The sequence below is a fragment of the Rhyacophila brunnea genome, unplaced genomic scaffold (genome assembly GCF_057557595.1).
Source record: "Rhyacophila brunnea isolate RB1 unplaced genomic scaffold, BYU_Rbru_1.0 scaffold_22, whole genome shotgun sequence".
Classification (NCBI taxonomy): Eukaryota; Metazoa; Arthropoda; class Insecta; order Trichoptera; family Rhyacophilidae; genus Rhyacophila; species Rhyacophila brunnea.
In genome coordinates this window covers 19,930,659-20,000,000 of record NW_028232882.1, presented here as the reverse complement: position 1 = coordinate 20,000,000, position 69,342 = coordinate 19,930,659, and the positions used below count along the sequence as shown (strand labels likewise).

The 69,342-nt window shown below is 35.0% G+C and overlaps 9 protein-coding genes and 1 long non-coding RNA gene across 16 annotated transcripts in view; 6 read left to right on the top strand and 4 right to left on the bottom strand.

Annotated features, from left to right (window-relative positions):
- Positions 1-3,331, top strand: part of glob1 (globin 1) — a 142,247-nt gene extending 138,916 nt beyond the window's left edge. For all 3 annotated transcript variants that reach the window (XM_085950012.1, XM_085950014.1, XM_085950013.1), the window contains exon 4: positions 3,009-3,331. In XM_085950012.1, coding sequence (XP_085806138.1) covers positions 3,009-3,146 — 138 coding nt within the window. In that variant the 3' untranslated portion in view covers positions 3,147-3,331. The remainder of the gene's footprint in view (positions 1-3,008) is intronic.
- An 8,223-nt stretch (positions 3,332-11,554) lies between these two features.
- Positions 11,555-15,902, bottom strand: RpL38 (ribosomal protein L38). Its single transcript, XM_085950015.1, has 5 exons — positions 15,843-15,902; positions 15,651-15,687; positions 15,473-15,533; positions 15,056-15,178; positions 11,555-11,619 (listed from the first exon to the last, which is right to left on the bottom strand). Exons 2-5 carry the CDS (start codon positions 15,651-15,653, stop codon positions 11,594-11,596), a joined length of 213 nt encoding a protein of 70 aa, XP_085806141.1. The 5' UTR covers positions 15,654-15,687; positions 15,843-15,902; the 3' UTR covers positions 11,555-11,593.
- Positions 15,903-16,336: 434 nt separating this feature from the next.
- Positions 16,337-28,711, top strand: LOC147070175 (uncharacterized). The gene is made up of 9 exons (XM_085950010.1): positions 16,337-16,499; positions 16,605-17,434; positions 18,837-18,963; positions 21,097-21,183; positions 23,319-23,430; positions 24,812-25,009; positions 25,179-25,354; positions 26,381-26,582; positions 27,804-28,711. The coding sequence occupies exons 1-9, from the start codon at positions 16,458-16,460 to the stop codon at positions 28,346-28,348; spliced, it is 2,319 nt and encodes a 772-aa protein (XP_085806136.1). The 5' UTR covers positions 16,337-16,457; the 3' UTR covers positions 28,349-28,711.
- Positions 28,712-35,813: 7,102 nt separating this feature from the next.
- On the bottom strand, positions 35,814-45,806 carry Sirt7 (sirtuin 7). Its single transcript, XM_085950009.1, has 6 exons — positions 45,687-45,806; positions 45,214-45,429; positions 42,460-42,557; positions 40,569-40,716; positions 39,138-39,281; positions 35,814-38,507 (listed from the first exon to the last, which is right to left on the bottom strand). The coding sequence occupies exons 1-6, from the start codon at positions 45,786-45,788 to the stop codon at positions 35,871-35,873; spliced, it is 3,345 nt and encodes a 1,114-aa protein (XP_085806135.1). The 5' UTR covers positions 45,789-45,806; the 3' UTR covers positions 35,814-35,870.
- A 3,153-nt stretch (positions 45,807-48,959) lies between these two features.
- On the bottom strand, positions 48,960-50,499 carry LOC147070173 (uncharacterized). 5 transcript variants are annotated; one of them, XR_015070960.1, is made up of 4 exons: positions 50,279-50,499; positions 49,708-49,819; positions 49,581-49,613; positions 48,992-49,225 (listed from the first exon to the last, which is right to left on the bottom strand). It is a non-coding gene; the product is annotated as an uncharacterized LOC147070173 (long non-coding RNA). The 5 variants fall into 5 exon arrangements; XR_015070959.1 differs by having other exon boundaries at positions 48,960-49,613; positions 50,279-50,488; XR_015070963.1 differs by lacking the exon at positions 49,708-49,819.
- Positions 50,500-51,032: 533 nt separating this feature from the next.
- On the top strand, positions 51,033-56,608 carry LOC147070171 (histone-arginine methyltransferase METTL23-like). The gene is made up of 3 exons (XM_085950006.1): positions 51,033-51,203; positions 51,440-51,569; positions 54,928-56,608. The coding sequence occupies exons 1-3, from the start codon at positions 51,099-51,101 to the stop codon at positions 55,371-55,373; spliced, it is 681 nt and encodes a 226-aa protein (XP_085806132.1). The 5' UTR covers positions 51,033-51,098; the 3' UTR covers positions 55,374-56,608.
- On the top strand, positions 55,411-55,674 carry LOC147070172 (SRA stem-loop-interacting RNA-binding protein, mitochondrial-like). The gene has a single exon (XM_085950008.1). The coding sequence runs from the start codon at positions 55,411-55,413 to the stop codon at positions 55,672-55,674; it is 264 nt and encodes an 87-aa protein (XP_085806134.1).
- On the top strand, positions 55,758-56,608 carry LOC147070170 (acyl-CoA-binding domain-containing protein 6-like). The gene has a single exon (XM_085950004.1). It carries the CDS (start codon positions 55,758-55,760, stop codon positions 56,532-56,534), a length of 777 nt encoding a protein of 258 aa, XP_085806130.1. The 3' UTR covers positions 56,535-56,608.
- Positions 56,609-58,850: 2,242 nt separating this feature from the next.
- Positions 58,851-61,261, top strand: LOC147070169 (uncharacterized). Its single transcript, XM_085949678.1, has 2 exons — positions 58,851-58,918; positions 59,209-61,261. Exon 2 carries the CDS (start codon positions 59,209-59,211, stop codon positions 59,446-59,448), a length of 240 nt encoding a protein of 79 aa, XP_085805804.1. The 5' UTR covers positions 58,851-58,918; the 3' UTR covers positions 59,449-61,261.
- Positions 61,262-61,394: 133 nt separating this feature from the next.
- Positions 61,395-63,840, bottom strand: Mys45A (SDA1 domain containing protein Mys45A). The gene has a single exon (XM_085949677.1). It carries the CDS (start codon positions 63,682-63,684, stop codon positions 61,555-61,557), a length of 2,130 nt encoding a protein of 709 aa, XP_085805803.1. The 5' UTR covers positions 63,685-63,840; the 3' UTR covers positions 61,395-61,554.
- Between the last annotated feature and the right edge of the window lie 5,502 nt (positions 63,841-69,342).

Below are 69,342 nucleotides of genomic sequence, written 5' to 3'. Positions count from 1 at the left end.
CGGGTTAAGAGGGATACCACCTCTTCGTATTCCACTGATGAATGGTTCTATGGTTTCAGCGAGTTATCTTAGTCAAATTACTAACCATTGTCGATTGATTTACGTAATCTGAAAAATTAAACGCACAGTGACATCTGTTTGAATGATTATGAAATACTAAGCCACAAATTATCATAGTAACTGTAGTAAGAGGCGCGCCTCCCTGGGGAGCCAAGACTATTGCATAGGGAGGCGCGAACAGGATGATGAATTTGGATTGACTATTGTCGAAAAGTGAAAATTGATTAAACATACATGAGATTCTTCGTCTCTTTTCACTAGGTCATTGGTTGAATCAAAGTGAAGAATGTAATATTTTGTAAAGCAAAGCAATGCGAGTACTGCTCCCATTCGTAGCATCATATTTATACGAAACAGGATATTCTGCATTAGCTGCAATGTAATCTAAATATCGAGCCAGTTTAGTAGAAGATAAAGAGCTATGAGTAGTACTCTCCTCAATGACACCTAGATGTGATAAACGTTATGCTAATAAACAAACACATCCATCATATTAAAAACCAATTAATCTAAATATGAATACATACCATTATAATAGAACGTTGGTATTATTCTGTTAAAAACTTTTTTTATTTTTTGTATTGATAATTTAAAAAAATATTAAACAGGACAGTATTATTTTTTTAAATAAAGGCGCCAAAATTAGATTTTTTTAAAGGGGGACGTAGTAACATAAAGTTTGGAGATCAATGCTCTACAATCAGTTTCGTTAAAAATCTGCGGCATGTCAGATACTTCCATCGTAATATCGTGAAGTATAGAAAAGGTTAATTAAATAGGTAGTAAAATTCTTTGAAAACCTTTAGCAAACTTTGTAAAGGTTTTGACATTTATGATAAAAAAAAAACAAATGTGGAACCTGCAACTAATGATAATTCATTCCAATTTTTGGCGTATGCCAGTTTTTTTTGAATTATTATTAACCATGTCCATGTTTTTTTCGTACAAGGTGGTTGTTAGTAATTTTGAATAATCACAAACACCTAGGCTTTGAGAAAAACACATAAATATTGTGTCCTCACCAGGAACCTCACCTCGATTATTTTAAATTTAAATAATTTAATATATTGTACACACACTGCCATCTCTTGGTGAAATACTTAACTGAAATACAAGTCTTTATGAAACATACATAATTTTGAAAAACACTTCTGAGAAAATATATTATAACCAATAGAAAAAATCTTTTTAAAAAAAAAGGCACCCGGCAGGAATCGAACCTGCATCTCTTGGGTTTACGTCCACTATGTTACTAGGTGACATACTAATTAAGACAAATTTTAACTATTGGCCTTTAATACCTGCTCATCAGCGCTCTTCCAAATCAAGCTACCATTTGTTCAATAATTAGAATGGTACATTCTTAAATCTTGTGAATTATTCATTGAATAAAAGAAATAGTTAATTACAAAAGTCTTTATATTATAACTTTTGACTAGAATTTATAGCCTAAGTACAATGGAATTAGAGAACAGATTATTTAATTCACAAAGGTCCATCCTCACCTTGCCAACAGCAGTGGCGAAGGGTGGAGGTAGGCTGTTAAGATGTGACATAAATAGTGCACACTAAATTTTGTCAGTCATTTGTATTTGTTTACATTGAACTAAGCGATAGCGCCCATAGAACGCGTCGAGCGGGCGAAGTCGGCGTATGAAGCGTTTATTCATAACCATAATCACACGTCTCCTGCCGCGTATTACCCTTCACCTATGTAATAAGCGGCCCAAGCAGCACAAAATAATTATTATTACAGCGTCTCTCATAACAAAGCAATAAAAATATTATATTATTTCGGGGCTTGTAATTAATATTTACGACGTCATTATTCAACCAGCGAAATATAGGACATGCAATAAAATTAAACAATGAGATCTCTGTTATTAAATAATGACTTCTCGCCCGTCGATCGACGACGCCGTCCAGAGCGTGATTTTGCTCGCTGTGTTCAATGAATGGACTCCATTGTATTTTCTTTCATTCGTATCGCCGAGAAGCGGTGATTCGCGAAAAAACGATGATTCATGCGGCGGGCGCGTATAATGCGTCGTCAAATCCAGTGGGCGCTGGCGTATTTGATTACGTTGTATTTTCGTTGATTTACGCGCCACTTGTGAAATTTTGCGCGAGAGCCACACTTGCTGCGTTAAGTGGGTTTTACGCCTATGACTGCTATGTGTAGATTGTGTTTATAGTTTTTTAAATTCAATTAAACCCTGCCTAATCCAAACCATAGTAGATAATAGTAAAAAAATATTCGTAAATTCGTTAAATAAAATATCTTAAATTATGCCATTAAGTTTTAGATATTTTATAGATAGAATATTTTTTATCGATTATGGTTTGGTTCGCTAGCGTTTGATTGAATTTTAAAAACCAACAGCACCATCTGTAAATTGTATTCTTAGTTCAATGAAAACAAATGTGCACTATTTATGTCGAATTTTAACAGCCTACCTCCACTCCTCTCCACTAGCCAACAGCATATATCGTCTCTGTTCTGGCAGAACACACTAACTAGAGAATACTAGTTTTGGCTAATTTGACTTTGAACTTGTTAAAATGTTTGAAATGGTCTATCATGTGAGTTTATTAAGTAATCGTAAAAAGGACGACTTTAAAATAAAGACTGTTTATTTATTAAGAAGGTTTCCAGACGGTAATGTTTGAAATAAGGAACATTTTGGTATAACTAACTCAATATGTCATTTTTTCGAATTAGTGTCTTCTGCCAGAATAGTGACGATATGTAGAAAATCATTTCTCCTTTAAGTTCTGGAAACTATGCATGCTCCTACCTAGCAGAGTAGGGTGTGCACAACTGTTATCTAAAAAAATCTTATAAAAATTCTGATTATCAATGTTTGTATACAAGTAATAATTTTCGACAATGGCTACATTTCAGCTTATCTCAGTACTTAACATATTTGTGATTTCTTTGTTCGCAGGATCTTAAGAGTATTCTAGTAGAAGTCTTCATAAACGTTTTGAAATTCGACGAAACGACGATGGGTTCATGGGTTAGGGCAGTTACATTCATCTACAAGAACATCTTCAAAACCTTGTCCGGGGCAGAAATCCAATAACTTCTTTTTGTCATCAAAAAACTGCCTTCAACAAAAAATAAATAAATGTCTTTCTATATAATATATTAAACAATTTCCATACCTCACCGTTTTTACTTTTTACCGTGTACATTTTTTAATGTGACCAAGAATATTGTACATATTATATGTATTTATTAAAATAAATATATTAAAATTAACAAAGATTCTGGTGTATATTTGGAAACCATCCACATAATATTTCTGTATGGGAGAGGTAGACTACTTACAGTAAATCATTTTACGTCCTCTATTAGTCTATTACATGATACATTTGTAGTAACTTTGCATCTATTCTATGCACAAGGCTGCTGTTGGTGGGTATAGGTGGCTATCAAGGGTAGTTTATCATTTTTATGTATAAAGGTATTATAATTTTTACAATAAGTTAGCCATCTAAACTATCTATCTCGCTCTAAAAGTTAACACCGCCAAGAGAGATGCTGCTTTTTGACAGTTCAGACGGTTAACTTATTGTAACAATTATCCACACAATACATAAATATGACAAACTTCCCTCCATAGCCGCCGATACCAGCCTTGTGTATAGAATAGATGCACTCATATTTCTAATAAAAAAGAAAAACATGAAAATGTCTTTGGAGGTAATCTTCAAAACTTGGGCATTCAAAAAAGGTAAAAAAATATTTTAAAACTTGAAAGAACACAAAACAAAAGACATTTATTATATTATCACAAAAAAACTATCAGATATTTAATGCGTGAAAAATCGCTAATATGTCTCTCCTGTAATGTTGCAATATGGACTTACTATTTATCTCTTGCATACAGATTTCACCTCACCCTTACCATATTCCAGATAATAATAAATTGAAATATTCTTTTATTATAGTTAATATACCACATTAGCATGAGTTTCGATAGTTTTAGCACAATACAAGACATAGTCAAGGAGGTGCCGAGTGAGAGAGAGCGATGCAATAGGCTTGATGTAAGTATTTAGTCAAGAATAGCAACTGTGCCAGTTACCACATAGTCCTACCTAATCCCTGAGCACGGCAATGTGCGCTATTCACAGTTAATTTTTTTTGCTATAACATGAGTGAGCTTTACAAATTATAAGTTTAACAAATCCACATAATGTGAAAAAAAACAGAACTAGGTAATGTACAGGGCTGGATTTAACATATGGCTGAAATGCCTATACCACAGAAAACCTGGTTATTAAAGGGGTCTTAGAACCTTGGAACTCAATTGCCATGGGGAGAAGTTTTTTTCGAGATGAGTATGAACTAAAAACACAACACCATAACACGATTATGTACACTTTTCTCTAATGGCAATAAAGCTAGAGTAGGTATTATTATAAAAATTAATATTTCCTTTTTCATATTTTGGGTCACTAATATTTAAGGCCCCAGGGAAGCTTAAAATCTGGCCCATTATTAAAATGCAATGAGATACGAGGGTGGGTCAATAATTCCTTTGAAAAAAGCATTAAAACAGTTTTTATTTTTGTATTTTTTTTTATTTCTCAACATAATCTCCTTGGAGCTCAATACACTTGGTTAGACGTTTCTCAATTTTTTTTAAACCGTCAGAAAAATAAGTTTTCGGAAGGTCCTCAAAATAAGCATTTGTCCGATCGATGACTTCTTCATTTGAAAAAAAACGTTGTCCACTTAGCCATTTTTTTAAGTTTGGGAAAAGGAAAAAGTCACTGGGGGGGCTAAATCTGGCGAATACGGTGGGTGGTCGACCAATTCGAACTTCAATTCTTCAATTTTAGCCATTGATCGTAAACATGTGTGAACACGGGCATTGTCCTGATGAAAGAGGATTTTTTTCCTGTTTAAATGAGGCCGTTTTTCTTCAATTTTGTTTTTTAGCTGGTCCAATAAAGATGCATAATAATCCCCTGTTATTGTTTTTCCTTTTTCCAAATAGTCAACGAAAATAATTCCACGTGCATCCCAAAATACAGTAGCCATAACCTTACCAGCTGATTTTACGGTTTTCGCCTTCTTTGGACATGGTTCGCCTTTCGCAATCCACTGCTTTGACTGTTCTTTCGTCTCGGGAGTATAGTGGTGTATCCATGTTTCATCTACAGTCACAAAGCGACGAAAAAATTCATCCGGATTGCGTTGCATGAGCGACAACAGGGCTTTAGAGGCCACCACCCTATTGTGTTTATTGTCGACTGTGAGCAAACGCGGCACCCATCTTGCAGAAATTTTTTTCATGCCCAATTTGTCATGTAAAATAGAAATGACGCTACCTTTTGAGTTCCCTGTAACCTCAATTATCTCACTCAACTTAAATCTTCGGTCACTTAACACCATATCGTGGATTTTATTGATCATTTCTGGTGTAGTCACCTCTACAGGACGTCCTGAGCGTGGTTCATCCTTTGTTGATGTACGACCACGTTTAAATTCATTTAACCAGTTATAAATAGTTGCAAGTGAAGGAGCAGATGTGCCGTGAACTAAATCCAACTCATTTTTTATTTCCTTTGCTGTTAACCCTTTTATATTAAAATGTTTAATAACAGCTCTAAACTCAATTTTCTCAATTTTTGTAAACTAGCAAATTTTTTTTTAAATGTACGAGAAACACACAACAACCCGACCAATCTGATTGAAACTTCGCAGCATACTGAATCGGTAGTGCCGCTGCATGAAAACAAACCGCTTACAGTACTAGTCGCGCCACCTGTCGGCTTTTCTAAGGACTTATTGACCCACCCTCGTATTACATAGGTAGATATTAGGGATTCTAATCCCGGGATCCCGAACTATTTTTGATACCTATGAATCCCGAGATTGGTAAACATAATCCCGAAACTTTCGGGATTGATTTTTTATCAATTTTTATGGAAAATAAAATAAAAACGAAAATATAACAGAAAAAAATACTCCACGTCCATTTGCGAGGAGGCTTCTTTTTGAAGGAGTTCATGACATGCAGGTTATTTCTCTCAGCATGTCACCCCTTGTGTCCCTCTGGCCGTATTATCCAAAGCGCCCGACAGCTATATCGTCTCGATGGTAGGAGCTGATCCGCGCATTAAAGTCATCCATTACGATGTTATAGTGGCAATTACGCTTGTTTTTTAATTTATCTATGTCTTCATAAAGGCCCTCCACATCTTCATCGGGGTAGCCTTGTGTAGGAGCTACTATTGATTTGAATGATTAGACTTGCCACCCTATCAGATAAACAGTCGAATTCCACCATGCTTTATGAATAATAAATCCGACACCGCTAGTGCGTCCACTTGTAGTTCCTTTATAGCAGAGCACATGTCCGCTGTGCAAGTTGATGATGGCTTCATCTTTACGTCGGACTTCGCTGAGGCCGACGACGTCCCAGTGGATTCCACTGAGTTCCTCAAGTTTGGCGTTGCTGGATAGTGTTCTGGCGTTATACATGGCTATGGTCATCGGTTACCGTTGCTCCGGGGATTGTTAGTACCCTCTGCCTTCCTTTGCTGTTTGCTGCCGTGATCAGTGTCAGGTTGGCCAATAATATACCCTTTAATATGGCTCAATGCACAAGAATTAAGAATGTAGCATTCTTTATTGAACCAGATCACACCAGCATGTCAGTTAATTTGTCATTTACCCTTTTGCATTTGAAACCATTACGTATTTCTCATATTGGAAACAGTCTTACCTGTTTTCACAGCCGAGATGCAAAATTGCAATTTACAAGACATTGAAAATATAATTTTTTTTTAATAAAGTGAATATACTTGGGATTTTTTTTATCCAACTGGAGATTCTAATCGGATGCAATTGGAATCAAGTAGGATGTGTCACCGCGCTGCAACTTGAGTACTGTCGCTCTGAGCTCTTAGGATCTCCGATAAGTTGAGCACAGTGGAATGTTTCAATTAGGTACAGTGGTGTGAAGTCACTCAATCGATGTTTACCTTAAGCCGGTTCACACATCTAATCTTGTCTCGTTTGTAACGTATCGTATACATCGACGTGACGTCATAGGTATTCATAAAACAGACATTGCCAAATGGAGCTCCGCACATTAGTGGAATGTAACTTTGTAGTTTGAAAAAAAACATCTAGTGCTGCTAGCAACAAATCGCATGCATCTCGGGCTGCGAGTCAAAGCCTCCAGTACGCATATTGCATACACACTACGAATTGGTCATTCCTATACTGGCTCACTGGTCGCCGCATCCTATACATATCCACGTTTGAGAGGTTACGTTCGACTGTCACTAGATGCCTATGTACGAGTTCTTCATACGCAACATCAGAATGACGTCCCTAGGTTTGATTTATGGCTGTGCGGCAGACGAGGCGAGTGTGGATGTACGAGCCAGCCTAAGTTTCTCATAGCTGATAGGTCAAAAAGTGCTAATGCGTGTTCCTCAAACATTATTTTTGGTTTAAAAATTGTTCTAATTGTACTTTTTAATTTTAATTACAGTAAGACCTCGTTAGTAAGAACACTGATTATTCGAAATTTTCCCGAAAAAGAAGTCCCTTGAACATTATTTTCATATAAAACCATACATTTAATTCGAATTTCGTAATTCGAAATGAATCCCAGGCATATAAAAATATTCAATAAATCGTAATAAAGTACACTATTTCATGAGCCAGTCAGTCATTGAGAATTGTGAGACTTTCCTTAAAACAGGGGTTCCCAACCCCGTGCCCGCGGTACGATTCGTATGTGCCCGCCACTATTCGACAGAGACAGAATTTCCACACTAGCCTGACACACGCAGAAAACCCGAAGTGAACGAATACCACGAACTGAGCAGATGAACGCCAAAGCACGTGACTACTGTCGCCGAAGCACGTGACAGTAGTCACGTGCTTGTACCGTCCCGATTGCTTCGGCGATCATCGGGCACCAGCAATGGTAGGTAAAAACAAAGGATTTATTGCCCTCTGCAAGAAGGATGAATCATTTTCAAACTTTATGTCCTACCACTGTATTGTCCACCAGGAAGCTCTGTGTTGTAAAATATTGCCATTTGAACACGTTATGAAAATAGTTACAAAAATAATCAATTCTATTCGAGCAGCTCCTTTGCAACACCGACTTTTCAAGGCCCTGTTAGAAGATACTGAAGATAAAAAACATGATCTTATTCTGCATACTGAAGTACGTTGGCTCAGTAAAGGAAAGGTTCTTACAAGATTTGTGAGTTTAATTGAAGAAATAAAAACATTTATAAACGATAAAAAGGAAAATTATGATGAACTAGCTAACTCTCGCTGGCTGATTGATTTGGGATCTCTCACAGACATAATGGAAAAATTGAATTCTTTAAATTTGGAGTTGCAGGGGAAAGACAAAAACATGGCTGACATGATAAGCTCTGTAAAGTAATTTAAAGCTAAATTGGATTTGTTGATATCACATCTGCAGATCAATTCTCTCGTGCATTTCCCACATATGAATAAAATGCTAGGTAACAATGAATTAAACGGGTCATTATTTATTAAGCATCTTCAAGTGTTAAAAAAACAATTTGAAGAGAGATTTTTGCAGTTTACAGATATCGAGCCAATTGTTTCCTTCTGTATCAATCCTTTTACTTGCCAAATAAATGTAATGGAAATGGCCGCATGTATTGCAGATTTTGTTCAAGGTAAGACGGAAGAACTAGAGTTTAGAGAACTAAATTTTGGAGCTTAAGAATGATATTTTGCTTATATCCTTAATATGAGAGGACTTTTGGAATACAGTGGACAGAGAAAAGTTCCCATTTTTGAAAAAAGCGGCATATAAAATCGAATCATTTTTCGGTTCGACATATTTATGCGAATCATTGTTTTCAAGATATAGATCTCGACTCACCGATGAGCATCTTTATGATTGTTTGCTAACAGGATTATCGTCATACTCTCCTAATTATGAGGCACTGGCCAATGATATGCAATGCCAAAGATCATATTGACATATTGATATTCTATTTTTTTATAAAATGTTTTCTTTGTATTTGTGTTTTTTGTTTACGTTTTGTAAATACATTTCTCTGTGTGTATGCAATTTGAATAATAGTTTTATTATTTTGAAACATTTTTGTTTATTATGTATTAATAAATTATGAATATAAGAAAATAAATTATGGGAAAATAAGAAGATATGGAAGGAGTTTGTCGATTAAAAAAAGGTGGTGCCCGCCACCCTACCGATATTTTAGAATGTGCTCTAAAGTACAAAAAGGTTGGGAACCCCTGCCTTAAAACATCAAAAATTACTTATTTTATGATAGTAATAAAAATAATCCTGACATTTTATGACCCAATTCGGTAGACACATCTACGATCAGAAACGAAATTAATGAAAATAAAAAAAAAATTATATTTTTCCCCCATACATTTCATAATTCGAATTTTTTTTCGATTTTCGGTCCCATGGAATTCGTATTAACGAGGTTTAACTGTAATGATTTCTGAACATGGCTATACCAAAATTTAGTAACCCAACCAAGAAAAACAAAGATGTATGTATTTCGATGGGTTAGTCATTAGTGCAAAGATACTGTATTTCCAGTTTTTGTTGAAATTGAGTTAGCATACACAAAACGCTTGTCCGCATCGTAAATATATTGTACGTCCAAACAGGATATGTATTTGATAAGATATTGTATCTTTCAAATACATTTGTGCATTTTTCATACACCTCAAATATTAAAATTCAATTTTCTCAAAACCGGACATACAATATCTTTGCACTAAAACATTGAATTATGTATTTTATGGATGTGTTGCTGCCAGTGGTGAGGGTTGGAGGTAGGCTGTGGAGATCTGACAAAAATAATGCACACTTTGTCAATCATACTCATTTGTTTCTATTGAACTAAGAATACAAATGCAATAGGCGGCCATATACGTACAGTTTTCGTAAGAGGTTGAACATGCCAGTTAATACGTAATGGCGGCCATACAGTTATCTTTGGTAGATAATCTGCTGCGCCCATAGACGGACACTTTTCGACCTGTCAGATGTGTGCCATGTTCAAACTGCCAGCGACCCCCTACTCCCGTGTTTTTGTAAAACTGTTGGAATTTCAACTAGCCGAAAGTTTTCGGGTGACGTTAGATGTTGGTAACGTAAAGTAGAATATACCGCGCGATACAACTTCGGCTGGTGTTGCTTGTTATAAAATACAAATTCATTTATTATTAAAAATGTAATAATATTATGTACGCAGAGATCGCAAATATTATATTTTATTTATTTTTACGAGAGTAAAACAAAGTATTAGTTATTTATGTAAACATATTATTTTATACAATATAATATAAACGTTAAAATGAAAGTTATTGTGAAAATATAGACTAATAACTCAGTTCTCAAATTTTATTTATTGTATGTAGTGAATATTAAAAATTATTAATTTAAGACGTTCACAACATAAATTAATATACCTAATTGTGAATGACAATGTCGCTAAATCTAAATAAAATTTAAGTACCTATATATTTTAATAATATCATAGTAATTAATTATTATACTGATGATTGATGTAAATATAATTTTGTGGCATGTTTAAATTTATTGTATATAAAATCAATACCTTTATAAATATTACCGTTTTCTTACTTAATTAATACTGTCCATGAAAGGGAATAATTTATTCAAAAGAAAAGATTATATTTTATATTTACACGAATGTGTATAATATTGTTTCCGTGAATCGATAAAATACACAATCCACTAGCGAAATCATGATTTATTTTACCAACGTCATAGGTGTGTATTTTATGTCAATTTGTTTCTAATAAAAACAATTATAACTATAATAAATTCAAAGTAAAATTATTCGTGTATCATCGTTCAAGTATACCCTACCTAAAACTAATTGAAACAATACCCCTGTGTAATATCTCCGCGAACCTAACCTCCATAGTTTTTGACACTTGCTCTGCCACAGACAATAACTGTACATATATGGGCACGTCTGTTGACAGTTCGACAGATTTAAATGGGGTAGTTAAACTGATCTGTGGTGTGGCCACTAACGTACAGTTATTGTCTGTGCCCTGTTCAACCTGTTACGAGAACTGTCCGTCTATGGCCGCCTAATGGTTGGTTAGTTTTTAAAATTAAAATTAAACCTTGCCTACGCCAAGCCATAATAAAAAATATTCATTTATCTATAAAATATTTAAAATTTGTATGATTTAAATGGTAAAATTTTGTAGATAGAAGAATATTTTTCATCTTTTTTCTATTATAGTTTGGTTTAGGCAGGGTTTAATTGAATTTATAAAATTAATCGCACCAACTGCACATGGTCATGTAATGTGATGTCTTATTAGTATTCTTGCTCTGTTATCAATAGACAGATAGATTTAATATCAAATTAATAGATCCAATGAATAAGGTATATTGGTAGTAAATAGGATAATAGGTTTTGAAAAAAAACTATATGATTGATTTTAAATCATTTATTAAAAATAATTAGTGACATTCTACTTGACTTCCTTCACCTGAAGACCTGAAACAAGAGAAGGAAAATCATTTTAATAGTGTAATTTATATTAACCCTGCTGATATCGGGAGACCGGCCATCATCAGTTCCAGTTTGGCAGTAACTTGAGTATCAATCGCAAGATTCATTATAATTCTGAAGTCGCTCTTTAAATTCTTTCAAACAATACTTTTACATATCGCGGTAAGCGATGTCTGTGCTGTTTGACCGTGAATCGGATGCTAATGCCTCTGTAAATAGCTCTGTGCTCTTGCCTACACCCTGCCGCCATACGAGTGAATAATATAAATTAATAATAAATTTGGCGGTCACATTAAAAGAATAAATATTGCATTGCAAAATTTTTTTTGTTACCAATTGAATATGCTGGAAAGACGAAACCGGTCATGGAAATAAATTAAAAAAACTGTGGAAATAGTGCAAAAATAAAATAACTGACTATTTTTTATAACGTTTCTTATTTTTATTATTCATTTTATATTGTCAATCAAGAACAGTGAAAAAAAATTATAATATGTATGCAATTCAGACTTCTACAATAAAACTGTTTTAAACACTGTTAAAATGGGGCCCTGTTCTCAAAAATGATCTGTTTTTTATATATTTTTCCAAGAAAAAATATTGGTATGTAATTCTTTATTTCATGTCCATGGGGTACACGGGCAACAACATAAAATTAGATAAGTTGCTATGAAAATAATAAAATTTTATACACGGGAGTTCATTAAAGACAGTGTCCTACAATTTTGTTATTAATATCTATATATTATGTTATTATTATCTATTACATGTTTGCATCTTATTTCAAGCATGAATAGGTAGGTAGAATGCAAAAGTTCAACTTGAAAATCGGCAGCGGTGCCCATGTTGTAATCAACGTATTGAGAGAGAATTGCCAAGGTTGAAAGATATTATTCCCCACTTTCGGCTCTATTCTACAAGAGCTTACCCGCCAGTAATGTAACTTTTCCCAACAAAAAATTATCAACCTCCGTTTTTGACAGGAACCTATAGGCGTAGAGAACAATTCAATGCAGGCAGCAGTGAAACATTTTATACTCCAACAATTGTTCGTAATTTATAATTAAAATAGAATTATATATAAATTAGAACAATTTTATCAAGGTCGTTTTGACCAGGTTAATATACATAACTTTGAATCAGATGACTAGAAATCTCTACAAAATTAATTTCAACATTGTATTTTCTTCATAATAGTCGCCCCTTTAACATACTACTATGAAAATAGGTGAGTATTATCTATCATATTTTTATAACTGCACAGAACTATGGAGAAATTATAAAAGGCGAGCAGTCAGAAGACAAGGTGATTTATGTAAGAGGCATCCAAACCGTTTTTGGTTGTATAACGTTGATTAAATAAGAAGTATATATCGATGGTTTAGTGCACAGATATTCTATGTCCAGTTTAGTATGTTTTGAGAAAAGCAAAGTTTAAAATTTGAGATGTATGAGAAATGGACATATTGTGTGTTTGAATGATACAGTATCTTCTAAAACATCATATTTGGACGTACAATATTTTTACAGCATAAGGGTATGATGCAGACAAACATTTGTGTATGTTAACTCATTTTCGACAAAAACTGGACATACAATATCTGTGCACTAAAACATCGATATTTTCAATTCTCTTTATTATAGGGCTGGTCAACACATTCAGAAATATCTGAAATAATAACACTACACAATGTCAAAAAGTGGAGGTTGACAGTTGTTATTGGACACAGCGACGGGTTGAGTGACGTGTAAACCATTGTTAAAGTTAAAATTAATAACTGCATATATTTATAATAAATGTTTCGCATTCAAGACGATTACAAGAATACATTTAAAAAAAAAACTAACATTGAAAGATTTGACGCGTTGCGCTGCCATACTTAGCAATTGGGCAGTTCAGAAAAACAAAAAAGGTCTCAAATCAGACTGAAGTGTGAATTTTAAAATAAAAGGCGGCTAAGACCCGTATTCCAAAGGGGGTTCCACTACATAGCAGATTATATGTTTGCGGTTTGAAAATGTCATTCATTACTTATTTCGTTGTCACTCAGTCTACATAATTCGATTCTAACACTATATATTTTTCACATCAATAACAAGGCACAAATAAGACTTGTGGTCGCACAAACACATTCACAGAATCGTCCAGAGATAATCTTGAATTCCCAGTATCCATCCCATTTTCAAACCTCACAGCCATTTTAACTAGTTAACACAACACAGTAACACATTTCAATTATTTTTCTTAATCCACAGGTAATTCTGTATATAAGGCAGTTATCTACAATAAAATTGGCAACACCGCAATAAGCGGGATACAACACATGGCACTGCGTCTTAAGGCCCACCCACATTGAGGTGCATGTCGCGTACTATCACGTGAACTCACGGCGATAAAAATGGCTATGGTTTCGTCATTTTGCAGAATATTTTGAACGTGCACCATCTCGTAAATTCACTGAATAATGACACTGATGAAGAGTGCCTACTATAATGTATTAGTAATTTGAATTATTATTAATTATTCATGCTAATTTTAATTAATTTTAACAGTTTCTACGTGTGCGTACGTTAAAATACATGTGGCATGACATTCATAGATAATGGAACACAGCCTGCAGACCATAGATAATAGACAACATTCTCATAGAAAATACATAGTGCCAACTGCTAAAAAAAAAAAGAACGTCAGTTTGAGAGTTTGACGTGACAGACGAAAAGTGTTCGCATGTGGAATATGATAAATACGTTCAATTGTCGTTCACTGAATCATGCAGGTGCCGATGCAGTGAAGTTCAACGTGAAGCGCGCTCATTCTTGTTTTAATGATTACGGCAAATTTTCCCAACTGACAATGTTCATTTAAAGGTTCAAAATGTGCTACGGTATGGGAGTATCAGTCTGATAAGATTTTAAACACAAAGAACAACGACATTGCACACCTTTTTTCCCGTAGCGGCAGCCCGTGACATGCACCTCAATGTGGGTGGGCCTTTACTTGATTCCAAATTTGAAATCAAGTGTGACATATTGAAAAATATATTGTGGAATACCAGCGCCAATTGATCTGTAGAAGGCCGTGGGTATACGCAATGACACTTGACAGCTCGCGATAAATTATCAGAATCATTACATTTTAATATGTAATTGTCGTACTCTATCTCGCTCTAAAACAGTTACACCGTCATGAGTGGCCATGTTAAAAATCATCAAAGCTGATAGTTCACATCCCAGGATAATTAACTGTCTGAATACGATACAGCGTATTTATCACTTTTTAGAATTCATTTTGGAGTGAAGTGATATGTTAGAATAGCCCTACTGGGGTTTCAGAGTTGATAAATTGAGTAATACCACAGGATTGCAGAAACTAGTTAACCCATTGCGAAACTAAAAAAAAAAAAAAAAAACTGTGACATACCTGGAGGAAGTGACTGTTTTAATTTCTCTGCCTTTTCCTTGTCTCGGATGACAAGGGTAAATAGAAATCTTGAGGAGCGGAGCTTGAACTTTACATTGTCAGGATTCTTCTTTATTTTGACAGCTGGAAAAATGTAAACAAACAGTTGAATTTCAATGCTTCAAATTTCACAGATCCAAACAAACAAAGCGGCACTGGAAGTAAAAACACAAGCTAATCACTAAAAAAGTTGAAATGTACTTACGAAAATTGGATCGAAAATCGGTCAAACGATTTTTGAAAGATGACAGAATTGTGTGCCAAAGAGTTAATTAAAAACATATTTTAATATATAACTTTAAATTTAATCTTAGGCTTGTGAAAACACAAAGAGATGAGGATATCATTGATAAACAAACAATAATTTCAAGTACTTACATTTTGCATCCTTCCTTCTCGCCTTCAGGAGGAAATCTTTAATGTCTTTAATTTCACGGGGCTGGAAGAAGACAAGCGACCAAATAAATAAAAGCATATTATAACAATATTAACAGAGTTATATTGGTTGAAATTATTGGTTGTTTCGCGATAAATAAATAAAAGTATGTGTAATTACCATTTTTTCTCGTGCTGAATGACAGTTGTAAAGGTTCCTGAAACACACAAACAAGTTGAAAAAGGGTTTTTAAGTAGACGTAAAGATTATATGCGGGCAGATAATTCGATTAGTATCATTAGATCACTAAAATGTTTAGTTTTCGCAATGATTAAAAAGGATTACGAAAATACTGTAATTTTGGACACTTACACCGTCGAACCCGTGTCAAGAAAGGTCTATTTAAAAGTATATTAGTCTATGGGTCTATTATTGCCAGTAAATTAAATAGTAAAAACTCAATAAAAATATTTCTATGAAATTTCAAATTATTCGAATATATTTTTCCGTTTCAATTCTAAGCGAAGATAATATTAACTAAAATCACTGTAAACGTGGTTGACATTATTTTCGTTTAGAACAACGCGTTGAAACATTTCATGTTGTAGCTACAATAATAAAATTGTGGAAAGCTTGTACCTACCTAGAATATTGTACCATGTATTATTAAAATTATATAGTCAGGATAAAAAATCAATATATGTAGGTAGGTGCCTAGGTGTCATCTAAGAACATTTTCGTTTTCATCCCTCTGATAAATTTTGGTACCACACAACAATAAAATAATAATCAAAACATGCAACCATAGATAATATACTAAAATGGCAACTTTATGGTTAGTGTCAGACACAGATTAGTCTACGGTTAGTGTCAAAATGTCAGATTGACAGAACAAATAAAACGAAAATGCATGGTTTTATTTCGTTGAAATATTCAATATTATAGTACTCTTGGTATATTAAGTGTATTGCTATTAATTTCAGGAAGATGTTTGACTCGAACGAGATACTAAATCATTTCAAGTATCAGGTAAAAACCAGTTTTTAATTCGGATAAACTTTGTTTTTACTCCATCAAATAAATCACTGTACCTACCTATATAATCAAATTTATGAGCCATTTTATTTATTGCAGGTTGAAATTTTAATTGAACACTTAACAAAACTTACATATTCAGAACAATGCGAAGGTATAAAATTTATTAGAAAGTGTTTACTTAAAATATCAAAGAGGAAAAACACTGATTATAGTTATTCATTACGCCAAAGACCACCGTCGGGAACCGAGGACTCTAAGCCAAGAAGTGAAGAAGGCAACGGACAGAGAAATGAGAAGGAGTTTATATCTAAAAGCAATGTTACTTCCATTTCATCCAATACACCTTTGGCAAGTAAAGCACTTTATCAAACATCTGACCAAGATGACATTAAACCGGAAATTCATGAAAATTCGAATTTCGAACGAGATTCAATTTGCGAAGATAACAAAGCTATAGTTAAAAATGGCGAACATATTTCATCTAATGATGAAAACAATGAAAAAAAAAACACAGCTGAATTCGAAACTAATTGCAATGACAATTCAAGTGAATTTGTTAAAAATGAAATTAAATTAATTGAAGACTGCAGTGAATCGAAACGTGATATTCAAACCTGTAATGGAAAAAAGGCAAAATGTTCAAACACCAAACGCAAGTTCTCATGTGTAATATGCACGCGTAATTTACCAAACATGATTGATTTAATTAAACATATATTAAAACACGACTGTGCGCCTAGCAGTTGTTTAAAATGCAAAGCCATTTTTCAAAATCGAATATCCTTTAACTACCACGTGACAGTAGATGACTGCTCAGAAAGTATAGACCCTAAGGGTGTGTACTTTCTTCCTGATGTTCAAAAATGGAATAAGGACGATGCCATATCTAAAATGGTACTACTTGGCTGCCCATACTGCGGTATCAGGTAAATAATTCTTCATGTAGTTGTGGACAAAGTTGCAAGTAGTGAAATTTTCCTATCAACGGGGGATTTGAAAAATAAAACAATATTAAATATAAAAACGTATTTTTAATAATCTTGACAAAATAAAAGTAATATAACTTTTCAATAAGCGGAAAAAATTATACTCATTTTGTCATTCAAAATCTACATAGCGGTGGCGAAGGCTCCATACTGGACGATTATTTAAAGCTTATCTTATAAGAAAAATATGGACTAAAGGCATTATAAAGTGAAAAAATATATCTGTCAGAATCTTTAAATATTGAATTCAGAATTCGTATCAAAGGTAAAAATATGCGACAGTGCGCGTAACTATTATATTTGTACGATTCTTTTGTCAGGAATTCAGATTTATTTACCGAAATTTATGCAATACGGTAGGCTCGATAGGCGAAGCCAAAAACCTTTGAGCATAATATTATTGTCTATGACTGGAGCTTTGTACTAAATAATTAATAATAAGATAATTTAAAAAAATAATTTCGAGAAAGATAATCGAAAATCCTATTGTATATTATAAATATGACATTACAGAAACTATCTACCTACCTAAATATCCATATTTTATTAAAATCGATGCTTTTATGCATTGTGTGCCAGTCCGGTCAGCTGCCGCACACAACCAATCAATGGATCAGGCCAGTTAGCCTAGGCTGTGGACATCCAACATATGTAATGCACAATAAACTTTGTCAAATTGCAAATACAAATTGCAGATGGTGTTGGTTAGTTTTTAAAATTTAAACTCTGCCTTTATAAAACCATCTTCTTTCTTTTGACCATGTCCAATCCTAATACGATCATATAGGCCTCCACAGAATGGAGGTTTGTATTAACAGATTTTTGTTTTTACGAGAAATGGGTGTCGGCCACTTGCTCAACTTATTAGGTCCACACTCTGACTCATACACAAATTGAAAAACAATATTGTGTATTGGCCAGACCCAGGTTTCGAACCTGGAACCCACGACGCTCATCCATTATGGGCATCAAACCATAACAGATGAATATTTTTCTATCTATAAAATATCAAAAATTATGTGTGATTTAATAGCATAATTTTAGATATTTTGAATCTTTTATCTATTATAGTTTGGTTAGGCGGGGTTTAATTGAACTTTAAAAACTTGCTAACACCATCTACTATTTGTATTCTTGGTTCAATGAAAACAAATAAGTATGTCTGACAAAGTTTAGTATGGACTATTTATGTCAGATCTCCACAGCCTATCTCCACCCTTCGCCACTGGTACAAAGCTTACATAGCGATAACATTTATCCCTCCATATCAAAAGTTGCAGTAAGCACGCCTGCAAACATATGTTGCATGGGTGAAACGATTTATATGTATGTTTTTTTTTAGGTGTGGCAAAATGCATAATTTGAAGAGACACCTGAAGGAAAGTTGCATCGGTGTTAGACGAAAATACCAATGCTCACTGTGTGACCAAAGCTTTGTGTCGGAAAATTTGTTCGAGACACATAAGGCAGTGAGTGAAAAAATTACAATCAATTACTATGTCAACATTTGACAATTAGATATGTTTACAGTTGATCACATCATGTTCCACTTCACTTCAACTTCTTAATTCTGGTGTTAAGTGATTTGTTTTACGCATGCTTTAGGTTGAATGTGTGAACACACTGTCGACTATCCAAAGTTTTACATAAAATAGTATTCAATTTTTCACAGGAAACGGCACTGTTATCTTTTTACAATATTAATACAAAAATTATAGTGTTTTGAAAAAACTATAGTACACAGAACATTTTTCGTTTTGAATCCTTTAAAGGATTTTGGCTTAATTGGCGTAAAAATCTAGTATAATTTACTATTATACATTTTCTCAGAATCATTCGGTTGGCAACACTGACACGATGTTGAACAGAAATCCATTGCTGGTGGAGTTATGTACGCGAGCACTTTCCTCATGAAAAACTGCCATTTTGAAACCGGTTTATGGCAGGCAATACCCACGCTAGGCATGCACTGCGATGCGTTCATTTAGCAAATGAAAAAATGCATAAAAGCAGACTAAAAAAATATACAAATCCAGTATACCTTAATTTTATACTGTATCCACAATGTGTTAATTCGATTTAATGTAATCAACATTATATGCATTTTGGCCTATCAACTTTGATTCGTAGATCACGTCAGCATCTCTTTTGCATTTGTTAATAGTTTATAGTTAAATTATTTTTTATTCAATAATACACAAGAAAGTGTTCAAAATTATTTAGATTCAATAACGAATGCCACATTCTTAAATTTTGTATGTTCTTTTAACCTTTTCTATGACTCACAATATTACTATGGCAGTATCTGATAGGCCGCAGATTTTTAACGACATAAGTTGAATGTAGAGTGAAGCTTTTACTAAAATCGCTGTAATATTTGTGACTTAGTATTTCATAATTATTCAAACAGATGTCACTGTGTGTTAAATTTTTCAGATTATGCAAATCAATTGACAGTGGCTAGTAATTTGAGTTTAAATTCGGACGAGATAAGTCGCTAAATTTGTATATACGGCCTGTCGAACACAGCCTCATAGAGCGAGAAAACTCGCTGAAGGCATAGAACCGGTTAAAAATAAATGAATGAACCATCTTTTCACGAGATCCATTGCTTGGTGATAATTCATGATAATTTATAAAATGAGTTTACTTGGTATTCTCCATGACGTGTTGTATGCTGTGAATACCAAGCTTATTTAGATGAACGATCACATAAAAATCGATAATAGATGTATAGAAGTAAGTAATAAAGTAAGATCTGATGTCAACAAAGCCTGCCATTTTTTAAAAATGTTGTAATCCTATAATTATGTAGTAAACAAACAGATTTAGTGTTTTCATACTGAAATATTATTACTGAATAGTTTGCCAGAGAATTTAAACCAATTCTAAAAATCAACAATGCTGGAACCATTATGCTACCTACATTGATATACTACTAGATGAGGAGTTCCCATACAAGTGTCATTTTAAAAATGTATCACAAAAGAAGATATTACGAATATCGTCTTATAATATTTCCTTGAAGGTATAATGCGTTAAGACCGTTAACATGGATTCCCGAATTTCACCCGTATTGCCCTGGCTGTAAAACTAAATTTGCGTTCTTGGAATAGTGACCCTAAGGGTCTGCAACCCAAAGTTTGCAAGCTTCCAAAAATTCATGTCTGAGCGGACAGAGCAAGTCGTCATGCGCTGACTATTAGTTAGAGTAAGATGCAAGCTAGATCAGGCCTACTCATAATTATTGCCAGGTCGTTTTCGAGACAAATATTAAGTGAGCTTATCGAGTTAAGTCCGCTGATATTAAAACAGTAAGTTTTAACACTGGCCGAGTCGCTGAAAATCGGGCGTCATTTTAAGAAGCATATGATTCATCCAGTAGTATATCAATGGCTACCTACTATTTTTATTTTTTTCTAAAGAAACAAACCGTTCTATGGCCATGCCAATGGCATGCTAGAACGATCTTTGCTCTGGATTTGGTTGTAATACAAAATGTTTATATGGCTCCTTCTGGTTATTATAAGTATCCACACTGGTCAAAATGAGAATGTGCATTATAAAAATTAATATCAATTAAATAATTTGATTTTTTTTAGAAACATGAAAAATTTCAATGCACGAAATGTGACTTATCATTTTGTACCAGAAGTCTACTAAGAGAACATAGAAAGATTCACGGGATGGTATTGTATAATATTGTGATATTTATTCTTCTTTTTTCACCATGTCTTCTCCCAGATAAATATGTACTACTATGCCTGTCGTAATATAGCTGTATCTCAACTGGTTTTTAGGTATTTGCATGACCCTATTAATCTTTGTAAAAACCAAAGATGTTGAAAACCTCCTTCTATAGAGATGGAGCTTAGAAATAAAAAAAGGGCCACCGTTCCTGACATGAAATTAGCTACAAGTGACTTCGCACTGCAGGTTCATTTCCAGAAAACTTCATACTACTGCTATGACATTTATTTGCCAATTTGCAGGGCGTATAAAAAGACAATCCGTCACGATGAGTAGATAAGCAGCCAGTAATATTACACTTCGGCATCATTATTTATATGAAGAATCCTAAAAAATTTGTGTAAAACCGTTTTTAACTGCAATTGAGTAACGCTCCTTTCACATTATTCGGTTTTGACCGTACGGCAAAAAATCGAACGGCGACATTCTTTTAGTGACGTGAAGAAGAGCGTGGCCCTTTTCACATTACTAGCAGCCGTCCATTGTCACTGTATTGCACAGTGGCCGGACAGTCACCGATGACTCAACACCCACAAACTGAGCTAGTGACGGAAAAAAACCGTGCATAAACCGTATAGTGAGAATAGAACGTGAACTTGTTGCCGATTCAGATTTTGACCGTTCGATTTAATCCGTACGGCTAAAACCGTATACTGTGAAAGGAGGGTAACTAATCACACTGAACATAGAAAATGGCTGCCAAATTAAGTGAATAATATTTGTTAAGTTGACCAACATAACCATGCTTCACGTGCTTGTTAAATAATTTCAAATATCATAACAGAAATAACGTATAAGGCTCCTTCTATTTATGGTCTAAATTCTTTAGCAAAAACCCATCACCTCTATCGGAATATACTTACTTAATTAAATGTCAATGAATGACTCTGGTTTTGAAATCTTCTCTTCGCAGCGCCGTCTTCTGGCGAAGGTTGGCAACTAAATTACGGTACACCTCATACAAGGCCTATTGTATCAGATCAATGCTTTAAAAATTGAGAATCTGTTTCTAGCTACGCTTCAGTAGCCTTTTACCATTCGCTACTCGATAAGATGCAGTAAATTATATATCCCACTGCAGAAAATGCAGTTTTTTTGCCTTTGATGAAAGCTTCAGATGAAAAATGTCCTAAAAAATCAAGATATATGCATCTAAATGCCGCAAGTAGTCCCTCTTGCTACCGACCTTTCACCAGGCCGAATCTGAAAAACAGAAGTATGAACAGTACATAACAACAACAAGATAATCATGCGAAAATGCCGCCGTGTTTTCGTTCCGGGGGCTATGAAACCGTGTCCCGAGCCCCCTCATTCTGTATACTAAATAGTGAATAACTTTGTAAATAAAATTCTTTGCCGAAATAAAAAATATATGTGGTATTTCCTGTTTTTGTTTATAATACACTTGCCCCTTTACATTGAAATCTTGTTTGTGTTTGAGGGAAAGTAACTTTGTCCCTACAAAAATTGTTTACATTACTTAGTTACACCTGGTTTATGGTCAGTTGTTGTGATTATATTGAGATGCACGTCGTGTACTATCACTCTGTCACGGGGACAAATTTAGTAAATAACTTGCGATATTATGTCCATAGATAATATTTTGAATAGAACCCAACCTGCAGACCATAGATAATAGACAACATTCTTATAGAAAATACATAGTGCCAACCGCTAAAAACAAGAAATACGTGATTTTGACATGAATCGAAAAAGTGTAGGCATGTAGAAAATGATAAAAGAACGTTCAAAAAGTCATGCAGGTGTCAATGTAGTGCGGTACAACGTGAGGTGACCTCATTGTTGTTCTGGTGAATTCGGCAGATTTTGCTAACTGATAACATTTTTAATACCAAGACATTACATGCTTTTATCCCGTAGCGGCAGCTTACTGTGACGTCACGTGATAGTATGCGACATGCATCTCAATATAATCACAACTTTATTTACATTTAAGCTTAATCCTTTCATGATAATCACTGTTTACTCGGTGGTAATTAATGATTTTCTAATATTGTATGTAGGTATGCAGCCTAATTATAATACTCTTCAATTGTTCAATTGATTGTTTCAGAAATGTAAAAAACCGAATACTTATCTCTGCCAGCAATGCAAAATAACATTCAAAGGTCGAACACTCTATAGAGAACATGGGGAAATCTGCAAACGGTTCGATAGTTATCCAGGTATGACATTGCACATAGAGTTGGGTTTCGGGAATTCTCGAGAATTGAAATTTTTAACATTTCGGGAAATCCTGGATCTCGAGAATCTTTTCTCGGGATTCGGGATTTCTATATTATTAAATATTAATTGAAAAAACGATTTTCTATATGAAAAAAGTGGATAGAAAACACAAAACGTTCAAAGACTGATCGGGGCATTTAACACATTAAGCCAACGTCGACTCAAAATGAGTGTGATTTTTGCAACATCAGGGAATTTTGTGTCTCAAAAGCGTACGCGATTGACAGTCTGTGTTTTTTGAAATACTATTTGAATTATTTTTGTTTTCCTACTTCTGTTTTGTTTGTCTTCTTACATAAATAAAAAAAATCATATTTTTTTGGAATTTGTCTGTTTTTACACTGATTTTAGGATTTTTACAAGATTTTTTTTAATTTCCCCGATATCTCGAGAATTCTTTTCTGAAAATCCCGATTCTCGAGAATTCAAAATTTCATCATTTCGGGAAATCCCGAATCTCGAGATTGAGATTTTCTCGGTAAATACCCAACTCTAATTGCACATTGCCTAAAATATTACAATAATAATAATTATAAAATATAACTCAAGCCATTGTTTTAAAATTAATACCTCTGCTGTTATTTATTACTTACAGCACCTGTACACGTACGTCGATTTACTGGCACCAATAGTGTGTAAATTCAAGTATCGTGATAATAACTGTTTACACGTGACTGTCTCGCCAATCTCATTCTTCATGCGTAAGCGAAACACGTATCATTTTATGGTTCTATTCGACTGGTTGTGAAAAATGTATAATCAAACATGCTCTGCATGGTGTAGTTCATTTTTTTCTGACAGATTCTCCACTATCATTGTACTGCATAGGCGTTGATATCTCATAAGTTCAGATAAGATTCAGAAACTGCTGGGCTTTTTTAAACCATGCATGCAATCTTGCAATTTGCACGATAATACCTGTTTACACGTGCATTTCCTTGTTTTGGCCGCGCTAATACATAAGCAGTAAATTCGCGTGTGTAAACGGGGTATTATGTTAGTATTCTTTACAATAGATATATTTCTGGTTTGAGTTCTGTTCTTACGAGAAAATGCTGATCAAACCAGACCACAACGGTTAGCAACGATCTAAGCTTAGTTCACACTCTTAAACTGCATCCAAAGAACTGTTTTGAGTGTTTGTTTTCATCGGCTCCATAATCTGATATAATTCTCGGCCATCTCACAAAGAAGTTGTAATATGCATGCTTCTTTGGTTGTATTACCTAGGTTTTTTTAAATTTACGAATAGAACCGGAATCAACATTGAATTTGGAGTTGAAGGCAATTTTTCTATAGTAGTGTATGATAATTTTTTAGATCCAGTTTGGTGCAAAGAGTGTTCAATGATGTTCAGAGATCGGTACACGTATAAACGCCACTGCATCAGAAAAAAACACACGATAACCAATCAAGACACGACTGTTGAGAAACCCTTTGTCTGTGAAAAGTGCGGCACAGCATTCGCAAATTGTTACGGACTCTCAACACACTGCACCAGAATGCATCAACAAAAAGGTAAACAAGCAAACAATATGTAGAGACATTGTTCTTTTGTCTCTACATATTGTCTACTCCTCAGTTAGAGCATATTGATACCGACAGTTTCTAGTTACTTTTTATAAAAATGACAGTCCTTCTTGGATCCGTCTAATCCTCGGCTCCTCTATCATTCTGAAATTTTTAGCGATCGTTTTTTCCTGCGATCAGTGCCCGTACACGACCACGAGGATGACGAATCTTGTGAGGCACAAAAACTGCCGGCATGGCGGTGAAATCAAAAAGTATGTCTGCGATCAATGCCCTGCCACTTTGAGTTCGTCTACACATCTCCGGACACATTGTGAGACTGTTCATTCCGAGGTGAGTGAAGTTGCATTTATATTATTATCAGTAATGTATTCTTAATTTTTGTATCTCTCGCTGTTTGTGATTCCCTTCCAAAGTCCTAGTTATGTTTGTCGCAACGATCCCTACATTCCGCCGTCTGTATAGCTGAAGTATCGAGATACCCATAGCGTCCTTGACTCGGTCGGACAATAGTGTAGGCGGCCTCTCCTTATTCCGTGTAGACCATGGGTGGCCAACCTTTTCAGCAGCCGGGCCAGATTCTAAAAATGAGATTTCCTCCCGGGCCGCACAACCAATTGTTTTTTATACAAAACAAAAACGAAATATATAATAATAAAATAAAACAAAAATGAGAATCAAACATATTTTTTAGATTAGACTTTTTTTAAATACAATTTGAACAAAATAATATAAAAATAATAAATTTTAGTGAGAAGTTTGATTTTGTGTGGCAGAACTAAGTGCATCAATATCGATATCGAGTGAGGTTGTTCCTACATGCAAACAGTTTTCCAAATGCACATCAGTGATTCGTGTTCTCACTCGGGATTTGATATGCTTCATCCGACTAAAAAGCTGTTCACACGTATAAGACAGTGTTTCCAAATAGCGAAATCATCATTAGAGCATGTTTGTAAAATGCAGGATATTTCTCCTTGTCCAAATATGTTTTGTAAAACTCCTCCAAACCAACCTGATGGAGTTTCACCTTTAACTGTTCATCGCAACACATTTCACTATGTTCCATTTGTAAATGTCCCGATAATAAATTCACGTCCACGGAGAATAGCGTTACAAATGCAGCAAAAAGCACACAGTGCTTTTTAAAATCTTGAGCCAATATCGAATCTCAATTTATGAAATTAGCACATCTAGAGGCAGCATTATTTGATATTATTTTTATTTTCTCACTGCTCCACGGCCCCCAAATTGACACCTAGTGGGCCGCATGTGGCCCGCGGGTTGGCCACCCATGGTGTAGACCCTCAATGTTTGACACAATATAATATGATTAATTACATGTTATTTATGTATTAGGTTAAAAATTTTCCATGCGATATATGTTGGAAGCCGTTCAAAGTGCAGACCCAACTAAATCGCCATAGGCTGACACACTCTGCTGTCATGCCACACAAATGCCCACACTGTCCCAAGAGTTTCCTCAGAGCCGGCATATTGCAACGTCACATCCACTCAAAACACGATGAGCATATTCCAAAGGATCACTTAGCAATATCGGGTAAGTTCAATATGGTCTACATCAGTGTTCTGTAACCTTTTCAGTATCGTGGGCCCCTTACAACGTGTATGAAGTTTCGCGGACCCTCCGTGATAAAAATGTGTTATTAAATTATTAAAATTTATTAATATATAATAAAGGAATGTAAATTATTCACACATGATTGTCCAAAAAACTCATTCAAAATGCACACATCCACCATACAAGGCTTAATTAAATCTTTTGCAATTGTAAACATTTTTAGTCTTCGCTATATGCATCGCTACCAAAATTGATGATTTCACAATAATTGAGGTATTAGATACAATACGTGGAACATGCAATACTGTTTTTTGTGCGTTCAATGCTGTTAATTGTCTTTCAAAATAATCAATATCTTTTTAATGTTTCGATGCTTTGATTCCAAATGACGAATTAATTTTACAGGCTTTAATGAATCGTCCGCTGAAACTTCACAAATTACACATTGGGGTCTTTGAATTTCATCGATTGTAACATAAGAAAACTAGTATTGAACATAATTTGAATCATATTTTCGTACTTTACATTATTTAGACACATTTATAATAAAATTGTAGTCTTATTGGCAACTCTTTTTAACACACGGCTTGATTCTTCCATTGTTTGACAATCTTCATTTATAATATTAATACTATCGATCGAAGGTGCTTGATGGAATTTGAATTTAGATTCTAATGGATTTAAGTTTTGTACTATTCCATTTGAGTCGTTTTTTTCGACCCGGGTTTCTTCGGCATCTTCAGGCACTATGTGCACTCACCAGTCCCGTCCGCATTGAAGTAGATTGATTTCATCCCTTTGAAAATCATGAGTCAGGCTTTAGAATAATAAAAAATATATATTGATTGCAATTTGGAACCAATTTCTTTGTATATGTATGACTTAATAAATATTTATTTTAACTATTTGTTTTCTACATTTGCATAAATTGACTAGGCGACTCACGAACCCCCAAGCAAAGCCTGTGGACCCCCACCGGCTGCGAAATATTGGTCTACATGACATCTGTCTTGAATTATTACGAAAAGATTTTTTTTATAATACGATTACTTTGACATTCTTACCATGTGAATTAAACTCAGTGACAGACATTGGGTTGTCAACCCATGGATCAAAAGGCACATATTCTAACATCTACCCAATGATGGATATAAACAACTGGTTTCTTATATTAATAATGCTTAATCGTTTCTTTTCCAGTTATGAAATTCAATAAAAACAGCAGAAAGAAACCCAGTTGTGCCAATAAAACAATGGAACACCCGCTAGAGGTCAACGCAGAAGTTCCAACCATGCACCGACCAAAAGATCAGATCTTCTCATTGATCGACGTACAATCGGGCGAGTTGGTCACTCTGTCCGTCACGGAGATGTCCAATAACGCAGTGATCAATATGAGTGACGGTGATTTATTGAATGGGATTCATATGCCCGACTTATGGACCAATCCCACAGGTCTTTTCTCTCTGGATCCCATGATGCAGGACACTGAAACTTCTGCCTACGGTATGCTGGCGGACGGTGGACCGCAAATCTCCCAAGATCTACTGAAGACACTCCATGGCCAACTGTCCAAGGACGCGATGGGTCATTACATGCCGCAGTACTTAGAGATTGATGAAAGCCACAAGGATATGACTGACAACTGTTTGATGACAGAGGATTACGGTATGAAACCGAATATCCTTACTCAGTCCATTCTCACTTCGGATAATATGATTATTACCATGCCAAATCCACAATGAGCGCTTCATATCAGTTCGATAAACGATAACTAATATAAAAGTGCTAGGACAGTCACATTCATGGAACATGCAATTTTATTTCATTATCAGTATTTTACTGATAAACATAAAAAAGATAACATGCACGTTTATTTTCCCAGATACGGGAAAGATCCCATAACTCACAGCTTCCTTGATGGTCGCTTGACCGACTCGGCCACTATGAGTGCTATAAAAAGTGCGTGAGATAAACGTTCAAACCAAACTATATTTTCCTTTTACTGTTAATTTTTAATACCTGGTATGTATTATTTTAATTGTATATTTTTAAATTACTCGAATTGTAGTTATTTGTACCTATATTAATATATTTTATTAATGATTTTTCATTTTTTGTGTTCTATCTTGTAAAATTCATAAATCCTATTTTGGTCCAAAATTTGATTTTTATTGAAAGCCTGTTATCAAATATCGACCTCTATGTCTTACAATAAAATTGTATCATTAATACAATGATACACACAAGAAAACGTTGTTGAATCCACATAAGAAATTAATTTTGTCATTAAAAACCAAACTTAAATAGTAATTACATTTAACGATTCAGGTACCAATTGGATTGTCTAAACGCCTGTGATTAGTTCATAACATACATTTTTTATTTTAATTTTATTTCCTGGTAAATAAGTAAACAAAAGAAATATTTTTTTCTAAACAGTCTTACCTCAATTTCATACTTCGAATGTCATCGCAAACTATTGAAGATTATATTTGGACAACAACTTGCCGATTGTATTTACTGTTAATTAATTTTTTGTTTCACATTATTATTATCTGTTCAAATAACGTCTGGAAACAGTTTCGGCCATTTTCTCCAATCTTCCAAGGCAATTGTGAGCTCGTCATCGAATTGATTCCGCCAATAGAAAGAAAAGAAATATTTCACTCATGACTCAAAAAGAATGATAAATTTTCCAGTTGGGCCAGGCGGTCAGTGAAAGTCTTCAAAACAGGCTCGTGTGATTTAGCTATTGTGTACGCTCCCAAATCATGATATTGTTGTAAAATGAAACACATTTTGAGACCGATTCCATAATATATTTTCATATAACTCCTTGACAATAAAGTATTAAAAAATCGGAAGATCGTAGAATCACAATAAATAAATAAAATTAATTATCCACATAGCAAAATTACACTTATATTACACAATACTCGTCTGGTTACGTCTTACTATTTAAATGCATTTACAAAATGTAATATAAAAAAAAATATATTGAAAATACAATATTCTCCCTTCGCCAAACACAAAATTCTTTAATAACTTAATACAGAAATTCACAGTACAAACATATATTTTTCAATGAAGAATATTCGAGTATAAAATAATTTAATTTGGATAGTACAAACCCATATCTCCCATAAATGCAAGAGGAAAGAATATCATAATGCTATAAAGAATCATTCGATTAGAACGGAGAAGAGATCACAATAAGTAGTTATACCTACTAATTTCAGCAAACAATACTGACAATTATATTGTGTACAATTAATATTCTCAGATGTTACAATAACTATGGAAAAATTGTTCTGCGTTGTCCATTTGAAGGTCAAACGACAAATGCAACAAAATGAGGTATCTACAGTTGACTCGATTTACCAGCATCGTGTTAACTGTGATGAAAAAAAATATTTATCATAATTAAACAGTGGCTGCTCTATCACCACAATGCACTGGGCTCCTAATAATTTTAATCACAATTGGTATTCATAACTTATCAGTCACTAAATGAAACCGGTGAACGCTCACTAACTCATATGCTATATTTTAAATGTTAAAAAAAGAAAAAACAAAACTTTAACGCCAATTAGTTTCCTCAATTTCGTGAAAACAACATGATCTATCTATAAATCCTAGGTGTATTTAATTTCGTTTATCGTAATTTACAATTTTTTTATATATTAATTTGATTGATAGACCATTGTCGAATTGGATTAAGGCAATAATATAAGAATTAATTATTATGCATACAAAATTCAAATAAATAAATAAATCATTAACCAGTAAGATACATGATCAATTAGATTAAAATAATTTCCTATCCCGGACAAATTCCGGTGGTTATTCATCCTATAAAGATTGTAGTGAATTTTGATTTAAATTATAAATCAGACAAGATTTTGTGTATTTTGAATTTAAAAAATGACTAGAAATGAAAAGAGAAAAACATGAATTATGTAGACACCATTCACATCATAGTTGATGAAACTTCACTTTGGTCTACCAAAATCTAAAGCCTAGTACCCACGCACGTTCTTACTCGACGGTAGAGACGGTGTTGAGACATGTTGAAATTAGCGTAAAACCATCGAGCAAGAACGTGCGTGTGTACTTACTATAAGAAACAAAAGTCACTTATAAAGTTAGTAATAGTTTCAAGGAAACTTAGCATGACTTTCAAACTACAGAAAAACACTCCATCAGATCTATTGCAACGTAACTCCGAAATCTTTAAAAATAGTGTTACAAGTACTATGATGCATTCCAAGAGTTAACTATCTCGAGGTATGAAATGCACAAAAATATCATTTGGCCGCAGTAGACCTACAATTTACTTTAATTAGACATTGAAGTTAATAGCCCACCAAACCACACCCGGTTTTAATCAGGCGTATCCTGGAACCCTATGTTTGATGTGGAGCATCAGTACTTTTTTTATGACTGGGAATGTCTCATATGTCGGGAGACATGCACTCAAGTGTGCTTTGACTGAATTTACATGACTTTGAGTTAAAAAGTGCCCAATATAGAGGATCACGAAGCAGCAAAATTAAAACTTAACAACTATAGCTTCAGATGCAGCTTGGAAAACTTGTAATACTCACATTGCGACACCTCAAGTTATAGTTGTCGCCTTATAAGTCTTTATTATATAAGTCAAGTTTTGTAGAAATTGAAACTGACAGGAGAATTCATGTGACTTCACACAAAGCAGGCACGACTCCCCACGAATGCTTAAATATGACTACCAACAAAAAATGTCATGCCACTAATTACTTTGGATAATCGATTTGCAAACAGAATACATCCGAACATATTGGGTTTAACCGGATCCTGAAATACAACGAAACGGTGTTAAGCTGGCACGTAGTTGGAATAGATTCTCTGGCGAGTTTTAAGCTGAGCAGTGCTAGCCTTGAATTGAAATCTAATGTAACCGACTATTTTAGTCTTGTTAATGATTTAAAGGTATCATAAATAAAAAGCTTTCAAATCAAGTCCTTAAATTTGTAGAAAGTTTTCAAAAATAATCAAATAGGCTTAGTACGTACAGTAAAACCTCGTTAGTAAGAACACTGATAATTAGAAATTCGCTGTAATTCGAAATTTTCCCGAAAAAAAAGTCCCTTGAACATTATTTTCATATAAAACCATACCTTTAATTCGAAATGATTTCAGAGTCCCTGGCATATAAAAATATTCAATAAATCGTAATAAAGTACACTATTTCATAAGCCAGTCATTGAAAATTGTGACAGACTTTTCTTAAAACATCAAAAATTACTTATTTTATGATGGTAATAAAAATAATCCTAATATTTTATGACCCAATTCGGTAGGCACATCTATGATCAGAAACAAAATTAATGAAAATCAAAAAAAAAATTTTTTTAAATTTTAATATTTTCCCCCCATACATTTCGTAATTCGAATTTTTTTTCGATTTTCGGTCCCATGGAATTCGTATTAACGAGGTTTTACTGTAATACTTTTCGAAAGTTTTAGTAAACCACTTCAGGAAATGAAGTCTAGATAAATGAACATCGATACAGTACAGACCGCAGTCAATATAATTTACAATGGAAAACGCCACAAAATGCTTCTTCTTAACAATACACTAACAAAACTCCCTTAATAAAATGTGTCCAATATTTTTGGTTCGACTGTCCTAAAGCACTTTATTAAATTAAAACTTGTTTGTAATTATCAGTAAACATTTAAATCCTTCCAATGAAAATCGTTATATATGTAAATAAAAAAATCTTTTTAAAATACACAAGTTTTCAAACAAAATCGTTCATAAAAATTATAGATTTTTCGATTACCTGTAAAAGTCCATTGCGAACATCCAAACGAGCAGTATTTTAAAACATCTTCAAAAAAAGAGTTGCCCTGTGGATGCGTTTGGAACAAAATCTGTGAAACATTTGTGCGATCATAAATCATGACACACGGTTTAATTTTAAACTCTGTTACCTTTCCCTGATGATTACTGATATTGACAAATGTACACAACATAATTATTCAATGCTAAAATATTAAAAGGAATGTTACAATGAATGGCGGTGCAGTGAACAAAGAGCGGAAGAGCCCCACCATATACTGCAAAAGACACGCATCAAAGGTGGTCGATTGCTCCACCCTGTGAATTTGACACCACAACATCATGGTAACTTTCAAATATTAATTTCTTTTAAGTACACTTATACCTTACTATACAGCTTTTCGTTATAATGACTTTTTTTATATCATGATCCGATTTTGATTTAAGGACGGCAAAAAAATGGTAATACTTGGATAAGTCATGACTAGGGATTCCAATCCCGGGATCCCGAGCTATTTTCGATACCTATGAATCCCGGGATTGATAAACATAATTTCGGGATTGATTTTTGTCTTGATTGATTGATTGATTGATCATTTTTTATGGAAAATAGAATAAAAGCGAAAATATAACAGAATAAATACTTTTAATAAAAAATAACTACATAAGAAATAAACTGAGTTTGAATGAAGTTTGATTTATACCAATGTGTAGGTTGCCGATTCATTTTATTTTTTCACATAGATTATTAAAAATGGAAAGATTGGTAAAAACAATGCTTCGCACTTTTAACAAAGTAATTCCACCATGATATCATACGTTTTACGGCAGTTTCATATTTGGCTGACTAATTAGATTTATGAAGCGGAAAGGCCATAAGTACGACATGATTATTTTGAACATTATATTATTTAGAAGAACACTAACTGAGAGAGCATATCACAACCAATAGAAAAAACTTTTTTGAAAAAAGTAAGCCAACCGGTCGGGAATCGAACCCGGCATCTCCAACGGGTAAACGCCCCAAACTAGTCGCATTCAGCCATTATGCTACGGAAGACATACTAATGACGACAAATATTTAAGCTATTGGCTATTAAATACCTACCACTCAGCGCTCTTCGAAATCATGTTACTTCGGCAATCGATTTTTGTTTATTAAATCAAAGTAGGTAGTTATTTTACTATTACAACGATTACTAACCGACGTCTAGGAATTTCTCCAATATTTTTTAAGCAACTTCTTGTACTTGCTAATAATTTTTAATTAACTATTTCTTTTATTCAAACGAATAATTCACAAGATTTAAGAATATATCATTCTGATTATTGAACATTATATTATTTAGAAGAACACTAACTGAGAGAGCATTGGAGAAATTCCTAGACGTCGGTTAGTAATCGTTGTAATAGTAAAATAACTACCTACTTTGATTTAATAAACAAAAATCGATTGCCGAAGTAACATGATTTCGAAGAGCGCTGAGTGGTAGGTATTTAATAGCCAATAGCTTAAATATTTGTCGTCATTAGTATGTCTTCCGTAGCATAATGGCTGAATGCGACTAGTTTGGGGCGTTTACCCGTTGGAGATGCCGGGTTCGATTCCCGACCGGTTGGCTTACTTTTTTCAAAAAAGTTTTTTCTATTGGTTGTGATATGCTCTCTCAGTTAGTGTTCTTCTAAATAATATAATGTTCAATAATCAGAATGATATATTCTTAAATCTTGTGAATTATTCGTTTGAATAAAAGAAATAGTTAATTAATGATTATTTTGCTTTACTATTTTAAATCTCGCTAATCCATTCATTAAGTCTTTACTATCAGAAACAACAATCTCCAAATAAATTCACATTATTATTTACTTCATTAAACTTAACGTATACAATATTAAAAATAAATGTCTTAAATAGTATAAATTATACTAGATTTATTTTTGACCGATTTTATCAATGTTATTGGTAAATATAAAAATTTTATATTAATAATTGAAAACATGCCAATCCCGGGACCAGTCCCGGGATCCCGGGATTGTCAAATTGTAATCCCGGGATCAGAATTTTGGCTCGGGATTGGATTCCCTAGTCATGACCACCTGCATCGTAAAATTCAACAAATTAAGACGTGACAAAAAATACTCAGCCGACAGTTATGCTGCGATTACATTATGATCACGTCACATGCTCGCACAGCAATAAATTTAGTCTATGGTTTCGTCATTCCGTAGAATATTCTGAATGATCACTATCTCTATAAATTCAATGACAAACTCTAATGTATTAGTATTTTGAATTACTATTCATTATTCATGCTAATTTCAATTCATTTTAACAGTTTGTGTGTGTACGTTAAAGTTACTTGCGATATTGCATCCATAGATAATATTTTGAACAGAACCCAACCAGCAGACTATAGATAAAATTTAATAGAAAATCATCGATCACTAAAAACAAAGAACACACGATTTTGACGTGAGTCAAAAATGTGTAGGCCTGCAGAGAATAGAAAAAAATGTTCACTGACTAGTGTGGTTCATGATGTAGAGCGCGATACGTGTGAGGTGACCTCATTGTTGTTCTGGCAATTTCGACAGATTTTGCTAACAATATTTGCTTTTGGTTCAAAATGTGCTACCGGATGAGAGCATCAATCTGATAACATTTTAAATACAAGAAAAATAACATTATACACTTTCTCCCCATAGCGGCGGCAGCACATAACGAGATGATAATGTATTTGATTAACCTCGAAGGACTATTCGAAAACATCCAATTTCAACAAATTGATCGCGATGAAGAATGCATTTATTTTTGTGTGATTTTAAAATAAATAAAATGCAATTACCGATTCATATGGAAGTGAATAATTCGCTACACGGCCAACTTTTTTGGAACGGATCTTAGCCGTAAAGCGAGGTATAAGTGTACTTTTTTATTGCTTTATCTAAATAATATAATACACAATAATGGTTATGTTGTGGCGTATTGGTAGCACTTCTTTTACAAGCGTTCATTGTCCAATATATTACATTCTTATTGATAATAAATAATTTGATTGTACACATGATTGCAAACTTTTTTTATACAGTATTTTACATTCGTGAAGATTTTGATTGGCATATTAAGTATTTAGTACCCAATTCGCTCAGAAAACACATGAAAATGTTTAGATCTTACCTACCTACTTTGCGTAGGTACTTGTGGCAGGTAGTGTTAATAATAATAAAAACACAGAATCCAGTGGTGTTGGAAGAAGAACTACACCGCCAAAGACAATATAAAATAAATAAATACAGTAGGTAAAATAAATGGGTAACATTGTTGAGAGGCACCGGATCACGGATGATGCCAGGAATAAAATTACTTAAATAAAATCCGGGGTTCCTCAACATTACCGTTATCAAAATAGAAGAGCGCCAGTCCAACAGAAAGAGTGTTACCTCTTTCGCCGTCTATTTTTACGGAAACCTTTCCCAAACCAGCCGGCCTGTGGCGAGGGGTCAGCGTCGCCGTTGGATTTGCTATTGTCACTTACACTAGTTTGAACACGACTTTTGAGATCAAAGTTGCACTTATTATTATTATTGACTTTGCCGTCATCAGACGGCGAATGTTTGCGGGTGTCGTTCTCCGAGGCGGACGTAGCGTCGTCGTCGCCGCTCGCTTCAGAAGACTCCGATTCACCGCAGCAGTCGCACATCACCGCCTTGTCGTTGTGCCATTTTTCGAATCTATCGTCCGAGTTATACGCTGCATAAAAATTACACAAGCGAGATTTGTAATGCTGTCGGCAGAATTCGCACTGAGGTTCGTTTTTTCTTTTTGTTTTCTTCCGCGCCAGAAGCTTCAGATTAGTTTTGTTCGCGATATTCCTGATGGTTTTACTGCTGCTTCTTAAAACCGGAACGACCGGTTTGCCTTTGAGCATCAATTTCTGTCCGAATCGTATCAGATTCACTGAATTGAAAACACTTTTGAAGTCATACTGAACGTAGAACGGCACCGGATTTATTATGCTGTGCAGTCCAGAATAGGCATACTGCAATTCGCCACGGCTCACCGATAGGGTGTTCTGAATTATCGCCCGAGTTATGGACTGACATTTTCTGTTAAAATTTCGGTTGGAGTGGCAGAAGAACTCTTTGAAAATGGAAATATTCTCAATGCTATCCTTGTTGACACTTCTCACGGGCGGAATAATTTTCTTGGTGAGACACCTGCTAAGTATTCCATTGACGGGGTTCTTCACTCTGACGTGTTTGAAAGTTAAATCGACGGCTTCATCTACGCCCACAATTGCAGGCTTCTTCCTGAGAGAGCTGCTCTTAGACAAATACAATGGCGGCTTTGGAACTTTCAAAATGCACGGGACATCCGTTGTCTTATTTGTGAAATGATTCAAGGACGCATCCGACTGTAGTTTAGCACTAAAATCTAACGGTTCATTGACTGACGCTTCATTTGTCACGTCAGAACTCTGCTCGAGATCGACAGAATTACCAGGACTCAGGGTAGAAACTTGGAAGTTTTCTGTATTAGAAATATTTTTAGCTGTGTCTTTCAACCGACGAAAGTTTCTCAGAGAGTTTGCCAATTTACTCTTATCACCGAGTTTATTATCTAATGAAAAGTTCTTCATCAAACCGTTCGATAAATTCGTAATATTTTCATTTATTTGAATGTTTCTATGAACTATCTTCTCTGTCGATTCTTCAGATAAACGATTGTCATCTATTTCACTCTTAATGATTTCAGTTTTAACACTGGTCACCCCGTTTTGACCGTTAATGGAAAATTTCTTTGGTTCTGATGAGCCGTTCACTTCCACCGGCTGATGTATGTTGTCATTTATTTCTTGGCCGGTGTCCAACAGCGGTATTTCACATTTACTCTCACACTTGACAGCACCAGGCTTTGCGTGGTCATCGTCGTCATCGCAAGTCTTCGGGGCGCTCTCCGGGTCGGTCTGTTGAAACTTGTCGCATTTCGTCGGCGAGACCTTTGACTTATTAACTAAAAGAATACTGACTTTGTGAATTTCGTTCTCGCCGGTTTTCATTTCGACGTGAACCCTTTCGAACTCCTGAGCCAAGATCTCCATGGATATGCCTTCCGTTCCGCCTATACTCTGATTGCTGCGAGCGTTATTGCATTCGGAAGCTTCGGAATCACTTTTAATGATGGCATTAATTTTAACATTGCTTATTTTCGTCACTTGCACATTATCTGAGTATTGGCATTTTGTGAATGCCTCCTTTTCCTGGACATTAACAGTGCAACTGAAATCTACCGTTTTCAACTTGACCTTCACATCTTCCTTGACATTCATTGGCATATCTTCACCTTGAGGTATCTTCATTTGAATATTATTGATATCGCCGTTTATAGCTGCGTCACCTTTAACTAAACTTTCACTAATCTCATCATCTACAGATTCAGACTTACATGATATTGTATTAAGTATATTATTGCTACTATAAATGACCGATTTATCATCGTCTCTCACTTTAGGAATGGACAAGTCTTCCGGCAAGTCGTCTACGTTCATTTTAAGCTTAAGTATATTCAATGGACAATCATCATCGGGATCGTCCACTTCCATTCCTTTACCGTTCACTTCGGTTTCTTCATTATCTATTTTCTCGACCTGCTGCTGTTTTTCTTCGTCTTCTTTTACCAACGGAGACCTGATGAGCATGGGCTGCGTCGTAGTGTGCAATTCCCTGGGAGACAAGTAACTGGTGTGAGCGAATATCGGATCGTGAAATCTCTGATACTTTGGCGTGGTCAAGTTTAAATATTGCATGAGGAGCTCCATGACGCGGTCGCACTTCCCGTTTATTTTGAGGGCGGCCACGTCGTCCTTGGGCGTCCATTGCAAGTTGACGATGAAGATGGCAGGCCTGTGCTTGGGGGCTCGGTCCATGGCCCACAGCCAAGGATACTTCTTGAGTACTTTGAGGCTGGAGCCCAAGCAGAGAATGACATCTGCTTTCGCTGCGTGATACAGAGCCCCTGACCAGTTCAGCGGCCACTGAGCTATGCCTCTCTCCCCAAAGTGGACGATGGAATCCTATGCAAATAAAAAAATCATATTAATTTTCTCCACCAAATACAGTTTGCATTGACAGGAGTAGAAAAGTGTGTTCTTATAATGTATAATAATAGTAATATCCAAATGATATCTCATGGATGACTGATAGCCATGAATCCATATTCACTCTTGTTGTCCTAGTAAGCTTGTATAAATATAAAGTCACGAGTCACGGGTTCAAACCTGCGGCTAGTCAAAAAATACTCAATGTGTATTTGAACCAACGCAGGGACGCAATGGGTTGGGTGAATAGTTATCAACTATACCTCATAAAAAATGGAACGATTCCGCACCTATTAGTGCGATATTATTATGCATACTGCACGACCGCAGTGAAAAGACGTGATAATTCATTCCGATAAGACATAAGCAATGATTGACAGCCGATCGAAGGGGTGCCAAACATCAAAGATTTTTCGCACAAGGCGAATTACAGTGGCAATTTCAAAATCGTATGCCTAGATTATCTACATTATCGGTCGGTAAAATTTCACATAACAGACATTGATAAAAGCGCTGAGGATCTGTAATACTGTGCATTAAGGTATGATACAGACGCACGTGCTGAGTTAAGGACATACAGAAAGACAATGCTGTCCAAATACTCACCACTAATGATCCCCCGCATAGATGACAGATTCTTGAAGTCTTGTGGCAAAACCTAGCAGTCTTTTCTGTAGTATCAAATAGCCTCCAGTATTGCACATTCGGCTTGCAGTCTCGGCACATCTCTATATACATATTGCCGTGGACCTAAAAATAGATATTTAAACTTCACATTACATTATATCGATAATTAACCAATTAATAAATATTGTTAAGGAACAATTAATTCTCTCTGAGAATACGAAGAAGTCAATGAATTTGTTTACATATAAAAGTGTCCCCAATCTTTTTGTTGCTGTGTTCAATATATGTCAAGTTACATTAAATAAAATTAATGTGGTCTAAATTACATGCATAGCTAAAATAGAGTGTAAAATTCTTACTTAGTGACGTAACATTGCATTCTGCCAACATCAATATTGCCATTTTTTATATTTTGATTTCTTAATAATTTTTAATTGACACGAAATGGTTAAAGTATGGAAACTGCACAACATAAATGAATTAATTACAGATTAATAGTTAAGCTACATCAGTGGTTGACTGAATTAATTAACGCATTGCAGATAAAGTATACTTAGTAAGACACTAGATTCATATATTTGTTTTATTGACATGGCAAGAAATTTGTATAATGTATCATGCTGAAATGTCATATACCTATGTATGTAAATAATAAATTAACATTGTTGGTAATGTATTATGATATATTATTTAATACTATGAATTTCGTATTTCTTTATTCAATCGATAATTAAAATATTTCAATTGCTACAGCTATTTGGTTGTTGTTTGCGTGAATACTCGTGAATCGCGACTGACAGATATCAAGTTACTAGTTCTACTGTGCGAAAACATCTTCTTGGCTACGCTTCTAGGCGCTGTTGTTTACTAAATGGGAGGAGCTTGTTAGTTTATAATGGAAGTGCAGTTAAAAATGGGCATGTTAGTTCACAGTTTTAAGACGTAGCCAAGAAGATGTTTTCGCACTATACATCAGTGTTGCCATCTTTTTCTATGCTGATTATAGTACAAAGGCGTAAAAATTATAGTATTTCTAAAAAATATATAGTACAGGAACATTTTTCTTCTTGAATCCTTTAAAATTATAGTATTTTGGTATATTTGGCGTAAAATTATAGTATTTTACATTTTTTGCGGAATTAAAATTATAGTATTGTACTATAATTATAGTACGGTTGGCATCACTGCTAGACATACAAGTCTTTACACATACATACTATGTTTGTTTCGGTATCCGTTAAACAGCCGATAAATGGTAAAATGTCTAATAGCGATTTGTGACGTTCCATAGATCTCGGCCATAGAAAATAAACTAAAAAGAAATTGCTAGATTTTTGTTTCAGATTTAAAAGTTTTTTGTTTCTACTAGTAAAATTACATCTTAGTGCAGTTACATTGAATGAAACATACCTCAGAGAGAGCCCTTCTGGGGAGACCAGACCGCAAATGTAGCCCGTCACAGTTCTGTGAGACCACAAACTTCAAGAAGTGCTGCCTGTACAACTGCCAGAGTGCCATATGTGTCAGGGTCGGATCAGCACGTGTAAGATCGTGCTTACTGAAGCAAACAAAAAAATTTATGAGCCACATATTTTTCCCTCCGGAACCCACCACACCCTTTCAAAAGTATTTGTATAGAATTTTGCATAAAATTACAGCCTGATGATGTTTGATGATTGATCGAAATACGTAAATGTAACTCTTGGAATATATCATAGCATATTTATACTGATTTTTAATGATTTTAGAGTTACGGACTACACTGGAGTTAACCTGCTATTTTATATTTTGTGTAAAATTTTGTTTTCCATTCCTTTCCATCAGGCATCTTTACACTACCACGGCTAAAGAAGTTTTAATTCAGAAAGCAAATAGATAACCATTGGCACACATGAGTGTATACAGCGGAGCTACGGGATGCTGGTATGACCTGGAATGACGCAAGAAGACTGGCTAACGACAGGGATTTTTGGAGGCGCCGCATGGTGTCCATATGCTCCAACTAAGTGGCGGATATGGCCGAAGAAGGAAGAAACATGACACTCCATCTACATCAACTCTATCTATGTCAGCTATAATGACGATAAGTAAATACTATGCAAGTGACAATATAATATATTAATTAACAGAGAATCATTATAACTCATTTCCTGCTAAGCCCTAAATGCATAGAAGGTTGAGTTACGTTAAATCGAAATAACATCAATATTACATGCATAAACCAAAATACATACAATGACAGTTACTATTGTCTGACAACAACAAAAAATTGGCGATAACAGGAAGTCGCTGTAGTCGCATGTAGAAGATTTCTCAGTGACGTACCAGTCATGGTGGCAACGCGTGCTAGGGGCCTGTTTAAAAATTCTATTCGCTCTCCTTTACTTGTTCGCAATAAGCCAAAAGATTACTAATAATAATTGTAACATCACTCCTGATTGTTTTAGACATATTTTTATTATAAAAAGCTTCAAACTACGTAAATTGTTAGATCAGTACACCACGGGGGAGTAAAATGAAATTATAAATTTGGGGACATTTCTCATTTCAAAACGGAAGTGCGATTAACTGCAATGGAGGGGAATTTTAGTTCACAGTTTTAACACATAGACAAGAAGTTCTTGTTCGACAATATGTAGTGATGTCACATCGCGTTCTGACATCATTTTTGCAACCATTTTTTAAATTTTGATTTCCCGATATTCACGAATGATATCCAAATGGCATAATTTAAATTGAATAATTATAAATTAATAGTTTATATGAACTTTAAATAATTTAATAGTTACTCTATGAGTGGTTAACTGAATTAATTCTCAACGTTTTTTTTTTATTGTATGGCAATAAAATTAATAGATTTCAAAGATTTTAGATATCAATATAATAATATTAAATTTGACCATATTAATTTACACATTCGACAAAGCAGATTCATATGATAATTATACACGGTTACGGAATTGATTTTTAACTTATTGAAAGGGACTTAAGATTACAACACGCATTGCAAAGGATTGCTTTAAAAAAACAAGCAAGGGAAGTTACATTTTGAATCGGATGCTAGCTAGCTCGGTTGAAGGACGACTGGTCCCTTATTAATTATAGGAAAGTATCTATATTAGCCTTTTTCATTGGAGAAAAACGCACCTTGCTAAAAAACCGCTAATTTCAAACAAAAATCTGTTTTAGTCAATTAATCATGAGTACGATAATACATCGGTTCATACGTCTTGCCGATATAATTTATAACAATGGTAACAAAAGCTAATAACGATTTATGATTACAACTATCACTACCAACCCGATTTGTTTCCCTTGCTGCAACAGCGTCCAGATCCCATTTGGGCCTCTGTAGTCAGGAATATCAGCAGCTGTACTGATCCCAGCACCTGTGTAAACCTGAAACAAACACATTTCACCATTATTTGATGTACTTATGGCAGAAACTACCGATAACAGTTGTTATTCCCTAGATCCACTGTGTGAATGAGCCTCCTCAATGTCATGTAATTTGGTCTGCACGGTTTCACAATCGCATACGTTTTATTCGGAACAGCCTCAGAAGCATGCTGATTAGAAAAATCCTTAATAGAATCTTGCACCGAATGGGGATCAAACACACTCATATCGTATTCCAGGTGAGGACTTAACTGATCAAGCTACGATTAAGCTAACATTCAATAATGTATAGTAGGCAAATAAATTAATAAAATTTAGCTTGCCCACTCCGCACGCAAGCAATGACACCAAATGCTACAATCATTTACTTTGAAAATCTTCCATTGAGTATTCAGTAGAAACATGGTATTTTTTGAATTGGAATTTGGCGAGACGAAAAATTTCTCATAATATAAGCATACTTATATAATTATATATTTTTTTTTATTTGACAGTAAACTGTCATTTAGTGGCCATATCGACCGCATAATCTGCAAACCGGCTAACTCCACTTTGGAAAATTGTTCATGAAGGAGAAAAAAAAATTAATAATTTAACTATCGAGCGGAATTTTACAATTCCAAAAATACACTAACTTGGAGAATTCTTTTTTTTTACAAAAATAAGCTGCACTATGAATGAACTAGCTTTCCTTTCATATATAAAGAAAAATAAAATAAAGAGCAGAGTTGTTCGATTTATGATATTAGAAATTTGGCACCTGCAGTTGACTGTAACGCATTTATTTATAGGTTTAGGAGTTTGAAATTTTGTGTGAGCATAGAAAACATGCTTTATAACAAAATGCCATCAAAATCTCATTTTCGGTCAAAAGTGCAGTTGGCTGGTGTGCAGATAAAGCAGTCGATACGTCTATCATTTGTAAAAAGGCGCTACAACTGTTGGGCTTCGTCTTATGTACTTCCGGATGTTTTCACATGTTACGGTATTGAAAAATCCTTTATGATTTCTTAGTTAGAAGCCGGCTTGAGAGTGGGTTGATAGTTTGGGCCCTGCATCAGTTGAAATACGACCTTATGGTGGAGCGAGTTAAAAAAAAAAATTGAGACTTATTTACTTGAGGTTGTATGGCTTATCCATGGCTTTCTCTTAGGTATGCTTACATACTGTAGTTTAATCACTAGAAGATATCTATATTTAGCCACGTATTTTTTCCGACTTATACGCAGTGTAAATGAGAACTTAGTAACCATTCTTAGCAGTATTTACCTGTGTGTCCCTGATAGCTATCTTAGAAATCGGGAGCATCAGTTGTTTGCTCTCCCAAGGTGCAAAACTAACCTACCATAGCTGAGGCCAATAGGAGGCAATAACCCTGCTCAACCAACTCATTTCGGATATTGACATATTCCACATACATGAGGATGAATATAATAGGTGGGCGTTGTTTTATAGATTCTTAAAAAAGGGTCTACCTCATTCGGTGTACTTCCAAGTAGATATCATAATTTTTGTATTTAGGTACTCTTTATACTATTTCTCTAAAGCCTGTGCTCCATTGGTACGCAAGTCAGACGATTTACAGTCTTCGAACTTTTTTTTCACGTGGAGCACCCTAAAACTGCGGACCAGGATCGTCAGATTTCAAACATTGATATTTTACTGGCCGAGTTGCCAGAATTGATTCGTTAACCACTACGTAAGTTCAATTTGAGATTAATACGCCGACGTTTAGCTCGCCTGCATTATACTGCAACTATTTCTTTGTATAATTTGTTAAGATTACTATATGTAAATAAATAAATTTGAAAATCGAATATAGACGTATAAATAGATTATTGACAATTTATAATATACATTTAACAATTTTCATCGGACAGTGACAAGCAGGTCGCCAGCCCATGTACTGTAATCCCATCCACTAGCACGCTGGTCTAGCACGTTTTACACAGCCAGCTGCATTACTAACATTAATAAAAACATTGGGTGCTTTTTACTGGTTCTCCGTCATCGTAATCTGGCAGTCGTCATTTTGGATTGTAGCTATCTTTTTGTCATTGAATTATAGTACGCGGTCCAAGCCATTATAGTATTTCGGCAAAAATTATAGGACGTGTAGAAAATGAAAGTTTTTTGTTTGTCACATAAACATAACGGAAAATTCGAGAAATTCCGATGCCCTGCTTTATTATAACACCTCTTACGACCGAAAAATGCTGACACCGGCTGCTGTCATTAACTGTCACGTTAGTTTTTTGGAGTAGGTATACAACGCAAAACCACGTCCATAGACTAATATCGCACACTGAGATCTTATATTATACACCTAGATTATACTTACTACGTCCCTCGCTTCACGTTATAACGATTTGCTGTGATTGAAGTACGAACATTTTACGGAACTTTAAACATCGCAACATATGAACCCCTAACCAAACGGGCGGATTCAATTAATAAAATTGTTCAAAATTGTGGTATTTTTGACGTACTATACTTTTTTAATAGTACGCGGACGAAAATATAACTTTTCGAATAGTACGCGAACCAAAATGTACTATAATTATAGTTCAGTTGGCAACACTGCGCTCACTGACAGTGACACCGAGCGGTGGCGGAGAACCAGTAAAAAGACCCAAACATTGTTTTAAATACTCACCACGAGATGCTTGGCACCTTTCACAGCATTTGCAAGGTTTCTACATTTGTTTCTTAACACAAGATCATCATCTTCTATTTCTTTATTCCTTTCTATTGTTTCTTGTCTCTTGCGGATACGAAACTTTACTTCTTTCACTTCTTCCGACATACTAGCCAGGACGGCGATTTCCTCTTCACTCCTAAGTGACTCCTTCTTTCTCAGAATGTTTGACACCTTCAAAAAAAAAAGTGAATTAAAATGATAATTTCTACTACACCATATAAATTGAGTTCACTGTACGGATAAACAGTGCCTTATGCTAGTATAATAAATAAACATTCAGGTATGTCACATTTTAGTTTAATATAAATTTGTTTAAGTTTAAATCAACTACATGTAATTTCAGCATTGTTATCATTTCGCAATAGTGAACAGTAAACCTGTTTATATGAACTATAATGTTGTGAATACAAAGGTGAAACAAGACAAACCTTCCGAAGAGAGGCGTTTCTTTCGATTTTTGGACATAATTTCCTAATTTGATTACATTTCCTTCTTGTCACTCCACACCTCATCTTTGTTTTCACCTCCATTTTTCTATTCTTTCTATTAATTACCACTTCTATTTCTAACATTTAACACTAGATGGGTTCAAAACAACAATCATATAGATTAGTGCTGCCATATATTTGACTTTTATGTATATTATCTATGTATTTGACATTAGGTATACTATAAACGAAGAAGAGATAAGGCCATCTCGATGGTCTTTGGGGAGACCACGGGGTGAAACAAACATTTAACTTTTAAAATTTTTGTCAGTAATAAATCTACTTTAAATTGTATTACAAAGAAAGAAAGAATATTACAAAAGGCTACGTACCTACTGCAACTTTACTGTTTTAAGCCTCCCCCAAACCAAAGCGAATATTCGCGGCGAATATTCGCAGCGAATTATTCGCCAATCAAGCTCGTATTGGCTTACGGGACAGAGCACGCTTGCGCGACCGCCTTGCGTCTTGAGTGCGAATTTGCAGCGAATATTCGCTGCGATTTTCGGGAACTCTGTCGACAGCGAATTTATTCGCGGCGGACAATTTCGCCAAGGGAATTAGTAAAATCAAAATGGCGAAGACATTGAGCAGCTGATCGAGTTGGTCCGGAAATATCCAATCCTTTATAATTTCTCTGACAGTGACTACAAAACATGAGAAAGAAAGATAAGATATGGGATGAAATTGGCAGGGAAATTGTTGAAAATGGTATGAAGGTCGTCATAATAATATCTTTTATCTTTGTCTAACCAAAGTATGTAAAGTTTTTTGACAGGATGAATACGCTATTATAAATAAATAACTTTAATCTAAGGTCACGATATTTAAAAAATACATATTATTAATTTGCGTCATGCACAGCCTTTAATAACAGAAACTTTATAACTTTGATTGTTAGGGCACTGACAGTTCTAACCATAGATAAGTTCTAACTTATTGCGATCGTTTGACGTTTTGGTTTCGACTTTCGAGCAGTCATATCAATAATGTTATAATTAGGTATCATTTACAATACCTACTTCAATCATATTCGGTATCGGTCACGTAAATACCCATTTTATATTCGTTGATAATATTTTTTTAGGTTAGATAGGTAGTCTTTAAGATTATTTTTTTGCATCTAACATTATGCAGCATAGCATTTCTATTGTAGCTAAAGATATAATATACATATAGGTAGATAAGTAGGTACTCCATGTCGTCATTGTGGTATTTTGTAAGGTTTTAGACCAAAAACCTTACATACTACTTACTATCGGGTTATTTACAGTAGGACATAGGTACCTAGGTTGTTTGTTTTTTGATCTCAAGAGACCTCAATCACAAAAACGATATTATGTACCTATATACCTACTAGGTATATATTTCCTTCATTATGTATAGGTATATTGAGCTAATAAACTGGTTTTGCCCAGTGCCGACCGCGAACCAAGATAATATCTACATGTTCCATGTACCTACCTAACATAACCAATGTTTTCTGTTTCACATTAATTTGTATACCTACCTACAAACATTTTAAACTTAATTGAGATGTTCTTAAACTTCTGTTCATGTAATATTATGTAGGTAGGTATATCTTGGTCTGCATTAGGCAATAAGATTAATAATTTTATGTGCATGTAAATATAAAGGTCAGGTACCTCCTCTAAGTACATAATATTATATTATCATCATGGATACCTACCTGAACGATGTTGGAGATATACTAATGCTTTGTGATGAATTTAATTTTAGCAAAGATCTTCAACCTTTCAACGTAGGTACAAAGCACCAGAAGAAATTAAAAATGAAACCCCCGGCATTAACAGGAATAAAATAATATTTCATCATCAACATCAGTCGGGGTCATTCCACTGCTAGATGAAAGCCTCTTCTAGCTCCTTCTACTATTTTCGGTCTCTAGTTCTTCGCTGCTACATACTTTTATTGTACTTCACGTGAACAAAGAGATCAACTAAGTGAAGTGTCAATCAACAAAAGTGGCATTTGTGCACAATGTTAATGAATTTTCCAAAACATTAAGTGTGATAATATAATATACAAGGATGAATAAGGCGTGGGCGAGGGCCAAGGTCCATTTTATGATTCCTCTATTGATGTACCTATTTTTATTAAGAAAAATGTTTGCCGTAGAATGGGGTGAATACTGAATAGACCCTTTTTAAAATTTCTATTTTTCTGCTACACATTATTCGGACAAATATGAATGACTTAAAACCTGTTTCTATGGACATAATCATACTCTAAAATATTTTTCAACTACCATTTATTATCAAACAGCCAATTTTGTGTGATGTCTCTTTCTATCCAGCGTTGGGGTGATTATAGACATGGCGGGTGGATAGAATCGAATAATGGTAATTTCCTAATGTTAAAAATGTAATTAAGTACCTACTGTACATTACAAATTTATGTAGGTACATTTAAGTATGTAAATCAAAATCAAAAATATAAATTTAAATGTTATACAACACAGTATCATGTAAGTATTTAAAAAAACATATACTTACATAAACATCTATTTATCCAAGAATTATTTGATACTTGAATCTGTATTTTATATACCATATTCGATGGATGTATGTGGTGTATTTTGTAAAATATTTGGTATGTATTTATTATTTAACTAAGCGTATTTAATTTGCTACGTGACCTGTAGCTCTTTTATAATCACAAATTATTGTTGAATGTTCCGAAAATGAGTTTATGTGCCGAAACAGCTGTCAAGGTAAATGACTCAGTTAAAGTAGAATTAACAAAAATAACTATATTTCAAAACCATTATAATCCATCTACCATATAAACACCATTTCAAGTAATAAAGAAATAAAAAGTCACCTAATTAAATAATATTATACTAGAAAAAATATACTATCTATATACCCACTTAATTTTCATTTAAAGTTGTAAAACACCTGGTTACTAAATAGAGGAAGGACAGAGTCTTCTGGCACGACCGAATCACATTGGAACGGTGTTATTGTCATTTGAAAGTAACAATACTGACACCTAAATGAGTCGCCTGCACTGCCAGAATCATCTGAACCCTGTCTACCTATCTATATACAATTTATTGTTATTTTTTTCATATTTGTCCATTTTATTACAATATCGTGTTACTTTTAAAGCTCATTGTAATTCTAATAATTATATAAATATTTTTCTTGTATTCTGTGCAAAAATGATTATTAAAACTTTCTTAACCTAAACCAAGTATTTTTTATTGAATGATCCTGCAAAAATATTCAAGTACAGTTAAGTGACATATTTTGTTTCGGTGTATAAGCCATAAATAAATATACATAAATTATATTTAATATATACATGTATACTGTATGTATAGCCACGGTTGGTCTTGCACTTGTTGCTGTAGCTATGCGATCTGGTGTGGTCCATTATCCAAAAACACTCAATCACATCCCTGGTCAAACAGCGGGCAGCCGTGTAGTGAGTCTGGCTGGCCTATGGTGGCACTAGAATGATTTCAATATACACAGTCTGTTAATTTGAATATGTTTTCGACTGAAAGTTGTAAAAATATTAGAAATCAGGATTTAAATAATTAAAAAACTGTTTCATTAAATATCATATTCATACCTATGCAAAATTTTGATTCCTTTGAAGTACCTGTACAAAATACGGATGAATATAAACCAAACAAAAATATTTGTTACTGGTACTGCCATAGTAAAGTAAAGTTTAACATACTTCCCTAATAAAACAAAATTCCCAATTCTTGTCGTTCTGTAGATGTTTCATTTCAGTTTTTACCAACGATCCACTAAATATGAATTGGTCATAAACACTCAAAGGAAATCTGGCACTCACCGCCAGAATGTCCATGTCAGACATGTCAGATACCTGCATAAAAATAAATGTCATGTTATGATATTATACGTAATGAATATGAATGTATCAGAAACAACATAGATTTTATTACGAATTTCACATTTACAGAAAATTTTCTGCGCTCATTTTTGAAAGTCTCCAAGTATGACGGGTATATTCGCACATGGGTGCAGTTAATGCACCCAATGATTTTCGGGAAACCTGCCCTTTCTTGAAGTCTGAAATTAAAAAATATTTTTACCGACACAAAATAATATTCCCGTTAAATTCTTATTGAGTAGGTAATTTACTTGTTGTGTCTATGCGCAGTTACTCTAGTTACATGACATGTACATTGTAATATTGTATAAATTGATCAGAGGGTATCAACACAACACTAAAGACTGTCAGCGCTGTATGGCGACTGTATGTAAGTATTACTAAGCACTGCTATTATAGCATCGGACACGTTTCCTATGCATCTGCTTACTGATGCCTGGCTCATTGCGCAGAAGACTTGGCCTACCCGTTTTTGGTACGCTCCCTCTGCGTAGAAACGCAAAATAGTCAAAACCTACAATTCAAATAACGGAGACATGTTATTTCAATAGCATATTACCTTCAAATCCTGTTAACCCTTCATGGTAAATGCTTATTTATAATATGTGCAGTTATGAAACTGAGTAAATCTATCTTACCTATGAGCCATGGCAATCTTGCCCTGTCATAAAGTAAGGTTATATTAAATGTCGATGTAATTTGTCGCACGCCATCTCATTATATCTTCAGCGTGTAATAAGCATTCAGAAGACGTGTACATTTTGTCAACACACAACTGTCACTTTGACATTCGTATATGTATTTAGTCTATGGCTGCATCCAATGCTGCCACCTTGTTTCAGATAATTAAAATACACTTTACGCAAAGTGGGTAAAAGTTGTAGCAATTCTGAAAGCGCTATAGTGTACGTGTATTTTTTATATTTAATTCATAAAAATTATAGAATAATTGGCGTAAAATATTAATAATATTTACAATTTTAAATCTGGCGCGTAAATAAAATTATTTAGTCTATGGCTGCGTCGCTGACGCTTTGGTGTGGGGCCAAACGCGAAATTCGCATCAAATCCAAGCGGTAGCGACAGCGATAGCGAGGGCGTTGCGAATTCGCTGCGAATATTCGCTTTGGTTTGGGGGAGGCTTTATCGTCAGTCTTTGATGTGTTACCACCTAGCCTAGGTACCCATACCTATATACTAACTGGCGCAAAGAGATAGTAAAGCAGTATTTATTTTTAAACCTATTTTGCAGCATTCATATTTTGCATGCTCTAATAAAACGGTCTTTTTCGAATAGATTTTCCGCATAAGGTTTTTATACGACACCTTTAATAAATTTTAATGTCAGCTGTGTCCGCTCATGGCTGATTGTCTATTATTTAATCGTCTATTCTTTATGCTCTTGTCAAATTGGTATGCCGTACAGAAATAATCTTATTTCGTCTATATTTTATTGAGATGAGCGATGGATTAGCCGAACAAACAAAAAAGTTTGTGTTCAGGTCCAAGCCTATAAGTAACGGAGACATACACGGTGATTATTTGGAAATCCGTATCCCTGAGGTATTTTCATTGACTCAGCTTACATAACCCAAGATTGCACGTGGGGTATCGGCACCGTTTATCTAGTAATATTATGTACCTAAACTTCATTGTATTGTTACTAATGTATTAACCGCTACACTATGATATATTGGGTGACGGTTCCTTATCTATAATTTGAGTCAGTGATAGCTTGCATGGTGTGCAAAAGTGTTACTCAATTCCAACAGTACATATATCGACTTTCTAATTTTTAGCTCCTGCAAGCTAGTTATTCGTTTTACACTTGGCCATCGGCTCCTGTGTTGGCTTGGTTTTTATGGGAGCAACGCCATAACATTATTGGAAAACGGATTTTGGAGATAGGATCCGGAACAGCTTTGCCAGGTACTGTTCTTTCCAAATTTAATTAAACCTGATTTGAAAGAACCCGATGTGATGTGATAGGTTGCCGGAAATAATATTATTATTCAAAGGGGAGTATAATGGTACTGCTTAATAATTAAGGCGTACGGATTTGATTTCTTCCTGATATCAGAAACTAGACTGGTAATGGGCTTATTGTCGATCGCTATCGCTGGCAGTGTTTATATCGCACCTGTTGAATCGGCCCGTTTTTCTCAGTCCCTCTCCTTTTTCCTTCTCAAACTACCGAGCCTTAGGCTAAGGCCTGAGTGGGAAACGTTTTGCGGGGCGTGGCGTGCGACGTGCATGTCGATCACGAATGCAAGTGTCCTGAGTGGCAGGGTGCGAAGCGTCGTCATTAACTGTCACATTAGTTCTTTAGAGTATACAACGCAAGACTACGTTCATAGACTAATATCGCACACTGAGATCTTATACCTATTGTTTATATTATATAAATTATACTTACTACGTCCCTCGCTTCACGTTATTACGATTTGCTGTGATGAAGTACAAACATTTTACGGAACTTTAAACATCGACAATATAGACAACTTTTAAAAGCAATGAAATAAGCAATGGGGAATATTCTCACAACCGGCGAATTTAATTAATTCCATTTTTCAAAATTGTGGTATTTTTGACGTACTATAGTTTTTTAATAGTATGCGGACGAAAATGTTACTTTTTTTAATAGCACGCGAACCAAAATCTACTATAATTATAGTTCGGTTGAGAACACTGCGCTCACTGACAGATGACGGCGGAGAACCAGTAAAAAGACCCAGCAATCTCGTTATAGTTGCGAATCGTCGATGGTTCCATTGTAGAATGATTTATCTCTACCCCATTGAAAGAGAATCAGATCTCAACTGAAATAGTTGAATTTATAGAAAGTCACTGTCATCATATTATAATATGTAATTTAAAAAGTGAAAATATTTTTCATACTAAAAGTTTGCACTTCACTGTTCGACACCGTGGCTGCAGGTTCTAATCCTGCATCTGGTAAAGTCACAAAGTCACATGTGTTTTCTCCAGAGTAATACATGCCTGCAAGGGCCCTCGTAGTAGTCCTATGCGTCAGGGCCTGGCCTTTCATCTGGGGGCCCTGAGATTGATTCTCGCCTAAGTCACAATATATTATATTTATGTGATTTTCTCAAAGCCTGTGTGTTTGTGATTGTTTCTCTTCTATTACTAAATATACTACTGTTTCACTACACCACTTTCATTGGTTCTCATGGCCAGTTGTAGTGTTAAAAAGAATATACCTATTGTATACTTATATATTTATTTATTATTTTAAATATATTTATTTATAAAAAGAGTTAGAGGGATGCCTAACAACCATTCCTCATAAAATAAGTTTAACATAATTATCATGGTGTCAAGATCCATATGCTCGGTTAAGGAGTGAAAATAGTAATTTATCTTTATTTTAAGTTCAAGATAATATACCTACTGAATCTTTAAACTTTTCATTGTGGTGTTGTATAGTTGCCTATGCTTATTTAATTTATCTAAAAAAATGTAATATAATATGAGGCAGAATGTCTGCTTCTGAAGTATGGATTTCGGGTTCGAATCTCGCTTATGGTGAATTCACATTTTTTTTTAATGTATGTTTTGACCCAGAGCATGTACTTGACCTAAATAGTTAAGGAAATGGCAAACAACCATTTCTTGTAAACATCTGTTAAAACGTCCTCGGCAGGCAGCCCACACCACATGCAAAAAATGAATTAACACAAATGCACCTCATAAGTACCATTCGGGTAAAAAATGAGATTATAGATGTATATGTTACGCCGAATGTGCGAAATTGACTATTATATGAAATGGGCAAAATTTTGCCTAATTCATGTAATAGTCAAGCCCGTTGCCTTATTCATGAATTAGGTAAATTATCTGCCGAGTGCGTGAATTCGCCAGGGTATGGAATTCTTAAACTGTCAACATGACAGTAGAAAAAGTAAATTTAATGCCGATGGTTTTATTAGTTGTAATTGGACATAATATAATATTATTATTACAGTAAAACCTCGTTAATAAGAACACTGATAATTCGAAATTCGCCGTAATTCGAAATTTTCGCGAAAAAAAAGTCCCTTGAACATTATTTTCATATAAAACCATACCTTTAATTCGAAATGATTTCAGAGTCCCTGGCATACAAAAATATTCAATAAATCGTAATAAAGTACACTATTTCATGAGCCAGTCATTGAAAATTGTGACAGACTTTTCTTAAAAAATCAAAAATTACTTATTTTAAGAAGGTAATAAAAATAATCCTGACATTTTATGACCCAATTCGGTAGGTACATCTATGATCGGAAACAAAATTAATTTTTTTTTTTTCAAAATTTTAATATTTTTCCCCCATACATGTCATAATTTGTAATTCGAATTTTTTTTCGATCTTCGGTCCCATGGAATTCGTATTAACGAGTTTTTACTGTATTAGGTTAGGTTTTGTAATTCCGAATTCAACTGAATGTCCATTTTGAGGTTAGCTAACAATAGTGTCAACAAACTAACTCAAACAAACAATCGACCATTGCACGATTGCTACCCAAGCACGAATCAAATCGCGAAAATACCTTTTAATAAAATTCTTCCGTTATCATATTATAGTCCTAGATTTTTTTTGGGCATAGGAAATGGATATGAACATCATTGTAGTTATTGATTGGTATATTTTTTATATAATCAATGACATTTGACACATTTGGTTAGTTTGATTAGTTGCAAAAAACACCACCGGAGCGCGACCATCTATTTTGACCAATACATGAGCATTTGACACATTTGGTTTAGTTGCAAAAAACACCACCGTAGCGCTACTATCTAATTTGCCCAATGCATGAACTAGGCAGAAAAATTACTGCTGAATTCACGCACTCGGTAGATATTTTGCCTAATTCATGAATAAGGCAACGGGCTTGCATTTTTCATGATTTAGGCAAAATTTTGCCCATTTCATGTAATAGTCAATTTCGCACATTTGGTGTAAGATATACGCTAGGACCTAGGTAGTATTATCAGATATCTATCTCAGTGTAAAATTTTATAGTTAATTTTATATACAGAGGTATCATGTCTAATCATTTAAAAACCCAATCCGTAAATACCTCTTAAAACGTGTCCATACTACCTCCTCATCAATCATCATTGTATAAAGTTTGTTGTTTTTTTTTAAATTTTGAATTGTCTTGAAAAAAACTTCAAAATTTATGAGCGGAAATGACGCTATTCTAAATATTGTTGTGACTATTTCAAACTTTTTTTGTCATGATCATTTTGATTAAGTTCAAGAATTATTTATTATTTTCAGGTATATTAGCTGCAAAGTGCGGTGCAATTGTGACACTGTCTGATAGCTGCACTCTTCCCAAATCGCTATCACACATATCCCGCTGCTGCGAAGTGAATGGTCTGACTCCCGGACGTGATATTAACGTGGTCGGCTTGACCTGGGGACTGTTTCTCACAAACGCACTTAACATTGGACCATTTGACTACATCATAAGTTCAGACTGCTTCTACGATCCGGCAATCTTCGAAGACATTTTAGTGACGATCGCGTATTTCTTAGAAACAAGCAACGCAAAATTTTTGTGTACCTATCAAGAAAGGAGTTCGGATTGGTCCATTGAAGCATTATTAAAGAAGTGGAATTTAAAGTGTAATCTAATAGACCTAGGTGCAGACACTGGGATTGACTTTATTGAGTTAATGGGAGATCACTCTATCCATTTATTGGAAATAACTCACTCTTAAAAGTTCTAACTTAATTTTTGCTCCAGATCAAACAGGTATGGCCAGTCAAGTCGGAAGATTCGTTGGAAAACTTTTTGTTGGAAATCTTCCATGGACGATAGGTCACAGAGAGCTCGGGGAGTACTTCTCGCAGTTTGGCCGAATTCAAACAGCCAGAGTCGTATTTGACCGATCTTCCGGGTTGAGCAGAGGATACGGTTTCGTGGAATTTACTTCTAAAACCGGATATGATAACGTTATAAATAGACAAATGCATTCATTAGAAGGCAAGGTTTTGTCTGTGAATCCCTCATCGGCATAGTGATTCCCGAGTTAAATAGATGTCCTATCTCGGTAATTTTAGCTGACATCCAATTATAACTCTGTAGCATTCGAAAATATACAATGGCTGAAGCTTTGGATACCTTTTCTGACTTAGATTTCTCTGATTCTGACAATGAGGGAGACGACGGGAAGCTCAACAAACAATTCCAAGTCGCCGCAGATCACATGAAACATCTAGTCTCCAAGTTGGATCAGCAGAAACTTTTAGAAATCTACGCCCTCTTTAAACAGGCCACGGAAGGCCCGTGCAATATTCCGCGTCCGAACTGGTATGAAGTTCAAGCAAAAAAGAAATGGGACGCATGGAATTCCGTCGGAGATATAACATCGGCCAAATCCAAGGAGAAATACATTAGTTTGATTACTGAAATCGATCCAAATTGGAACATGCAATCATCATCGAAAAGCAAGGAAACCAAAAAGGGCGGCCAATGGGCTGCGGTCTCCAGCTTTTCCAAAGACGAAGAGGCTTGCGCTTGCAGGGACATTTTTGATTTTTGCAAAGCGGGTGATGTCGCCAATGTGAAAAATTCTCTACAAGCCGAGCCGCACTTTGTCGGTCTACTCGATTCAAACGGACTGGGCTTGATTCACTGGGCCGCAGATCGAGGACTTTTAGATATGATTCGTTTTATTTTGGACGCAAATTGTGACGTTCACCTGCGAGACTCAACCGGCCAAACTGCATTACATTACGCCGCGAGCTGTGGCCATATTGACTGTGTAAAATTTTTGCTGAAATGTGGTGCCGATAAATATAACAAGGACGATGATGGCGCAACCCCCGTTGACTTGACAACTGAAGACTCGGTTATGGAGATATTGATGAATAATTAAGATAACATTGAAAGCTTTTTTCGATAAATTGTAGTCTTGTTATTTTGCATAAAATAAATATGTTACGGTATTCATGTCTGATGTGTTTTATATCATAATCAGTGCCTAATTGCCTAGACTTTTTCTCAACCTTTTGGTGCTCGCGGAACATTAAGGATTTAGGTTTAAAAATAAAACTACACATATCTTTATAATATGTTCTAATTGACCAAATAAAATTATCATAAGTCGTAATCACTTTTTGTCACTAATATAACTAAAAAAGCTTATATTAATGTGACACTTGAGCTTGACGTTTTTTGGTGATTTCGTTTATATTAGGGCATAATATTAGATGTGATAAACAGACTCCCTTTTCACCTTCAACACAGTTGAGTCCTTACTCTTTCCCTTTTTTTGAAACACTCACATAAATAGGATGTAGAAAACTGTTTTTCTCACAGAAATGCAAAACATATCTGGAGATAACTCATGGGTTTGATTTTAAGACTGCGATCAGTTAAAATAGAAGATAACTCTTAGAATATTGTAAAATCTAAGTCAGATATAATTGGGTTCCCATACCCAGTCGTATCTCTCTGTAGTCACGGATGGAGGGTAACGTTGGGTATTAATTGTACTCCCTAGGTTTCCGAATGCTCCACCAAGGAGGCAACCATGAGTTTTGGATACCTATAAACATTTCAAGATTATCCCCCCTATAGCTCTATTTTTCTTTGAAATGCCAGTAGCTTATCCGTAGAAGTATGGCTTTTTGATCTCTTGCATACTGGTGTACACACTATTCAGGTACCTAAATATCTCTGCCAAGTATGCTAGTTTGGCACACAAAAGTTCGCTGCTAAGATATTCACAAAAACTTCTATTCTTTTCTGATTGAAAAACTCCACTTCCCCATGATAGCCACCTTACTTAGTGTATATTCTACGGGTAGCGCATGCACCGAGGTTCACCAGCTCCCACTGCTTCCTTAAGCATACTTTATAAGTCGACATTTAAAAAAAACTTCGCAGAACACTGATTGAGAGCCGCTCGCCTAGAGTAACTGAGGTAATAACCCAAACGCGATACATTCCACCTGTGTACAATGAAATAAAAATATGAGTTCTGTAGATGCACACAACAAATTATAGCCATATATGTAGGTAGGTATATAGCTCCTAGGTGGAGTATCGTGTGAGTGTATCTTTCAAGGTGCGGGTGCAATCTTCGCTTCCAGCTAAAATTACGTGTAGTTTTTTCAATGTATAATCCAGAGCAACTGAGTGGTTAATAAGGGCTATTCTTTGGAAAACCCGTTGATGGAGGCCTATATGCTAAGTGTACGTCCTGAGTGCCAGCGTTGAGCGTTTTGCGAAACTCAAACGTATAACCGTGTATGAAAATGTTCGTAGACAATGTCTTTTTTGGTTATACGTTTGAGTTGGGCAAAACGCTTAACGCTGCCACTCAGGACGTACACTAAGAGTAAAAATGGTGATTTTTTTTTCTGTGTTCGAGCTCTAAATAGTACACACCAATGTTTTTCGACCAGTGCAAAGCATTGACATGGCACTCATAAAATTAACGATTTGCATACATTTCTTCAAAGTCTTGATTTTCGTGATTGACTTTTAATCAAGTTGTATAGGAGTGTTCGACACGTTTAAGTTATTAGTTTTCAGTAATACACATAATGAGCTCCAAAACAATGACAACACCGAGTTAGTTACTTAATTATATTATGTCAATCATTGTCACTGAGGTGGGTTATCAGAAAATATGCTCTATTGAAGACATTGAAGTCAATTTACTCAACTTGGTACCTAACCTGTGCGCTGCACTTGTATTGTTCAATTACCTTCAATGTGTATTTCAAAAACCGCTATAACACTATGTTGCTTACAAAAACCGCTATAACCAAAGATTTAAGTCTTTTATTTAATCAGTGGACTAGAATACAATATAAATAGATATGCAAAATATTTCCAAAAATAACCCATCATTGGGCAAAAAAAGAAAAACATCGATAATCCCTTTATCCATAAACTGAGTTTTTAAAAGTTTTTATTGATTTTCTCAACAAAATGAAAAGGTGTTATAGCGGGTTTTGAAACTCAGCGACACAATTCACCTTTCCTCACAAAAATTTCAACACGTGTTTGAGAATCCTACAATTTTTTTTCGTCACTTTATTAGATTTTTATGAGTGAATTAACTTTTATTTCATTGACGAATATATTTTATTTTTTTTATAAAATATCTGAAAATTCGTGTTATTGAAATTTTACCAATAGTATCATAGATAATATACGTAAAAATATTATCTATGATTGCAACACCAAATACTACTGTCAACAGAAAAGTTTTAAGGTTAATTTTTCAATATACAAAATCGTGAGAAAGTACGTAGATAAACATATATTCAATTATAATTTTTCTAAAATACCGAAAGCCTTAATCTGATTTTCCAATTACTTAATTATATGGCCACAGACCATGAATGCATCCATGTATTTTTATGACGGATATTAGTGTTTGGTAGATTTGATCATTTTTATCCATTAATATCAATGACATTAATGTATTTTAATTAGCTATTAAAGACAGTATTCTAGCTACAGGATTGTCATTTAAGCTGCTTTCATGCAATAATCTACTCTCAGGTTCTAAACTTCAATGCTTTCATTTTTAGATGATGCGAAAAATAGCCAAAAATAATTTCCTCGACAAACTGCACAGAGGAACAGTATGGGTGTGCATTGGTGTCACTCTAGCAAGTTCAGTGGTCATCGCTGAACGAGCTTATTATTACTTCAGATTCACGAGACCAGCAAACAGAAAAAAGTTAGAAGAAGCTCAGTCAGAACTCTTGAGAGAAGGAGCCTCCGACAAACTATTTGTCAAAGACCTGACCAAGGAACTCCATGCTTAAAACGATTATTGTATCTAATAACACGTGAGGAGTGGTTGACACTGGTCGCTTAATAATTTAAACAGTACTGTTGCCTGAAAAATCTGTCCTACAAATAAAACAAAGAAAAATATTGATCCATGTTGCTGTGCTGGAATTTTGAATTAAGTGTCATTTGTAATAATTGTATACATATCTAAGAAATGGGAAAATTTTACAAACCTTTACATGGTAATACTAATGTAAATATCCTCTTAAGGGCTATTTCCATCTAATGAATAGGTACCTACTATGCATAGTTTTACTAATATATACAGTAAAAACAAAACAATGATTGGGTTGGTCAATGGGGTGTGTGGGGATGTTTACCCCTACTAGTGCTGTTAATTACCTGGCAGCCGATGTACTCGTTGCGCTGACGACAGTATACGTATTCGTACACATACAATCCACGAACCGAACGATACTAAATCCAAATGAATTACAGTTTTTTTCAACGTTATTTTCTTTCTGAGGTTAAATATTTATTAGAATTTTTTAATTTTCGAGTGCAAGCATATTTAAGTCATTTTTACTATTAAACGTACAAATCGCAAAAAAAATGTAGAATTTGTATTCTGCCACTAAACTGGGCCCAACGTCACTGAGACATCTCGTTTGCTATAGGATTGGTTTGTTGAATATCCGTTTTTGTCGAAATCGACCTTTTAATGCAGAATGATTTTTTGTATCTAAATGGACCAGAACCATTCTTTTCTTTAAGTCGTTTTGTAATGAATACAGCATTCAGATGGTGTAAAAACAACAATTTAAATACCTGTATTTAAATATAAGATAATGAAATTTGTTTTTCGTCTCCTGAACATTTGACATTTGGTCTATTCGAGAAACCAATCCTACAGCGACGACCTGACAAAGTCCACTCATAGTATTCTCATCGAACATCACAATTGCAATAATTAATGTCTCAAACCATTTCTTTTATTAAACAAATAATTCTCAACTGCGTTAATGTTGACCATCGGTTTTTGCGTTTTAAATTAAGGTATCATTAATTGCCCTAGTTACTAACCGGTTATTTCTAATTACATGTTTTCTACACAAAAAAATGCTCTCTAAATGTTGTGATTTTGACTAGTAACAACAAATTACCATGGTCACTCCTAAGCACAGAATGAAAGTTATATCGTGGGATAACTGCCAAAAGTTGGTAAGTCTCGAAATCATGTTATGGAGTAAATGCAATTTGAAAGTTTGACATGCCATCTAAAACCGGGCATAATGTTACTTTCTTCATGATTCACGGTCATCTGATGAATAGAACATGCACATAAAATGTTCTATTCAGATGACCTTCAATTTTTTTCTAGCATACCTACATATAATCTGTTGCTAATTCTAAATGGGCACCTTTATAATTGTCAACTTTTTTAGTGTTGGAGTTATATTAATATGGTTTTTTATGAGGAATGGTTGTAGATCATTCATCCAACCTATTGAGATTTGACTAGGCTCTTAAATATGTATACTATTGACGCAATATCACTTTGTTCAAAACCATATGAATTATATTTTTACTGTTAACTGAATTTACTACTTACTGCAAATTCTTTATGGGTGTCTATAATTTAAACCAAATTGAGTATCAAGTAACAATGCATTCTATTCAACACACTTATCTCCCACAGTGGTTTTGTTTGTATGGGCAGATTCCACAAATTAAACTTAGTGGTTGCCACTCTTTGCGTATTATGATGAATGTCCAAATATCAGTCATTGGGCTAAACATAATTGAGAATTTATTAGGAGTACCCTCGTTATACCTGTTTGATACATTCAATAGTTAAAAAAGATATATTATATTAAAACATCGTAGAATTTTTTCCTGTTACATTTCGCCCAATTACTGAAAAAAATGTATTTATATATTGTATATAGGTTAAAAGAAAATGAAAAAAACAATTAAATAGTTTTAATTTAGATTTATTTGTCTGACAATTTGCATTTGGAAATAACATTCTAGTCTTGTGTGGAAAGAATAATGATATGTTTAGTATTTCAAAACTAACATATTGTCTCTTCCACAATAAGAATTATTGTGATAGTTTATTTCTGCTAATAAATATTTCATCGCATTTTTTTTTGTTTGATTAAATAATTTTTAAATGCCGCCTGTTTATCCTTGAAAGAACGTTTTACTTTTCCCTTCGCCTTGTGGATGATCATTTGATAATTCTTTGTCTTCTTCTTCTCCCTGTTTGTCTTGGAACAGTTGATATTTTGTCTTCCATCTTTGTAACCGAATTTATCCCGTCCCGCCCTTCCGGCCTTGACGCTTTCCATGCGGGCTTTCTTGTCATGTTTCTTCTTTTTGTAAATATTTTCGATATCACCAAGTGATACCAGTTCCGAGGTCTTTTGCGTGTCCACTTCCTCATATTTTCTCTTCATAGCTTTAGCCACTCTCATATGCTTCTTCAAATTCTCCTTATCGATTCTTTTAAAGTCCTCGTCGGTAAAAATGCGATCCAGTGAAACTTTTTGTGCATTCTCAATTTTTGATACCATATCTTCTTCTGTGGGCGGGTTATCAGCGGCAGATTTGTCAGCTTTCCTTTTAGCTTTAAGAATCTTTCGTTTTGAATCACCTTTGGTGTTTGTTTTTGTTTTGGATCCCGTTTCTTCTTCTGAAGAATCCGTATCGATTTCTAAATCTGATCCTGACTCATCCACATCCACCCAACTATCACTATCGCTGTCGTTATCTTTTTTATTTGACGATTGTGCAGTTACTTCCTTATTAGACTTCTGTAGAAGGACTTCTGATCCCGGAATGTAATCTCGGACGTCAACTTCGCCGTATTTTTTATTTTTAATTTCTACAGTCGCTTCAGAAGGACGTCCTCGGTCTTTCTTATGCAAGAGTTCTGGCATTGAACCTCTAAAGAGGACAATCAACGACTTAGACGCCATCATAACAGAACGGTCTTTATAATTTTTGTATTGTGCTAAATCTCTCAATAAGTCTTCCGTCATGGCGAGAGGACATCTCGCGCATATTTCGCGAACTGCATTGAGTCCAATCGCCATAACGTCTGATGAATTACGTTCGGTCACAAAATTATTAACGAGTCCTTTTATGACAGGCTCGATCACATCAGGCGGGACTAGTTCGTGGGACGCTTGCGCGGCGAACTGTAATATTCTTGTTACCTCCCGTTGGTGTGGTTGAATCAATCGAGATATAAACGGATAAAAGTTGAACAGGAACAAATCATGCAGTCCGATCAATCTTGAAATAACATCAAGGGTCATCAGTTTTACCTCAAATCTTTCATTAGACGATTCGAGTTGTTTGAAAAGTTTCTCTGCAAAACCTTGAGCGTTATTAACGAGATGAAGAGCGGAGAAATTAAAGGAAGGTGCATTAGATTTCTTCTTTTTTGTCTTTGTGACAAGTTTCTTAACTTTTTCTAATTGTTTTTCTCTTTTACGAGTTTTTTTGTTAAACTTGTTTGACATCATTGAGTCTCTGGCGCTGGGTTCGTCCTCACTTTCAGAATCAGAGTTTTTCTCCTCGGGATCTTTACCGAGGAAGAATTTCAGCGATGCCACCATCACTTTGGTTATTTTTGAGAAGCAGCCTGTACTTGCGATTACATTGACAGTTTTCGAGTCGTTCCAAACGTTTTTATTGTACAGCTCGATCATAATATCGACAGACATCTTCGCCGCTTTCGGATTAGAGTCTTTCAACATCGAATACATAAAATTTTGCAGAGTTGAGTTCAACTTCGCATCTTTATGTTTTGAATTAATGTTTTTTATGTCCGTAATAATGTGAGTCTCGAGAAATTCTCGCAGAGCTTTGTCCTGACACTTGAGAAGTTGAAAGAAAACTTCCAGAAGATCATAGGGCGGCAGAAGGTTCTTGTTCCTCAACAAAATAAGCGCTTTGCAAAATGTCATCCGCATGTTGTTATCCAATATTGTATTGTGGGTCTTTAATACGTCCACTAACTGCTGGGGAAATAGCTTCAATTCTTCAGCATAACATTGGGCAACCTGTGCCAAGAACATTACTTGCTCGTCCAGCGCTTTTGAGTGTTGAGCCGGCGACAATCGAAATATATCCAACGTACTCTCATAGTGACGATATTGCTGTACAAATTCATCACGATAAGAGTCAGGGTCTCTTTTTATGAGGTTTTGAAGTTGAGGCAAATTATCGGGAAGCTGATTATTATGTCGCACCATTATGACATTTATTGCATATGTCTAGAGGACAATAATTATAAATTGTTAATGAAATGACAACAGACGTATCACCGCATGTGTCATTTTTTGGTTAAAGAGAAATAGACAATATATTTATGTTCAATGCTGCCAGTTCCCCAATCCATAGATAATAAAGTGCTCCCAACTCTGAATTTATCGCAATGCATTAATCATCGATCAATCTCAATAGAGAAATACTGTGACATTTATGATGGAATATATCACGAATGTGGACTGACAGCCTCATAATAAAAAATTTAATTGGCTCATCAACATTTCAAAAGTGGCGGGATTATATTACTATTATTCCAATTTGACTTTGAAGTCCTTGAGATAGGGTTTGCTCTTTCTTCTTAGCGTGAGGTTATATTCTACTAATTTATTTTCCTTTTTCTTGTCGTTGGTCATTCCTCCGTTTTTATTTATTGGTCATACCCGCGCGTCCATTTTTTATGTATGGAGTTTGGGATCCCTTTGTCTTCATTCTGGATTTGACTTTCTTATTGTTTACATGTTGCGTCTGACAGTTCATTATCTATCAAAACAATTGATCAGTGATTATGGCGCAACATCTGAATTACCGTGAGGATTATATTCTAAAAGCAATGGACACCAGACGGCGAAGCAGAACTGCTACAGGAGGAAAAGTTCAACGTACGAGCGTAGATTAAGATGCTGATGTTTGAGGTATCCTCGTTACGTACCTTATTTCAGCAGGTGGACCGGCAAGGAGTGGCACAACGCCCAAAAAACAATTCTTAGCGGCCCCTATGGTCGTAGAGTTAGGTCTAAATGACAAGTTGCGTCGGTGCGACCACTCGTCATCAGCTAACCATCTGACGGAGAGGACCATCGCGGCCCTCAAAAATACGATGTTTTCCCAACGGGACAGCTTCTGGAAGGGTATGCAAGGGTTAGTGGATAGGGCAACCAATCCTCAAAACATCATAACAGCGATGAGCCTGTACCAAAAAATCGGAATTTTGGGGACAAAGCATAATAAAATTTGCGAGAACATGTCTCAGATCCTTACCGGAAGGATACCTTCACTCGGGAGGCTCTATCAAGGATTCCTCCGAGCTGAGAGTCCCGGAAGGCCCTCGAACTCACATTATGGCCGGGGTACTCCCAAGGGGCGACGTCCTGTGGGAAAGGAGTTCTCCATCGGAGGTACGGGCTCCACCAGGGATCCGTACTCTAAGCGAAGGTGACCGCATCTGGACGACCAACAACATTTGGGGCCGCCTAAGAGACTTTCGGGGAGTCTGGATGGCGTAGTGTACCCCCCAACATTGGTAAAAATAATAGCCGTAGCCCGCATATCTTTTGTGCGGACACCACCATTGGTAAGTCCTTCTTTACTTTTACGGAAAGAATTTCAAACGCAACAATCAGCAGAGGTCACTCTCGAGATCGAGGACTTAAAGAACTCAGGGGTTCTAGAAGAAACGGGTCAAACCCCCAGTTTTTCTCTCAACCCTGTTTCTGATCAAGAAAGAAGACGGGACCCTATGCCCTCTTTTCAACCGAAAGCGTTTGAATGCGTTCCTACAGCCAAAGCCATTCAAACTAATTCACCATTAGGAGGTTCCAGCCGTCTTACAAACAGAAGACTGGCTAGTAATAATAGATCTAAGCCAGGCGTACCTCCAGATACCAATGGCTTCTCAATATCGTCGATTCGTTCGACTAGCCTACCAAGGGGAGCTCCTACAATTCACGTGTCTCCCGTTCGTGCTGCCAGCTGCTCCGATTATGTTGGCATCCCTGACCAATTGGGTCGCCGAACGCCTACGAAAGAATGGCTGAGAATATTCATATACCTAGACGACTTCTTAGTAGCCAACCAATCCGAGGAACAGTCTCGGTTCAGGTGGAATACATGATAACCTTCCTACAGTCTTTAGGGTGGTTAATAAATATTAAAAGATCCTGTCTGAACCCAAGCCAACAATGAGGGTTCCTGGACATCACGTAGGACACTGACATGACCCGGCTCACGGCTAGCTCAATAATGCTACCGGGCCGTCACTGAGGAGACTAGTGATGAACTAGGAGAGGTGGATCTCCTTTGTAGTATCACAACTTTTGAATTCCCGAATAAAACTCTCAGCTGGTGTGGTGCCGAATTTATTCAGGTACTAGAGTTCACGGTCACACAATAAGGTTAACTGTCATTGTTCCCGTAATTAAATCTCATTAAAGTATCAGCAAACTATTTATTTGTTCACTATAGGATCTCTGTGAAATCTTTCACGAGTTCCCAAAAAGTCACACCTAATTCAGAGAATGTATACGCCGATATTCTTTGGATATTTTTAATTCGAGAAATATTTTCCCATAAGAAAGAAAATATAAATTATTCTTTGGTCACACAGTATTAGGTTTATAAAAAAGAATAGAAATTATTTTATTGTTGTTTATAAAGTTTATTTATGTTCACAGTACATTTACAAATATTTATTTGTGTTTACAGACTTGTTTACAAAAGGTTTGCTTAATGTTTACAAATTTATTTACTAAAATTTGTTTTTATGTTTATGAATTTGTTTACTAAAATTTATTTTATGATTATGTTTACTTAATAAAGTTTCAAAAATTTATTTTATAATTCCGAAAAAAGATTTGTAAAATTTATTATTACAAACTGAGTTTATTAATTTGTTTTTATAAAACAAATCCGATCACGTAATTTATCCCGATTACGTCACCTCGTATGATGAGTAATGAAAAATGAAATTACTCCGCGAGCGCGTTACTATCGACAGATACGTGGTATTCGAGCTACGTTTTAGCGGCCGACGTCACTACCGACAGATACGTGTTATTCGCGCTACGTTTTGCGGCACACGTCACGACCGGCAGATACGAGATATTCGCGTTACTTTTTGCCCGTCGATGGGGACTTATTGTAGGTAAATTTCACGAATGTTACTGAGAACCGTATCTCGTATCCGCGGAAGGACTGCTGCTTAGTAGGAGATCGCTGGTGAGAAGTGTAGAAACTAATGATTTTACGGGAAAAGTGGTCGCCTTTTATACCCTTCGGATAGAGGTTTAACAGGAAACAGTCCGTAAGGGATAGCAGATGTATATCTTTCTCTCACGGGATAAATTTACGTATATCTCCCGTTCCTGGCAACTTTCTAATAGAGATATCTTCTAATTAAATCGGGTTAAATTTACTCTACCTTATTTTCACAAAATAAAGTTTCAATAGGGGTGTTTCAAGTACCCTCTAGAACAAGTCCCTTAAATACGCCGTTGCGATGACGTAAGCAAAATAGTTGATTTTATATGATTTTTCGTGTTCAAACGAAGGGGAAAGTTTCTAGCTTTCCATCGAGGTATCGGAATAAGTATTCGGGTACTAAATAAGGGAATGGCAGTCTTTAAATTTAAAATGTCAAAACGAAAGGTTGACACCCATGTACTAGTCCTTTCCACCACTCTCGGCCTTTTTAGGCCAATAGAATTTTACTAAGTTTTAATAAAACTGTTTGGAGCCGCAGAAACTTTCTCATTCGATATTTACCTTTCGGACGAACATTATTACGTGAAAATACTATAATATTATACTTAACATTCCAACTTAAATATATAAATGCTTAATTCTAACAATATGTTATTTACAAGCGACTACAAATTTATTTAGTCTTTAATAGTGGCTTTTCCATAGTAATCTAAACGTAACCTTGAATCTATTTTTACCTCGCGAGCCAGCACAGCTGGGCCGTAAATTCTAGTCGGACAGAATTCAGTTAAGGTTCAAGGTCACGCGTCAATTTGTATTTTTAGTCGCAGTATTTGATTCTTTTATTTATCCAAGACGTGATTAAGATTTATTATTGTTTATGGGTAGAAACCCATCTATACCAGAATCTTAAGTTTTTCCAATTGTTACTTTTACAATATTCATTATAGTCAGCGAGTTATAGCATTAATAAAGTCTATAATTATAATTACGCGTCTATAGATATAGATACGCGTTTACAATATTTTTATAACGGTAGTTAACTTCTATCTTGTATTGATAAAATTAGTATTAAAATTCTTTATTTACAATTATACAGTATATAAATTTATAAATATTCAATTTTCTTTTTCAATTTTCATACACTTCCATTATTGCTATAAAAGTTATTGAAGCATGTACTTGCTAAATTTTACGTAAACAATCTCTCCCATAACTTATTTTCTAAGTTTAATGGAGATTTCCCGGAAATTATTTCCAAATTAGATCGCGCCCAAATCTACGCGACGTGTCATCTCGAGGCCTGTGGTCACAGCGTTCCAATTACACTTGAGCAGTCTCGATTCTTGGAGGCGAAATTTTTTACGTAAAATTTTATTACATTTACAAAGAAAAGGTTAACAACATACATTTTACTTCCTAATACTAAACGATTACGCTACTGGTTACCTGTTCATGGTCTTTTTCGACCATTTCTTCTCTGCTTCTTCCATAGTTTAGGACCATGGGACTTATATATTCTGTTTGTACCTTGTCGTGAGGTTGTCGCAAGGCTATTGAGAAGTAGAATTGACTACAAGGCTAGATTTGTATAGTTATGTCGTTAAACCATACTCTGCCATAAACACTAACTGAAACTGAAGGTCGGCGTTTTTGTTCGTGTCAACACACACAACAAGCGGAGGTTTCTGTCGCCGGAGAAGTGTGTAGCACTCCGTCACCATCTGCTAATGCAGGTACAAAAAGGCAGTTGGTCCCTCAGACAGGCACATATCCAATCCCTTCTGGGGTGACTCAACTTCACATCCTACCTCCACGAGGAAGGTTGCATTGCCGACGGCGACAACGCTCCAGTCATCAATATGGCCGAAGTCCCATCCTCGCCAATTGATGACAATCCCTCCACAGGCCTAACAGGACATCATGTGGTGGCTCCAGGTGATAAGCTCCTCAGAGTTGACACATATCAATCACTTCCTGACGACAGACGCAGCCGACACAGGCTAGGGAGCCCAACTGAATGAACACCACCTATCAGGTACGTGGGAACAAGACCAGTTAGCATGGCATGGCATTCCAACAGGAAGGAAATGTTTGCAATTCAATCTCATGACACGGCCATAAAAATGTGAGCCATCAGCTGACATTCTTTTGAAAAATTTGTGACGTCACAACTTTTCGGTCCGACCTTAAATGTCGATTCTTACTTGCAAATACGTGGCCTACCTCTAAACTAAGCTATAACAATTATGTATGGAGTCCCATAGTACAATCTGAGCGACTTATAGCCCCTCAGAGTGAACTACGGATGAGTTTTCTTTCAAGGAGGCCAAACGGTCTTATAAGGTGAAATGTAAGTAATTGAAATGTATAGGATTAAGGTTAAAAATAGATAATAAATTGTAAACGATTTATGGGATATCATTTGCTAAACATTGTAAATAAATGTCCATTTGTATTTAATCTGATTTTGAATTATATAAAAATAAATTTAATTTTTTCAAATTTGGTCTCGATCTATTTATCGCTGCCAAAGCAAAATAACTTAAATAAATAAATTATGATATCAAATATTGTCGTAATTAAAATCTAATGATTACATTTTGTAAGTGCTGATTACACACGTCTAAATTAAATAATAAATTAATGTTTTGAGTTGTAAT

Bases quoted from the DNA above. Each gene is read 5' to 3' on its own strand.
- RpL38 (XM_085950015.1), bottom strand. The intron at 15,179-15,472 runs GTAAGTACTTGA...ACATTTTTCCAG, and splicing joins GAGAAGGAAGGATGCAAAAT to CTGTCAAAATAAAGAAGAAT. The intron at 11,620-15,055 runs GTATGTCACAGT...CTCTTGTTTCAG, and splicing joins AAAACAGTCACTTCCTCCAG to GTCTTCAGGTGAAGGAAGTC.
- LOC147070175 (XM_085950010.1), top strand. From the start codon at position 16,458: ATGTTTGACTCGAACGAGATACTAAATCATTTCAAGTATCAG. The intron at 16,500-16,604 runs GTAAAAACCAGT...TATTTATTGCAG, and splicing joins TAAATCATTTCAAGTATCAG to GTTGAAATTTTAATTGAACA. The intron at 25,010-25,178 runs GTAAACAAGCAA...TGAAATTTTTAG, and splicing joins CAGAATGCATCAACAAAAAG to CGATCGTTTTTTCCTGCGAT.
- Sirt7 (XM_085950009.1), bottom strand. From the start codon at position 45,788: ATGGAGGTGAAAACAAAGATGAGGTGTGGAGTGACAAGAAGGAAATGT. The intron at 45,430-45,686 runs GTTTGTCTTGTT...TTTTTTTTGAAG, and splicing joins GAAACGCCTCTCTTCGGAAG to GTGTCAAACATTCTGAGAAA. The intron at 42,558-45,213 runs GTGAGTATTTAA...TGTTTGTTTCAG, and splicing joins AAGGTGCCAAGCATCTCGTG to GTTTACACAGGTGCTGGGAT.
- LOC147070171 (XM_085950006.1), top strand. From the start codon at position 51,099: ATGAGCGATGGATTAGCCGAACAAACAAAAAAGTTTGTGTTCAGGTCC. The intron at 51,204-51,439 runs GTATTTTCATTG...TCTAATTTTTAG, and splicing joins TGGAAATCCGTATCCCTGAG to CTCCTGCAAGCTAGTTATTC. The intron at 51,570-54,927 runs GTACTGTTCTTT...TATTATTTTCAG, and splicing joins ATCCGGAACAGCTTTGCCAG to GTATATTAGCTGCAAAGTGC.
- LOC147070172 (XM_085950008.1), top strand. From the start codon at position 55,411: ATGGCCAGTCAAGTCGGAAGATTCGTTGGAAAACTTTTTGTTGGAAAT.
- LOC147070170 (XM_085950004.1), top strand. From the start codon at position 55,758: ATGGCTGAAGCTTTGGATACCTTTTCTGACTTAGATTTCTCTGATTCT.
- LOC147070169 (XM_085949678.1), top strand. From the start codon at position 59,209: ATGATGCGAAAAATAGCCAAAAATAATTTCCTCGACAAACTGCACAGA.
- Mys45A (XM_085949677.1), bottom strand. From the start codon at position 63,684: ATGGTGCGACATAATAATCAGCTTCCCGATAATTTGCCTCAACTTCAA.